Below are 61,154 nucleotides of genomic sequence, written 5' to 3'. Positions count from 1 at the left end.
AAAACAACAAGCTGCAAGGCTGAATTAGGCAATAATTAGACTGAAGCCAGAACGAAATGAATCAGGAGAGATCAATGCTGCACAATGTCGTTTGTTAAATCAATCAAGATGTATATGAGGGTAAAAAGAAACTAGTTATTTTGGTAATTAGAGTTTGATTAACATATCAAAACATGTTTAAAGGGACGTCGTCACAGGGTGATTATCAAAAATAAAAACTCAAAACTAGAAGCCCTAATTTATATTTATTTTTATATATATATTTGTTTTTTTCTAAGAATATCTAAACTAACAGACTGTCTGTCTGTGTCTCTGCTGGGTTTTGTTCCAACCGAGGAGTTTACTTCATTGAGCCCTTAAATTGAACTAAAACAATTTGCTTAATTGGAAATGTTTTAAAATTGTTTAGGTTGGGAGATTAAGTATATTTTGTGATCACATCGTCATGATTTATGCAACTGCACAAAATCTACACAAAACTGCACAACTGCACAAAATCTGCTGTCCATGAATGGCGGCCATTTTGTTTTTCCTATTTTCAGAATTCTCCAATACCGATGGACTTCTCAAAACATTCCCTGGATGATCAATATAAAGGCTGCAGAAACGCAATGTTACAAAAAGTTCAAAAGGTTTACCTGCCTAGAGAACTGAAACAGAACCCAAAATTTAATTCCGCCTGGTCCAACGCAAAATCGGCAATGAAATCCAAATCTCTGGGATATCTGACTCTAGAACAAGCCACTGCCATCTACGCTTACACAATGCCAGGCGTTTACAGTGACTTCAACACAGCGGTCAGAAACGGAGGCGGAAAGAATTACAAGGGGTTCCCGTTCAAGGCGCTGCATTTTTACATAACCGATGCCCTGAAGAAGCTGAAAACCAAATTTAAAAACTGTTATCATGTCTACAGGGGCGTTTCCAAGCCCACAAGCGTGGGCAAGGGTAAAACTGTCCGCTTCGGCCAGTTCACCTCCACTTCACGAAGCCTACAAAAAGCCATGCATTTTGGATCCGGAACAATTTTCCACATGCGCACATGCCAGGGCGCATCGATTCAAAGTTATTCGATGTTCCCAGCTGAAGACGAGGTGCTGGTGCCGCCATTCGAGAGGTTCCGAGTGGAGGACGTCAACGGGAATCAAATCAGACTGACACCACTGCCAAAAACCACAAGCATTTACAACTGTCTGGCAGGTAAGGAGAGAGATCTTGCGGCAGGCCATCTGGCTCAAAAACGCAGGAAGTTTAGTTTGACCTTTAACTCTTGATTGCAGACTTCCAAGTGGCATATCCAGTAAAGGCAATCTGCTGGCGTGCAGGATGCGCCCTATAGGAGATCGCTGGTTCGAATCCGGGGCTATGCCATTGTCAAGTGAAGCTAGGAGGTCCCAGGGGGTGGCAAATTGACCAAGTGTAGCTGGCCTTATTTTGCTTTGTGTAATTTATTTTTATTTTTTTTAAAGAATCAGTCCCGGATTAGTCATTCACCAACAGCTGTTTATTGAGTCTACCGTATCATACGGCCTGTCTGTTTCAAGGCAAAAGTAAAGAAGAAAAGGATGAATTAAGTGGCCCTCCTTCAATACCACACCTACATACTTCAAAGGATCAAAGGAAAACAATTAATTTGCTAGACAAAAATAATAATATAAAACAAAATATACATCCATAAAGAATAACGGTTATTACTTTATACAGTGTTCATTCACACACACACACACATTCAAATGTGAACTGCACACGCATCATACCGCTAGCGGTTGATTTATACATATACTTTTTAAATGTTTTCTCATTGTAATTTTCCATTTTTACATGAGAACATTTACCAATAAACATAATTATTGTATTCTATATACATTGGTATTTATTTGCGTTACGGTTTTATTTTCTAAATAGATTCGAGAACAATAATAAAAAATAAAGACTAAAAACAAAGCTTTCCCACCACATATCACAGTATACAAACACTATAATAACGATATGTACAATAAGTAAACCAATTTATATAATAATAATAATAATAATTTCCAGACAGAGAGCGACGTGGAAAAACAACCTCCCTACGCCAGGTACATTACAAACTGGGCAGTAGGTCATTACAGTGACAGCGGTTTCTTAGATTGCTCGATTGGCTTCACAGCTGGCTTGCAGTGTGAAAGAAAGCAGGCAGCTCGACTTGACAGCTTGAAGCACGTTGTTGTTTCGGAGGACTGAAGCTTGAGTGCGCTTGTCTATGGCAAGCCGTTTTAACATCTAATCCTCAATTGCTGATATCAGCAATTTTAATAGTGATATCAGTAATGTATTGCTGATATTAGCAATTCTATTTTTGATATCAACAATTCTCAATGTTATTTTTTGATATCAAAAATAGAATTATTGATATTGGAAATACAATTCAGGATATCAAAAATAGAATTGTTGATATCAAAATTAGAATTGCTGATATCGGAAATACAATTGTGTATATCAAAAATAGTACCTTTTATTTTCATATCAACAATTGTATTTCCAATAAACAATTCTATTTTTGACATCAAGAACACGATTACATTACTGATATCAAAAATGCCATTCTTGATATCAATAATATAATTCTTGATATCAGAAATGCCATTCGTGATATCAATAACACAATTCTTGATATCAGAAATGCCATTCGTGATATCAATAACACAATTCTTGATATCAGAAATGCCATTCGTGATATCAATAATACCATTCTTGATATCAGCAATTGAGGATTAAATGTTAAAACGGCTTGCCATACTTGTCTGTCTTCGTCTCTTCAAGCTGAGTCACTGCAGGGGGGAGTGGAGGGGGGGAGGTTGCAGTGGTCAGACAGGCTCTTTTAAAGTAATTGGGCATTCCAAATTGGGGAGAAAACGTGGTTAAAATAATTGCTGATTCCAAATAAAACAAAAATGTTAACTAGTAATTGCATTAGTTTTGCAGGTTTTGTTTGAGAAAGCTTAGCGTTACTTGAACAGTTTTTGCATGAATATAGTCTGTGTTTCACATTGCTACCCACTTGTCATTTATTTCTCTTTTTCATTGCAGTGCATAAAGGAAAGACACACGGGTGATGTCAGAGTTGAGTCTACAGTCACGTGACACGAGTCATGTGACCAACGCAGGCTGCGCAATACAGATATTCAATCTAAATTCATTCATTGTGGGCCATTTGCTGTGCGCTGTATAAACCATTTCAAACAGATGGAGAGACACAAATTGACTTGTTTTTTTTTGTTGTTTTTTTAAGTCAAAGACTTGGCAGCTTTTATAAGAGCAAAGCTACATTCAGAAATAGAGGGTCCGTGTTTGAATGTTCAGAACATGAAATGTAAAAAAAAAAAAAGAAAAAGCATTGTATGGAGTCTCTCTCTCTCCGTGGCTTTTGATGTGGTCTTTCTTTCGTTTTCTTTCTGCAATAAAACATCTTTTTGAGCATCATTCAAAAATCACTTGTGCGTCTGTGTGGAGTTATTACTTTAACTATAGAGCATAATCTGGCATTCATGCACTTCACAGGTGGGAATATGACTCCTATTGCACAGCAGTTTCAATGAGACTCTCCATTACACAGCAGTTTCAATGAGACTCCCCATTACACAGCAGTTTCAATGAGACTCCCCATTACACAGCAGTTTCAATGAGACTCCCCATTACACAGCAGTGTCAATGAGACTCCTATCGCACAGCAGTTTCAATGAGACTCCCCATTACACAGCAGTTTCAATGAGACTCCTATCGCACAGCAGTTTCAATGAGACTCCTATTGCACAGCAGTTTCAACGAGACTCCTATCGCACAGCAGTTTCAGTGAGACTCCTGTCGCACAGCAGTTTCAATGAGACTCCTATCGCACAGCAGTTTCAATGAGACTCCCCATTACACAGCAGTTTCAATGAGACTCCTATCGCACAGCAGTTTCAATGAGACTCCCCATTACACAGCAGTTTCAATGAGACTCCTATCGCACAGCCGTTTCAATGAGACTGCAGTACACTCAATTCTTCTTACATTATTAAAAAATAAAAAAATAGGACTTTTATTTAAAATGCTGCAGTTACTAAAATGAGCTGTTTCACAGAAAATACCTGCAATTGAAACCAATTTTACTATCGGCAATGGTACAATCATCCATTTACTAATCTCTTCAATATTCATACACACTTTGTATCAGTATTCAAATAAGCATTAACTGCAGGTTTCTTTATTTTCTCCTATGTTATAGCTCCGATAATGAAATACACCAAAGAGATGGGTCTGTAGTTTTGCATATTCGGGACGGGGCGGGGTGGGGGCGATTGAAGAGGAATTCAAATCACCCCCTGGCTCTGGAGTGCCACAGACAGACCCTCCTGGTTTTGTTTTACCCAGGCCCCCTTAATAAAGGAATTGATTGAATGACTTTTCAATTGATTCAAAGGTATTTGACGATTAAAGATGCCTAGAAAACAACAAGCTGCAAGGCTGAATTAGGCAATAATTAGACTGAAGCCAGAACGAAATGAATCAGGAGAGATCAATGCTGCACAATGTCGTTTGTTAAATCAATCAAGATGTATATGAGGGTAAAAAGAAACTAGTTATTTTGGTAATTAGAGTTTGATTAACATATCAAAACATGTTTAAAGGGACGTCGTCACAGGGTGATTATCAAAAATAAAAACTCAAAACTAGAAGCCCTAATTTATATTATATATATATATATATATATATATATATATATATATATATATATATATATATATATATATATATATATATATTTGTTTTTTTCTAAGAATATCTAAACTAACAGACTGTCTGTCTGTGTCTCTGCTGGGTTTTGTTCCAACTGAGGAGTTTACTTCATTGAGCCGTTAATTGAACTAAAACAATTTGCTTAATTGGAAATGTTTTAAAATTGTTTAGGTTGGGAGATTTCAAGGATATTTTGTGATCACATCGTCATGATTTATGCAACTGCACAAAATCTACACAAAACTGCACAACTGCACAAAATCTGCTGTCCATGAACGGCGGCCATTTTGTTTTTCCTATTTTCAGAATTCTCCAATACCGATGGACTTCTCAAAACATTCCCTGGATGATCAATATAAAGGCTGCAGAAACAAAATGTTACAAAAAGTTCAAAAGGTTTACCTGCCTAGAGAACTGAAACAGAACCCAAAATTTAATTCCGCCTGGTCCAACGCAAAATCGGCAATGAAATCCAAATCTCTGGGATATCTGACTCTAGAACAAGCCACTGCCATCTACGCTTACACAATGCCAGGCGTTTACAGTGACTTCAACACAGCGGTCAGAAACGGAGGCGGAAAGAATCACAAGGGGTTCCCGTTCAAGGCGATGCATTTTTACATAACCGATGCCCTGAAGAAGCTGAAAACCAAATTTTAAAACTGTTATCATGTCTACAGGGGCGTTTCCAAGCCCACAAGCGTGGGCAAGGGTAAAACTGTCCGCTTCGGCCAGTTCACCTCCACTTCACGAAGCCTACAAAAAGCCATGCATTTTGGATCCGGAACAATTTTCCACATGCGCACATGCCAGGGCGCATCGATTCAAAGTTATTCGATGTTCCCAACTGAAGACGAGGTGCTGGTGCCGCCATTCGAGAGGTTCCAAGTGGAGGACGTCAACGGGAATCAAATCAGACTGACACCACTGCCAAAAACCACAAGCATTTACAACTGTCTGGCAGGTAAGGAGAGAGATCTTGTGGCAGGCCATCTGGCTCAAAAACGCAGGAAGTTTAGTTTGACCTTTAACTCTTGATTGCAGACTTCCAAGTGGCATATCCAGTAAAGGCAATCTGCTGGCGTGCAGGATGCGCCCTATAGGAGATCGCTGGTTCGAATCCGGGGCTATGCCATTGTCGGCTGAAGCTAGGAGGTCCCAGGGGGTGGCAAATTGACCAAGTGTAGCTGGCCTTATTTTGCTTTGTGTAATTTATTTTTATTTTTTTTTAAGAATCAGTCCTGGATTAGTCATTCACCAACAGCTGTTTATTGAGTCTACCGTATCATACGGCCTGTCTGTTTCAAGGCAAAAGTAAAGAAGAAAAGGATGAATTAAGTGGCCCTCCTTCAATACCACACCTACATACTTCAAAGGATCAAAGGAAAACAATTAATTTGCTAAACAAAAATAATAATATCAAACAATATATACATCCATAAAAAATAACGGTTATTACTTTATACACTGTTCATTCACACACACACACACACACACACATTCAAATGTGAGCTGCACGCGCATCATACCACTAGCGGTTGATTTATACATATACTTTTTTAATGTTTTCTCATTGTAATTTTCCATTTTTACATGAGAACATTTACCAATAAACATAATTGTTGTCTTCTATATACATTGGTATTTATTTGCGTTACGGTTTTATTTTCTAAATAGATTCGAGAACAATAATAAAAAATAAAGACTAAAAACAAAGCTTTCCCTCCACATATCACAGTATACAAACACTATAATAATGATATGTACAATAAGTAAACCAATTTATATAATAATAATAATAATAATTTCCAGACAGAGAGCGACGTGGAAAAACAACCTACCTACGCCAGGTACATTACAAACTGGGCAGTAGGTCATTACAGTGACAGCGGTTTCTTAGATTGCTCGATTGGCTTCACAGCTGGCTTGCAGTGTGAAAGAAAGCAGGCAGCTCGACTTGACAGCTTGAAGCACGTTGTTGTTTCGGAGGACTGAAGCTTGAGTGCGCTTGTCTATGGCAAGCCGTTTTAACATCTAATCCTCAATTGCTGATATCAGCAATTTTAATAGTGATATCAGTAATGTATTGCTGATATTAGCAATTCTATTTTTGATATCAACAATTCTCAATGTTATTTTTTGATATCAAAAATAGAATTATTGATATTGGAAATACAATTCAGGATATCAAAAATAGAATTGTTGATATCAAAATTAGAATTGCTGATATCGGAAATACAATTGTGTATATCAAAAATAGTACCTTTTATTTTCATATCAACAATTGTATTTCCAATAAACAATTCTATTTTTGACATCAAGAACACGATTACATTACTGATATCAAAAATGCCATTCTTGATATCAATAATATAATTCTTGATATCAGAAATGCCATTCGTGATATCAATAACACAATTCTTGATATCAGAAATGCCATTCGTGATATCAATAACACAATTCTTGATATCAGAAATGCCATTCGTGATATCAATAATACCATTCTTGATATCAGCAATTGAGGATTAAATGTTAAAACGGCTTGCCATACTTGTCTGTCTTCGTCTCTTCAAGCTGAGTCACTGCAGGGGGGAGTGGAGGGGGGGAGGTTGCAGTGGTCAGACAGGCTCTTTTAAAGTAATTGGGCATTCCAAATTGGGGAGAAAACAGGGGTAAAATAATTGCTGATTCCAAATAAAACAAAAATGGTAACTAGTAATTGCATTAGTTTTGCAGGTTTTGTTTGAGAAAGCTTAGCGTTACTTGAACAGTTTTTGCATGAATATAGTCTGTGTTTCACATTGCTACCCACTTGTCATTTATTTCTCTTTTTCATTGCAGTGCATAAAGGAAAGACACACGGGTGATGTCAGAGTTGAGTCTACAGTCACGTGACACGAGTCATGTGACCAACGCAGGCTGCGCAATACAGATATTCAATCTAAATTCATTCATTGTGGGCCATTTGCTGTGCGCTGTATAAACCATTTCAAACAGATGGAGAGACACAAATTGACTTGTTTTTTTTTGTTGTTTTTTTAAGTCAAAGACTTGGCAGCTTTTATAAGAGCAAAGCTACATTCAGAAATAGAGGGTCCGTGTTTGAATGTTCAGAACATGAAATGTAAAAAAAAAAAAGAAAAAGCATTGTATGGAGTCTCTCTCTCTCCGTGGCTTTTGATGTGGTCTTTCTTTCGTTTTCTTTCTGCAATAAAACAGCTTTTTGAGCATCATTCAAAAATCACTTGTGCGTCTGTGTGGAGTTATTACTTTAACTATAGAGCATAATCTGGCATTCATGCACTTCACGGGTGGGAATATGACTCCTATTGCACAGCAGTTTCAATGAGACTCTCCATTACATAGCAGTTTCAATGATACTCCCATCGCACAACAGTTTCAATAAAACTCCTATTGCACAGCAGCTTCAATGAGACTCCCTATTGCACAGCGGCTTCAATGAGACTGCCCGTTACATAACATTCAATGAGACTCCCCATTACACAGCAGTTTCAATGAGACTCCTGTCTCACAGCAGTTTCAATGAGACTCCCCATTACACAGCAGTTTCAATGAGACTCCTATCTCACAGCAGTTTCAATGAGACTCCTATCTCACTGCAGTTTCAATGAGACTCCCCATTACACAGCAGTTTCAATGAGACTGCACATTACATAACATTCAATGAGACTCCCCATTACACAGCAGTTTCAATGAGACTCCCCATTACACAGCAGTTTCAATGAGACTCCCCATTACACAGCAGTTTCAATGAGACTCCCCATTACACAGCAGTTTCAATGAGACTCCCCATTACACAGCAGTTTCAATGAGACTCCGCATTACACAGCAGTTTCAATGAGACTCCTATCGCACAGCAGTTTCAATGAGACTCCCCATTACACAGCAGTTTCAATGAGACTCCCCATTACACAGCAGTTTCAATGAGACTCCTATCGCACAGCAGTTTCAATGAGACTGCAGTACACTCAATTCATCTTACATTATTAAAAAAAAATAAAAAAATAGGACTTTTATTTAAAATGCTGCAGTTACTAAAATGAGCTGTTTCACAGAAAATACCTGCAATTGAAACCAATTTTACTATCGGCAATGGTACAATCATCCATTTACTAATCTCTTCAATATTCATACACACTTTCTATCAGTATTCAAATAAGCATTAACTGCAGGTTTCTTTATTTTCTCCTATGTTATAGCTCCGATAATGAAATACACCAAAGAGATGGGTCTGTAGTTTTGCATATTCGGGACGGGGCGGGGTGGGGGCGATTGAAGAGGAATTCAAATCACCCCCTGGCTCTGGAGTGCCACAGACAGACCCTCCTGGTTTTGTTTTACCCAGGCCCCCTTAATAAAGGAATTGATTGAATGACTTTTCAATTGATTCAAAGGTATTTGACGATTAAAGATGCCTAGAAAACAACAAGCTGCAAGGCTGAATTAGGCAATAATTAGACTGAAGCCAGAACGAAATGAATCAGGAGAGATCAATGCTGCACAATGTCGTTTGTTAAATCAATCAAGATGTATATGAGGGTAAAAAGAAACTAGTTATTTTGGTAATTAGAGTTTGATTAACATATCAAAACATATTTAAAGGGACGTCGTCACAGGGTGATTATCAAAAATAAAAACTCAAAACTAGAAGCCCTAATTTATATTTATTTTTATATATATATATTGTGACGGCCCGGCACTCACTCGGGTTCGTTGCCCCTTTAAAATTACGACCCAGCACACAAGAAATGGAGTTTTTAAGCGCTGTCGCGCTAATTTTTAATAAACACACAAAATAAAACAAAACACAAACAAACACCTAACTCCGATTTGGAGCACTTACTACACAGGTTTTTCCCTCACTACCTTGCAGGACGGCTAAGCCGTTTACCTGCTAGAAAAAACCAAAACGAACTTAATACAGCACTTACTCGGGACTGCTCGGAAACAGAGCACGTCTTCTGTCTCCTTCTACTCAGCAGCCCTGTGCAGACAAGCTGCACGTCTTAAATACCCTGCACCTGACATCAATTTACAATATATATCAGGTGCGGGTGATAATTAAACAATAAACAATTTAACAAAATAATAAAACAATTAAACAAAATGTGCATTCCGCACATGACTCTCGCGCAGGGAGGTTTTAACCCCCTCCCTGCTGTTTCTCAAAACCCGCTACTTTACAATATATATATATATATATATATATATATATATATATATATATATATATATATATATATATATATATATTTCTTTTTTTCTAAGAATATCTAAACTAACAGACTGTCTGTCTGTGTCTCTGCTGGGTTTTGTTCCAACTGAGGAGTTTACTTCATTGAGCCGTTAATTGAACTAAAACAATTTGCTTAATTGGAAATGTTTTAAAATTGTTTAGGTTGGGAGATTTCAAGGATATTTTGTGATCACATCGTCATGATTTATGCAACTGCACAAAATCTACACAAAACTGCACAACTGCACAAAATCTGCTGTCCATGAACGGCGGCCATTTTGTTTTTCCTATTTTCAGAATTCTCCAATACCAATGGACTTCTCAAAACATTCCCTGGATGATCAATATAAAGGCTGCAGAAACGAAATGTTACAAAAAGTTCAAAAGGTTTACCTGCCTAGAGAACTGAAACAGAACCCAAAATTTAATTCCGCCTGGTCCAACGCAAAATCGGCAATGAAATCCAAATCTCTGGGATATCTGACTCTAGAACAAGCCACTGCCATCTACGCTTACACAATGCCAGGCGTTTACAGTGACTTCAACACAGCGGTCAGAAACGGAGGCGGAAAGAATTACAAGGGGTTCCCGTTCAAGGCGCTGCATTTTTACATAACCGATGCCCTGAAGAAGCTGAAAACCAAATTTAAAAACTGTTATCATGTCTACAGGGGCGTTTCCAAGCCCACAAGCGTGGGCAAGGGTAAAACTGTCCGCTTCGGCCAGTTCACCTCCACTTCACGAAGCCTACAAAAAGCCATGCATTTTGGATCCGGAACAATTTTCCACATGCGCACATGCCAGGGCGCATCGATTCAAAGTTATTCGATGTTCCCAGCTGAAGACGAGGTGCTGGTGCCGCCATTCGAGAGGTTCCGAGTGGAGGACGTCAACGGGAATCAAATCAGACTGACACCACTGCCAAAAACCACAAGCATTTACAACTGTCTGGCAGGTAAGGAGAGAGATCTTGCGGCAGGCCATCTGGCTCAAAAACGCAGGAAGTTTAGTTTGACCTTTAACTCTTGATTGCAGACTTCCAAGTGGCATATCCAGTAAAGGCAATCTGCTGGCGTGCAGGATGCGCCCTATAGGAGATCGCTGGTTCGAATCCGGGGCTATGCCATTGTCGGCTGAAGCTAGGAGGTCCCAGGGGGTGGCAAATTGACCAAGTGTAGCTGGCCTTATTTTGCTTTGTGTAATTTATTTTTATTTTTTTTAAAGAATCAGTCCTGGATTAGTCATTCACCAACAGCTGTTTATTGAGTCTACCGTATCATACGGCCTGTCTGTTTCAAGGCAAAAGTAAAGAAGAAAAGGATGAATTAAGTGGCCCTCCTCCAATACAACACCTACATACTTTAAAGGATCAAAGGAAAACAATTAATTTGCTAGACAAAAATAATAATATAAAACAAAATATACATCCATAAAGAATAACGGTTATTACTTTATACAGTGTTCATTCACACACACACACACACACACACACACACACACACACACACACACACACACACACACACACACATTCAAATGTGAACTGCACGCGCATCATACCGCTAGCGGTTGATTTATACATATACTTTTTAAATATTTTCTCATTGTAATTTTCCATTTTTACATGAGAACATTTACCAATAAACATAATTATTGTATTCTATATACATTGGTATTTATTTGCGTTACGGTTTTATTTTCTAAATAGATTCGAGAACAATAATAAAAAATAAAGACTAAAAACAAAGCTTTCCCACCACATATCACAGTATACAAACACTATAATAACGATATGTACAATAAGTAAACCAATTTATATAATAATAATAATAATAATAATTTCCAGACAGAGAGCGATGTGGAAAAACAACCTACCTACGCCAGGTACATTACAAACTGGGCAGTAGGTCATTACAGTGACAGCGGTTTCTTAGATTGCTCGATTGGCTTCACAGCTGGCTTGCAGTGTGAAAGAAAGCAGGCAGCTCGACTTGACAGCTTGAAGCACGTTGTTGTTTCGGAGGACTGAAGCTTGAGTGCGCTTGTCTATGGCAAGCCGTTTTAACATCTAATCCTCAATTGCTGATATCAGCAATTTTAATAGTGATATCAGTAATGTATTGCTGATATCAGCAATTCTATTTTTGATATCAACAATTCTCAATGTTATTTTTTGATATCAAAAATAGAATTTTTGATATTGGAAATACAATTCAGGATATCAAAAATAGAATTGTTGATATCAAAATTAGAATTGCTGATATCGGAAATACAATTGTGTATATCAAAAATAGTACCTTTTATTTTGATATCAACAATTGTATTTCCAATAAAGAATTCTAATTTTGACATCAAGAACACGATTACATTACTGATATCAAAAATGCCATTCTTGATATCAATAATACAATTCTTGATATCAGAAATGCCATTCGTGATATCAATAACACAATTCTTGATATCAGAAATGCCATTCGTGATATCAATAACACAATTCTTGATATCAGAAATGCCATTCGTGATATCAATAATACCATTCTTGATATCAGCAATTAAGGATTAAATGTTAAAACGGCTTGCCATACTTGTCTGTCTTCGTCTCTTCAAGCTGAGTCACTGCAGGGGGGAGTGGGGGGGGGGAAGTTGCAGTGGTCAGACAGGCTCTTTTAAAGTAATTGGGCATTCCAAATTGGGGAGAAAACGTGGTTAAAATAATTGCTGATTCCAAATAAAACAAAAATGTTAACTAGTAATTGCATTAGTTTTGCAGGTTTTGTTTGAGAAAGCTTAGCGTTACTTGAACAGTTTTTGCATGAATATAGTCTGTGTTTCACATTGCTACCCACTTGTCATTTATTTCTCTTTTTCATTGCAGTGCATAAAGGAAAGACACACGGGTGATGTCAGAGTTGAGTCTACAGTCACGTGACACGAGTCATGTGACCAACGCAGGCTGCGCAATACAGATATTCAATCTAAATTCATTCATTGTGGGCCATTTGCTGTGCGCTGTATAAACCATTTCAAACAGATGGAGAGACACAAATTGACTTGTTTTTTTTTGTTGTTTTTTTAAGTCAAAGACTTGGCAGCTTTTATAAGAGCAAAGCTACATTCAGAAATAGAGGGTCTGTGTTTGAATGTTCAGAACATGAAATGTAAAAAAAAAAAAAGAAAAAGCATTGTATGGAGTCTCTCTCTCTCCGTGGCTTTTGATGTGGTCTTTCTTTCGTTTTCTTTCTGCAATAAAACAGCTTTTTGAGCATCATTCAAAAATCACTTGTGCGTCTGTGTGGAGTTATTACTTTAACTATAGAGCATAATCTGGCATTCATGCACTTCACGGGTGGGAATATGACTCCTATTTCACAGCAGTTTCAATGAGACTCCTATTGCACAGCAGTTTCAATGAGACTCCTATTTTACAGCAGTTTCAATGAGACTCCTATTGCACAGCAGTTTCAATGACACTCCTATTGCACAGCAGTTTCAATGAGACTCCTATTTCACAGCAGTTTCAATGAGACTCCTAATGCACAGCAGTTTCAATGAGACTCCCTATTTCACAGCAGTTTCAATGAGACTCCTATTGCACAGCAGTTTCAATGAGACTCCTATTGCACAGCAGTTTCAATGAGACTCCTATTGCACAGTAGTTTCAATGAGACTCCTATTGCACAGCAGTTTCAATGAGACTCCCTATTGCACAGCAGTTTCAATGAGACTCCCTATTTCACAGCGGTTTCAATGAGACTCCTATTGCCCAGCAGTACACTCAGTTATTCTTAAACCCAATTATTAAAAAAAGGACTGTTATTTAAAATGCTGCAGTTATTAAAATGTCGCGATTGCTTTCCGTTTCTTCATTCCGATTTGTAAACTGACAACAAAGTAACATTGGGATGATTCAGAACCCATTGTAGCTGTTTCACAGAAAATACCTGCAATTGAAACCAATTTTACCATCTGCAATCGTACAATTATCCATTTACTAATCTCTTCAATATTCATACACACTTTGTATCAGTATTCAAATAAGCATTAACTGCAGGTTTCTTTCTTTACTCATATGTTATAGCTCCGATAATGAAATACACCAAAGAGATGGGTCTGTAGTTTTGCATATTCGGGACGGGGCGGGGTGGGGTCGATTGAAGAGGAATTCAACTCACCCCTTGAGTGTTTGAAGAGACAGGCTGCTGGACTCATTACAATTGACAGGTAAGGGCAATTCCAAACTCCACAGAGACATCCTACAAAGTTTCTATTAGTTGTAATTCAGGGGTCTGATTTTAGGGTTTTACCCAGTTTAATTGGATCTGCATTCAGGGTTAAACCTGAAAACTCCCTGAACAGGCAGCAGGACTGTGTATGAACTAATAAACGCAGGCACAGTTAGCTGCGATTCAAATACAATGCATACAAAAAGAGCTTTTTTTGTTTCAAACGATCTCCAAATGATTTCATTTAACAAAATCAAAACCTGATTGATCACAGTGAAATTCTTCCAGATGTTAAGAAATGGATAATTTAATGCTGTGCAAAAGTCTTAGACATTAGGTTAACTTAGACATCTTTCTTTGCATGTTTCTACTCTTTGCATCGTTTATCTGATCCTTGCTGTTCCTCACATCAATTTAAAGGATTTTTAAACAACTTTCTATTGGTAAACTGTATGTGAAAATAGCACAAACTGCCAAGAAGTTGTATGTTAAATGATGAGCCTAAAACAAAGCAGACGGGAATAGTGCTGGGTGTAAAGAGTGAAGCTGGATGTTCTCTTCAGTGTTGTTCATCCTTGCTGGACGGTTTCTGCAGCACTTCATGTTAGCTGCTGCTGCTCATGTGTAGTTTGCTTTGAGTTGTTGTGATCACAGGATGAAGCGGTTAAAGATAATGTATGGATGGATGGATGGGGGTTGACAGGTTTGGTTTCTTCTCACCCAAACTAACCGTCAAAGTTGTTATAATAGTAGAAAAAACTAGTGGAGCCTTTGAGTAAATTATTGATGCTGACAACTGCCATATCTATTTTAACTCCTGAATATTTTCTAAGACTCTTGCACAGCAGTGTATATATATATATATATATATATATATATATATATATATATATATATATATATATATATACATTTGTTTTTTCTAAGAGTATCTAAACTAACAGGACAGTGAAGAAGATGGCTCCATCTCTCTTGAAATTCTGCTTCCTTCTCCTATTGGCCGCTCAGTTTGTGGCCCCTCAGTGGTTTGTGGCCCCTAAACAAGTAAGTTTGTAATTTCCCTTCCTAGGGACCCCCTTCCCCCCGTCTGTCTGTCTGTCTGTCTGTCTGTCTGTCTGTCTGTCTGTCTGTGTCTCTGCTAGATTTTGTTCAAACCGAGGAGTTTACTTCATTGAGCCCTGTCACAAAGACGGCCGGAGTGGGTGGCGTCAGACCAGAAGCAGGAAATAAACAGACAGAAATGTGTGGTTTGGTGAAGCTGAGCGAATGCTTTCGCTCAGCATTTAATAAACAGAACAGAAAATAAAAGGTTGGAACACAAAACAGGACACGGCACTATACGCCAAAATAAAAAGACAAACAAGACGAACTAAACAGAGCACAGACAGACAAACAAAACACAGAGAGCAGATTTAACTATTTACGCTTTCTTTTCACAATTACCTCCCTCTCCAATCCCGTTCTCCACTCACCGAACACCCAACCCCGACTGAATGAAATGTGCATCTATATATACTGCTGTGTTGGGATTCAATTACTAATTAATTATTCACTTGAATCCCAGCACGTGAATTAATTCTGTGCATCCCCGTGCTTACATATTATTATACAATTTTAAATCACATGTGAAACACAGACCAGCTTATATCCCGTGTACCAATCTATACACCAACATTAACACACGCACGCAACATACAACACATAATATGCACACAGGGGCGGGGCACATTGCCACAGCCCTTAAATTGAACTAAAACAATTTGCTTAATTGGAAATGTTTTAAAATTGTTTAGGTTGGGAGATTTCAAGTATATTTTGTGATCACATCGTCATGATTTATGCAACTGCACAAAATCTACACAATACTGCACAAAATCTGCTGTCCATGAACGGCGGCCATTTTGTTTTTCCTATTTTCAGAATTCTCCAATACCGATGGACTTCTCAAAACATTCCCTGGATGATCAATATAAAGGCTGCAGAAACGAAATGTTACAAAAAGTTCAAAAGGTTTACCTGCCTAGAGAACTGAAACAGAACCCAAAATTTAATTCCGCCTGGTCCAACGCAAAATCGGCAATGAAATCCAAATCTCTGGGATATCTGACTCTAGAACAAGCCACTGCCATCTACGTTTACACAATGCCAGGCGTTTACAGTGACTTCAACACAGCGGTCAGAAACGGAGGCGGAAAGAATTACAAGGCGTTCCCGTTCAAGGCGTTGCATTTTTACTTAACCGATGCTCTGAAAAAGCTGAAAACCAAATTTCAAAACTGTTATCATGTCTACAGGGGCGTTTCCAAGCCCACAAGCGTGGGCAAGGGTAAAACTGTCCGCTTCGGCCAGTTCACCTCCACTTCACGAAGCCTACAAAAAGCCATGCATTTTGGATCCGGAACAATTTTCCACATGCGCACATGCCAGGGCGCATCGATTCAAAGTTATTCGATGTTCCCAGCTGAAGACGAGGTGCTGGTGCCGCCATTCGAGAGGTTCCGAGTGGAGGACGTCAACGGGAATCAAATCAGACTGACACCACTGCCAAAAACCACAAGCATTTACAACTGTCTGGCAGGTAAGGAGAGAGATCTTGTGGCAGGCCATCTGGCTCAAAAACGCAGGAAGTTTAGTTTGACCTTTAACTCTTGATTGCAGACTTCCAAGTGGCATATCCAGTAAAGGCAATCTGCTGGCGTGCAGGATGCGCCCTATAGGAGATCGCTGGTTCGAATCCGGGGCTATGCCATTGCCAGCTGAAGCTAGGAGGTCCCAGGGGGTGGCAAATTGACCAAGTGTAGCTGGCCTTATTTTGCTTTGTGTAATTTATTTTTATTTTTTTTAAAGAATCAGTCCTGGATTAGTCATTCACCAACAGCTGTTTATTGAGTCTACCGTATCATACGGCCTGTCTGTTTCAAGGCAAAAGTAAAGAAGAAAAGGATGAATTAAGTGGCCCTCCTTCAATACCACACCTACATACGTCAAAGGATCAAAGGAAAACAATTAATTTGCTAGACAAAAATAATAATATAAAACAATATATACATCCATAAAAAATAACGGTTATTACTTTATACAGTGTTCATTCACACACACACACACATTCAAATGTGAACTGCACGCGCATCATACCGCTAGCGGTTGATTTATAAATATACTTTTTAAATGTTTTCTCATTGTAATTTTCCATTTTTACATGAGAACATTTACCAATAAACATAATTATTGTATTCTATATACACTGGTATTTATTTGCGTTACGGTTTTATTTTCTAAATAGATTTGAGAACAATAATAAAAAATAAAGACTAAAAACAAAGCTTTCCCACCACATATCACAGTATACAAAAACTATAATAACGATATGTACAATAATTAAACCAATTTATATAATAATAATAATAATTTCCAGATAGAGAGCGATGTGGAAAAACAACCTACCTACGCCAGGTACATTACAAACTGGGCAGTAGGTCATTACAGTGACAGCGGTTTCTTAGATTGCTCGATTGGCTTCACAGCTGGCTTGCAGTGTGAAAGAAAGCAGGCAGCTCGACTTGACAGCTTGAAGCACGTTGTTGTTTCGGAGGACTGAAGCTTGAGTGCGCTTGTCTATGGCAAGCCGTTTTAACATCTAATCCTCAATTGCTGATATCATCAATTTTAATAGTGATATCAGTAATGTATTGCTGATATCAGCAATTCTATTTTTGATATCAACAATTCTCAATGTTATTTTTTGATATCAAAAATAGAATTGTTGATATTGGAAATGCAATTGTGGATATCAAAAATAGTACCTTTTATTTTGATATAAACAATTGTATTTCCAATAGACAATTCTATTTTTGATATCAAGAACACGATTACAATACTGATATCAAAAATGCCATTCTTGATATCAATAACACAATTCTTGATATCAGAAATGCCATTCGTGAGATCAATAATACCATTCTTGATATCAGCAATTGAGGATTAAATGTTAAAACGGCTTGCCATACTTGTCTGTCTTCGTCTCTTCAAGCTAAGTCACTGCAGGGGGAGTGGGGGGGGAGGTTGCAGTGGTCAGACAGGCTCTTTTAAAGTAATTGGGCATTCCAAATTGGGGAGAAAACGTGGTTAAAATAATTGCTGATTCCAAATAAAACAAAAATGTTAACTAGTAATTGCATTAGTTTTGCAGGTTTTGTTTGAGAAAGCTTAGCGTTACTTGAACAGTTTTTGCATGAATATAGTCTGTGTTTCACATTGCTACCCACTTGTCATTTATTTCTCTTTTTCATTGCAGTGCATAAAGGAAAGACACACGGGTGATGTCAGAGTTGAGTCTACAGTCACGTGACACGAGTCATGTGACCAACGCAGGCTGCACAATACAGATATTCAATCTAAATTCATTCATTGTGGGCCATTTGCTGTGCGCTGTATAAACCATTTCAAACAGATGGAGAGACACAAATTGACTTGTTTTTTTTTGTTGTTTTTTTAAGTCAAAGACTTGGCAGCTTTTATAAGAGCAAAGCTACATTCAGAAATAGAGGGTCCGTGTTTGAATGTTCAGAACATGAAATGTATAAAAAAAAAAGAAAAAGCATTGTATGGAGTCTCTCTCTCTCTCCGTTGCTTTTGATGTTGTCTTTCTTTCGTTTTCTTTCTGCAATAAAACAACTTTTTGAGTATCATTCAAAAATCACTTGTGCGTCTGTGTGGAGTTATTACTTTAACTGTAGAGCATAATCTGGCATTCATGCACTTCACGGGTGGGAATATGACTCCTATTGCACAGCAGTTTCAATGAGACCCTCCTTTACATAGCAGTTTCAATGATACTCCCATCGCACAGCAGTTCCAATAAAACTCCTATTGCACAGCAGCTTCAATGAGACTCCCTATTGCACAGCAGCTTCAATGAGTCTGCCCATTACATAACATTCAATGAGACTCCCCATTACACAGCAGTTTCAATGAGACTCCCCATTACACAGCAGTTTCAATGAGACTCCTATCGCACAGCAGTTTCAATGAGACTGCAGTACACTCAATTCTTCTTACATTATTAAAAAAAAATAAAAAAATAGGACTTTTATTTAAAATGCTGCAGTTATTAAAATGAGCTGTTTCACAGAAAATACCTGCAATTGAAACCAATTTTACTATCGGCAATGGTACAATCATCCATTTACTAATCTCTTCAATATTCATACACACTTTGTATTAGTATTCAAATAAGCATTAACTGCAGGTTTCTTTATTTTCTCCTATGTTATAGCTCCGATAATGAAATACACCAAAGAGACGGGTCTGTAGTTTTGCATATTCGGGACGGGGCAGGGCAGGGGCGATTGAAGAGGAATTCAAATCACCCCCTGGCTCTGGAGTGCCACAGACAGACCCTCCTGGTTTTGTTTTACCCAGGCCCCCTTAATAAAGGAATTGATTGAATGACTTTTCAATTGATTCAAAGGTATTTGACGATTAAAGATGCCTAGAAAACAACAAGCTGCAAGGCTGAATTAGGCAATAATTACACTGAAGCCAGAACGAAATGAATCAGGAGAGATCAATGCTGCACAATGTCGTGTGTTAAATCACTCAAGATGTATATGAGGGTAAAAAGAAACTATTTATTTTGGTAATTAGAGTTTGATTAACATATCAAAACATGTTTAAAGGGATGTTGTCACAGGGTGATTATCAAAAATAAAAACTCAAAACTAGAAGCCCTAATTTATATTTATTTATTTATATATATATATATATATATATATATATATATATATATATATATATACAGACGTGCTCAAATTTGTTGGTACCCCTCCACAAAAAATGAATAATGCACAATTTTCTCTGAAATAACTTGAAACTGACAAAAGTAATTGGCATCCATTCCATATTTAATAGAAATCAGACTTTGCTTTTAATTTTTTATTCAACATAATATTGTAAATAAGAAAACAAATGAAAATGGCATGGACAAAAATGATGGGACCGCTAACCTAATATTTTGTTGCACAACCTTTAGAGGCAATCACTGCAATCAAACGTTTTCTGTAGCTCTCAATGAGACTTCTGCACCTGTTAACAGGTAGTTTGGCCCACTCTTCCTGAGCAAACTGCTCCAGCTGTCTCAGGTTTGATGGGTGCCTTCTCCAGACTCAAAGTTTCAGCTCTTTCCATAGATGTTCGATAGGATTCAGATCAGGACTCATAGAAGGCCACTTCAGAATAGTCCAATGTTTTGTTCTTATCCATTCTTGGGTGCTTTTAGCTGTTTGGGTCATTATCCTGTTGGAGGACCTGCGACTGAGACAGAGCTTTCTGACACTGGGCAGTACATTTCGCTCCAGAATGCCTTGATAGTCTTGAGATTTCATTGTGCCCTGCACAGATTCAAGGCACCCTGTGCCAGGCGCAGCAAAGCAGCCCCAAAACATAACCGAGCCTCCTCCATGTTTCACTGTAGGTATGGTGTTCTTTTCTTTGAAAGCTTCATTTTTTCGTCTGTGAACATAGAGCTGATCTGACTTGCCAAAAAGCTCCAGTTTTGACTCATCTGTCCAAAGGACATTCTCCCAGATGGATTGTGGCTTGTCAATATGCATTTTAGCAAATTCCAGTCTGGCTTTTTTATGTTTTTCTTTCAAAAGTGGAGTCCTCCTGGGTCTTCTTCCATGGAGCCCACTTTCGCTCAAAAAGCGACGGATGGTGCGATCAGAAACTGACGTACCTTCACCTTGGAGTTCAGCTTGTATCTCTTTGGCAGTTATCCTTGGTTCTTTTTCTACCATTCGCACTATCCTTCTGTTCAATCTGGGGTCGATTTTCCTCTTGTGGTCGCGCCCAGGGAGGTTGGCTACAGTTCCATGGACCTTAAACTTCTTAATAATATTTGCAACTGTTGTCACAGGAACATCAAGCTGCTTGGAGATGGTCTTGTAGCCTTTACCTTTCCAATGCTTGTCTATTATTTTCTTTCTGATCTCCTCAGACAACTCTCTCCTTTGCTTTCTCTGGTCCATGTTCAGTGTGGTGCACACAATGATACCAAACAGCACAGTGACTACTTTTCTCCATTTAAATAGGCTGAATGACTGATTACAAGATTGGAGACATGTGTGATACTAATTAAAGAAACTAATTAGTTTGAAATATCACTATAATCCAGTTATTTATTATCTTTTCTAAGGGGTACCAACAAATGTGTCCAGGCCATTTTAGAATATCTTTGTAGAATAAGCAATAATTCATCTCTTTTCACAGCTTCTTTGTTTTATTCTATGATATACCAAAGGCATGCAAGTATACATGAAAAATAGCTTTTAATTTCATCACTTTTCAGGAGGAATGAAGCATTATTTCAATGAGCTGTAAGGGTACCAACAAATTTGAGCACGTCTGTATATATTTGTTTTTTCCTAAGAATATCTAAACTAACAGACTGTCTGTCTGTGTCTCTGCTGGGTTTTGTTCCAATGAGGAGTTTACTTCAGTGAGCCTTTAATTGAACTAAAACAATTTGCTTACATCAACAATTTGATCACATCGTCATGATTTATGCAACGGCACAAAATCTGCTCTCCATGAGCGGCAGCCATTTTGTTTTTCTATTTTCAGAATTATATCCGGAATTCTCCAATACCGATGGACTTTGAAAAAACAATCCCTGGATGATGAATATAAAGGTTGCAGACAGCAAATGTTCCAAAAAGTGTGAAATGTTTACCTGAAGAAAGAATTGAAAAACAGCGAGAACTTTAGAAAGGCTTGGTCTATGGCTAAAATGGCAATGAAAAACAAACCTCTCAAAGGCCTGACACCAGAACAAGCCACAGCTGTCTACGCTTACTCCACCAAACACATTTACACCGACTTCAAAACAGCGGTCAGAAATGGAGGCGGAAAGAATTACAAGGTGTTCCCGTTCAAGGCGCTGCATTTTTAGTTAACCAATGCCCTGAAGAAGCTGAAAACCAAATTTAAAAACTGTTATCATGTGTACAGGGGTGTTTCCAAGCCCACAAAAGTGAGCTTGGGTCAAATCATCCGCTTCGGCCAGTTCACCTCCACTTCACGAAGCCTAAAGGTTGCAACAGGTTACGGGACGGAAACTGTGTTTGTTATGAAAACCTGCCGAGGCACATCGATCGACGATTATTCGTGGTTCATTAAAAACGAAGAGGTCCTGGTGCCGCCATTCGAAAGGTTCCAAGTGGAATCAAATCAACCTGAAACCACTGCCAAAAACCAAAAGCATTTATAACTGTCTGGCAGGTAAGGAGAGATAGTTGGCTGTGTTGAGCATATGTGTGTGTCAGTGTGTGTAGGAGCTATAGCCTGGAAATCGCTGATTTGAATACGGGCTATGCCATCGCTGGCTGTGGCCGGGACTTTCCAGGGGGCGACGCAATATTGGCCAAGCGTTGCCCAGATGGGGAGTGCTGAAGTCGGCTGGGTAATCCCTGCCTCACTACTGCTGGCTGTCTTCTTATCACCGGATCTGCGTGAGTCCTCCGACGGCGTGATGGGTCTGGTTGGCTTCACTGTGTGGGGCTCATAGTGTGGCAGAGAGAAAGCGGGTTGATGACAGCTTGAAGCTGCTTTTTTTGGCTTCTTTTTTTCATCGCTCCACTTTACATTGAAATACTCTTTGTACAACTTCAAGGGGATTGTGACCATTCCCTTATCAGCTCAAGTGTCACATCTGCAACAAAAAACATTGACAATGCACAACCAAAAAAAATGCTCCAACACCCCAGCCCTGGATCTGCAATGCCTGCCCCATCAACTGTCACTTCCCATACACTTACCTTGCATTCTCATTATCCCTTGCACTCGTTGCCATTATTGGTCTTGTTCATCGGCTTCATTGTTGGAAATATATTGCTTCATATTCTTTCACCTATTCTTGTATGTATGGGCTAAATGTCTGTCCATGTGTGCCCTGATCTACCTGTGCCTTACCTGCATGTTTCCATGTGTCTTCCCAAAGCATACTTGTCTGCACCTGTGATGACGCCTCTCTCATTCCCTGTCTGTCTTTCTCTCTGTAGTAGTGCTTGTTAGGATAACTAAGAACAATTCAGTCTGTGTTGAGCTCTTTCCTTGGCACATGTTGTAGTATCGTAGTCAGTGAGGAATCTTTTGTTCATTTCAGCCCGGGTTTTATTTAATCCACACAGTTACAATGTATTCCTTTCAATGCTTCTGACTAGCCTCTATAACCAACACGAACCCACAGAAATTCTGCAGCTATATAAAGTGGAGCTTCCTCTGGTGGCTCAGCTCAGGACTGCACTTCTACATTCCCTCCCTTCTAAACTGTTTACCCATTCATACTTGAAATCCTTATATTATTAGTTTTTTTTTTTTAAAACCCACCCCCAACACCCCCACCACCAAAGTTTCCAACAGATCTCTCTCTATACATATTTTTTTATTGTGTGTGTGTGTGTGTGTGTGGGAAGGTTAGGGTAGACTGCCTTCCTTGTGAGATCAGGGCACATTCTTGCCCTCTATACTAACAGATCTCACATTATCTAATATAAACCTTCAGATAACTTGTTGCTTTTCTTTCTCTGGTAGAGCGTCAGAGTTCCCCCTAGGGCAAGGGAGATTGTCCACTTATCTCCTAGTCCCCAGCAACTCTCTCCGCACCTCTCCCAGCTGGCCCTGGGGTAGGAGGTAAATCCTGGTACTCAACTGCAGGTATAACTCTTGGTATAATGGGTGGTATTGAGTCTGTGGCGGTCTCCACGAGCTCCACAGAGGAACCTTTCCATTCCCCCAGATTGTCCAGGGCTCCCTCTGGTTCTGATCCTAGCCCACTCACTGACCTCCCATCAGACCAGGCCCGAATCTGGTCCACATGCCGACGTATCACATGTCCATTTCCCAGAATCGCCGTATAAGACACTGGTCCGGTACTTTCTTTAATCGCCGCAGGAATCCTCTTTGGTCCACCACTAAAATTCCGAACAAAAACTCCATCCCCTTGTAACGATCACTCTGCACAACTGAGAAGCAGTTGCACTGTCCTCCCTAAGGAGAGACTACTGGCCCTATTCCTATAGCTAAATAAGTCAGCAAGAGTGACAGACAGCAAAAGCAGGGACGTCAGAGGTGTCAATTTCAAGAACAATCAGTTTATTATTGTGAACAATAAAGTCAACAAATGAAAAAATGAACAAACGAACGAAATGAATAATAAGAAAGGAATTCAAATAATTGCAGGTAACAGGTAAGAAATAAGATGGTACAGATAAGTATGTAGGGACAAACAGAAGGCTAAACAGTATCACCAAACCGAAATTAATGTAGTGTCCGGAGGGTCTCCAATAAACCCACACTCACAAACACAACACACACAGATAGACAAAAGATGGTGGGAGAATGACAGGTAGGCCCAACAAGTCCAGTAATAGCAGGGTAATTGAAATCCATACAAAGTAACAAAATAACAAAAAAATACAGGAAACAAAGTATCAAATTAAAGTAGAAACAATCCAAACAAAAAAGAAATGATCTCACCCACAAATAAGGCAGTCCAGCAAAGTGTCCCGAAATGATGGTGATTGTAGAAAGTTGAAAACATTGAGTACGTTGAAATTGTTGAGACTGTCCAGTAGTGTTGAGTTGAATGGTGAACAGTTGTTTGGAAAAAATCAGGAGGATCAGGAAAAAATGGAGGCTGTCACACATAAAACAACAAACACTAAACAGACCTAGAAAAACAGCTAAACTTAAACAAGTAACAGTGAAAACAAAAAGAGCAGTTTAGACAAAGCGCAGCAACAAAAGAAAATGAACGGATGCACTGGAATTATATAAGGATGGTAATGGATTCACTGAAATTTAAGTAGAGAAAATGCTGTAGTTTAATGGATTCCTCTGAGAAAGGGAGTCTCCCTCAGGCCTGACTAGCCAGCTTTAATACAACTGCTGGCTACTAAGGAGCTCTGAGATTGGAGGGGTGGAAATCTGAATGAGCCAATGGGGAGAGAGGATGAACAGAGGGTGGTTGCAAGGAACTATGGGAAATGAAGTTTTAACCTGGCCAGGCTACTGACCCTAATTAAAGGGACAGGTGGGTGAGACTTACACCCACATTATGTAGCATGGGAATTGCTACATATTCCCCCCCCCCACACTGGAGGTGCAAGGGACGAACGCCATAGTAGCGTTTTAAATTAACAATATTGACAGTATCCTCTTTGAAATAATCTGGCTCCCCCCACTTGACTTTGTAGTTGTTGGGTCCAAGTCTCTTGGTTACAAGAGCTGGCCCAAACCATTTAGGGGCAAGTTTTGCGGAAAACTTTCCGGAGGCATCAGATAAGGGGTGAGATCTTATCCAGACTAACTCACCTTCTTCATACTGACAGTGTGCTCTCCGGGCATTGTAATTCCGAGCTTGCTGTTTCTGAGCTTTGGCAACGTGATCCCTCACCTCTTCGGCAATCTGCTGCTGGCGATCTAGCAGTTGGTAGGGATCGGTGGATGGAGCAGGAGCAACAGCGATTAATCGGTCCAATGGGCCTCTGATGGTCCTTCCGAGCGCTAGTACTGCAGGAGAGAAGCCAGTGGTTTCATGTTTGGCGGTGTTGAGGGCGAAACGAAACTCAGGTAGCCACTGATCCCACAGCTGATGGTTTTTCCCGACGAAAGATGCAACCATGGTCTTTAAGGTGCGGTTCACGCGTTCTGTCAGGTTGGTCTGTGGGTGGTAGCTGGTGGTGAGTTTTTGTACTACTCCCCAGGTCTTGCACACCTCTGCGAGTAGCTGGCTCATGAACTGAGGTCCACGGTCTGAAAGAATGTGTTGCGGTGTTCCCCATCGAGTGAATATTTCCTGCGTCAAAATGTTCACAATTTTGGTGGTCTTACTGTCCCGCAATGGAAACAGCTCAACCCACTTTGTGAAGTAATCAACAATGACCAGGATGTAAGTGTTACCTTTTTTACTTCTGGGGAAAGGTCCCATTAGGTCCAGACCCAGCATCTCTCCGGGCTCCTTCACAGTAGTGGACTGGAGTTGACCTGCAGGTTTGGTGTTGGACGGTTTGTACTTCTGGCAGGTTTGATACTCCTTTAAGTGGTGCCATGTATCTTTACGGATGGAGGGCCACCATGCAACCTCCAGCATGCGCAACAGGGTCTTCATCCTGCCCAGGTGACCTCCCAAAGGGTTGTCATGGTAGTGGTGGAGGAAGGAATCCGTCAGCTGTTCCGGAATAACCAGCTGGTATCGGAATCCTTGTTTAGGAATGGGCACCCGGCGATACACAAGTCCCTGCTGTTGGATGAAGGAGATGCGGTTATCATTGGCAGTATTGGAAGCAATGTCATTGATGATGTCAGAGATAGCTGGGTCTTTGGACTGAGCGGCCGCAATCTGGTCCATGGTGGTGGGAAGATCCATGCTACTCGCAGGGGCATTGCTAGCACACACTGATGCAGAAGGAGTTGAAGGTGGTACAAGTGGAGCTCTGGAGAGTGCATCAGGTACAAGATTCAGACTACCTTTCCTGTAAATAACGGTAAAAGTGAATTGTTGTAGGCGAAGAGTCCAGCGGGTCAGTCTGGAAGAGGTTTTTGGGTTATTGAATGCCCAGGAGAGTGCAGCGTGGTCAGTGACAACCTCAAACTCCATCCCCTCCAGATAATGCCGCCATTTTTCTACTGCCCACACGACAGCGAGACACTCCTTTTCAGATGTGGAGTAGTTTTTTTCGGCAGAGTTCAGTAATTTGGAGGCGTAGGCTATTACCTTATCATCATCTCCTTCTAGCTGAGTCAGAACCGCTCCAAGTCCTACATCGCTGGCATCAGTAAAGACTCGGAACGTCTTGTTGATGTCCGGGTGAGCGAGGACTGGAGGACTGATCAAAGCTTCTTGGAGGAGTTTGAAACTCTTCTGGCACTCTCCTGTCCATTTCCAGGGGACATCTTTCTTTTTCAAGTTGTTAAGTGGGGCAGCAATATCCGCAAACCTGGGGATGTACTTGTGGTACCACCCTGTCAAACCTAGGAACCGTTGAACCTCCTTCAAGTTGGTAGGAATGGGATATTCCTGGATGGCTTGGAGCTTGTGGGGATCAGCAGCTACACCCTCACCTGAAACCACATGACCAAGGAAATGGAGAGTGTGTTTAAAGAAGTGGCATTTTTTGAGATTGAGAGTAAGACGGGCCAGATGAAGTTTGTGGAAGACAGCTTCGAGGTCTTGAAGATGCTGTGCTGAGTTTGCTGAATAGACAATGATGTCATCTATGTAGACAAAACAGATCTTCCCTCGGAGGTCTCCTAACACTCTCTCCATCAGCCGTTGAAAAGTGGCTGCAGCATTTTTTAACCCAAATGGCATTACATTAAATTGATAAAAACCAAAGGGTGTGGTAAACGCAGTCTTCGCTCTACTTGCTGAGTCCATCGCCACTTGCCAGTAACCCGAGCGTAGATCAAGGGAACTGAATACCGCAGCACCACTCAGGGACTCCAGGATGTCATGAATGAGGGGCATGGGGTATGCATCAAAGATGGTCTTGGCATTCAGCTTTCGGTAGTCCACACAGAACCTGTAACCACCATCTTTCTTCTCTGTGAGCACCACTGGAGAGGACCATGGAGAGTTAGATGGTTCTATAACTCCGTCCAGAAGCATGTCTTGGATGTGTTCCTTGATTAAAGCCTTTTTCAGTGGAGATGCTCTATACAGTCGACCCCGAACAGGGACTTCGTCCTCAGTGGAGATGGAGTGACGGGTGACGGTGGTCATTCCCAACTTATCAGTGCAGACTGAAGACCACTTTTGCTGGAGGTTCTGGAGTTGTTGCTCGACAGGAGATGGTTCAGCTGAAGTGATGGTCATGGTCACCTTCACCGGTTGGCATGGCTTTGGATCAGAGGTGGTAGGTGGCTGGCAAGATGTATGGAAGTAGAGGCCGACACTCGATAAGGACCTGTCCCAGGAAGCTTCCCCCTCATACCGTGGCAAAAAAGGATGGTAGGAGAAATCCTTCTGATGTTTGACACCATACTGCCTATTGACAATGTCAATCTGGGTATGAGTTTTCTCCAAGAAATCCAAGCCTAGAACAAGGGGAAACGTCAGGTGATGATCCTGTAGGATATATGTGCCTAGAAACCAGATCTCTCCGTGGAGAAGGTAAGTGAGGCGAACTTGACCTTTGGCCTGGTGTGACTGTCCATCCGCCAGCATGAAATACTGGTCCTGTGCAGACTCCAGCTCTTCCCCTGAATGAGCGATCTTCCTCCAGAGACTCTCTCTCATCAGAGTGAAGGTGCTCCCAGTGTCCAGGACTGCAGGCCCTTGGAGCCCTCGAACGCCTACATCCACAATCAGCAGAGTCAGGCTTGCAGCAGGAACTATATTTTTCTTCTCCTGGCTTCTCACCATGCTGACCTCTGCCGGCTTCTTCATAGCTCCTTTATGGCTCCTATTGTCCTGAACGGCTTTGCGGGATTTTGCCTTGACCCAGTATTCCCGCTGAGCAGCGTTGTCTCTCTCCACCTGGGTCCCGATGCACACCAGTTCTTTCACTGTCTTCACTGTTCCCCTAAGACAGCTTGCCAGTTTGGGATTACAGCTGTTTAGAATGCGACAAACCAACTCAGTCTCCTCCAAGTCTGGCTTCCATCGCAGACATAGGGCACGGTAGTCATAGGCGAAGTCAAGGATTCGCTCGTCAGGAAGTTGGAATCTGGAGCGAAGTCGGTCTTCCACTTCGGTCTGGTAGTCAGACGGCAGAAAGGCTTGACGGAAGACAGTCTTGAACTGTTCCCAGGACTGGATTCCCTTGCGCTCCGTGACCCACCAGCTCTTTGCTGAGCCTTTCAGCACACTGGACATGGTTGCCATGATCTCATAGGGTGTCATGGGTCGTAGCGCTAGGAATTCATCACATTTGTCCAGGAAGTCAATGGCATCGCTGCTGGCCTCCCCGCCAAACTCTGGGAAGTTGATTTTAATGGGCAGCTTTGCTTGGGAAAGACTTCCTTCAGTTCTGGAGCCATGGTAATCAGCAGACCCACCGTCAAAGGAGAATTGTTGTGGTGCAGATTGCTTTCTAGAGGAGAGAGACGGCAAAGAAAGTGGTAGACGAGGGGTGCAGGTCTTTTTGAAGAGTTTCTTCAGCTCTTCTCCCCACAGCACATCACGGCGTTTCAGGCACTTCACCACTTCCAGATCCATTTCATCAAGGGCCTCTTGCCTTCGATTCTCCATATCTGCGAAGCGTCCTTCGATGTAACCTCGCAGGACCTGTTCACGATTAATGCTGCTCTCCTGTAACTCAGACAGCTGTGTTTCCAGTTGCTCAACACGGTCGGTGAGATGGGAACAGTGCTCAGTCAATTGCCCTATCGCAACACTGTCAGTAAGGTTCCCTTCATCATCCTCTCCTCCAGAAAGATCTGCCCCTTCCTGGGTAATGTACAGGTCACTAATGCGGGTGGTTCTCTCTGTGATAGGTTCTCTGATAGTCACATGGGGTCTATCTCCAATCTCAGAGAAGTTTAGCGAAGTCAAGGTCTGATCTTCCATTTCTGACATTAAGTTCCCAACAATTTAAACTGATGAATTTAGATTTTAATTTAATGACACAAAGGGTCCCCGTACGAGCCACCAATTCTGTAACGATCACTCTGCACAACTGAGAAGCAGTTGCACTGTCCTCCCTAAGGAGAGACTACTGGCCCTATTCCTATAGCTAAATAAGTCAGCAAGAGTGACAGACAGCAAAAGCAGGGACGTCAGAGGTGTCAATTTCAAGAACAATCAGTTTATTATTTTGTTCAATAAAGTCAACAAATGAAAAAATGAACAAACGAACGAAATGAATAATAAGAAAGGAATTCAAATAATTGCAGGTAACAGGTAAGAAATAAGATGGTACAGATAAGTATGTAGGGACAAACAGAAGGCTAAACAGTATCACCAAACCGAAATTAATGTAGTGTCCGGAGGGTCTCCAATAAACCCACACTCACAAACACAACACACACAGATAGACAAAAGATGGTGGGAGAATGACAGGTAGGCCCAACAAGTCCAGTAATAGCAGGGTAATTGAAATCCATACAAAGTAACAAAATAACAAAAAAATACAGGAAACAAAGTATCAAATTAAAGTAGAAACAATCCAAACAAAAAAGAAATGATCTCACCCACAAATAAGGCAGTCCAGCAAAGTGTCCCGAAATGATGGTGATTGTAGAAAGTTGAAATTGTTGAGACTGTCCAGTAGTGTTGAGTTGAATGGTGAACAGTTGTTTGGAAAAAATCAGGAGGATCAGGAAAAAATGGAGGCTGTCACACATAAAACAACAAACACTAAACAGACCTAGAAAAACAGCTAAACTTAAACAAGTAACAGTGAAAACAAAAAGAGCAGTTTAGACAAAGCGCAGCAACAAAAGAAAATGAACGGATGCACTGGAATTATCTAAGGATGGTAATGGATTCACTGAAATTTAAGTAGAGAAAATGCTGTAGTTTAATGGATTCCTCTGAGAAAGGGAGTCTCCCTCAGGCCTGACTAGCCAGCTTTAATACAACTGCTGGCTACTAAGGAGCTCTGAGATTGGAGGGGTGGAAATCTGAATGAGCCAATGGGGAGAGAGGATGAACAGAGGGTGGTTGCAAGGAACTATGGGAAATGAAGTTTTAACCTGGCCAGGCTACTGACCCTAATTAAAGGGACAGGTGGGTGAGACTTACACCCACATTATGTAGCATGGGAATTGCTACACCCTGATCAGAAACTTCTCAGTTTTGACCCCTTATGAATTTCTTTTGCTGAATTTGTTTGTTTTGTACTCTTCACACTGGGGATGAGGAGGTCTAACGTGGACCTCAACTTCTGAGACATTAACATCTCGCCTGGTGATAAACCTGTTGTAGAATGTGGTGTAATTCGATAACTAAACAAGAATCTTGACACCTTAGCTTCAATAGTACCTCCTTGCATCTTCTTAATTCTGTCTTTTAAAGTATGAACTGCCCGCTCCGCCAGTCCATTAGATGAAGGGTGAAAAGGAGCAGAAGTCACATGATGGATGCCATTTTTCTTCATGAAAGTTTGGAATTCTATACTAGTAAAACAACTTCCATTATCTGATACTACCATTTCAGGTAATCCATGAATACTAAAACTTTGTCTCAATTTCTCAATTGTAGCAAATGATGTTGACACATTCATTGGATACACATCCATCCACTTTGAATGAGTGTCAACCAGCACCAGGAACATCTTTCCCAAAAAAGGCCCTGCATAATCCATACGAATTCTTCTCCATGGCTGCTCTGGCCACTCCCAGGGATGCAATGGAGCACTGGCAGGTGTTTTTCTTTTTTTCTGACAGGTAATACAGGACTGTACTTCCTCTTCCACCTCCAAGTCCATATTAGACCATCACGGGTAAGATCTAGCTAGCCCTTTCATTCTAGTGATCCCTGGATGTGCTTGATGTATTGTTTTAAAATGCCCTCCCTGCCCTGTCTAGGAATAGCTACTCGGGACCCCACAATACACATCCGTCTTGTACACTCAGTTCTAATTTTTGGGTGCAGTACGGCTTTAACTCTGATGCTTCCTCCATCTCCGGCCACCGTCTCATTACATACTCTCTAACTCAAGCCAATACAGGATCTCTTCCAGTCCATAGGCAGATTTGCATAGTACTCACCGGCAGGGTGTCCAAATGGTGCATCATTAACACTTGTCCCTGGATTCCTTTGTCCGTTACTTCCTCTGTTACAGGTAGACGGTTCAAAGCATCCGTGTTTCCTTGATATCTCCCTGCTTTGAACACAACAACATATTCATATGCTCTCAAAGTCACAGCCCATCTTTCATGCGATGAGACAACACAGCACCAACCCCATACGGTGAGGCATCACATGATAAAATGAACTCCCGGTTTGCTAAGTAGTGAACGAGAACTTTAGAAGACTGCAGTCATTTTTTAGAACTCCCAAAAGCTCTTTCTTGCTCTTCCATCCAAGTCCACTTGATGTCTTTCCGCAACAACTGATGTAACAGAGCTAAAAGTGTTGAAAGATTAGGCAAGAATTTATTATAATAATTCAGCAATCCTAAATAAGCATTCAGCTCAGTTACAGTGGTTGGGGCAGGAGCCTCTTGAATGGCCTTCACCTTTGCTTGTACGGGATGAAGTCCCTGGGCAGACCCGGTATCCCAGGTACTGTACTTCATTAGCCAAGAACATACACTTACTCCTTTTTAATCCAAGACCCGCCTTTTTTAGCCAGCTTAACACCTCTTCCAAATGGCACAGGTGCTCTTCAGTGGTGCCCCCCCCCCTGACCAGGATGTCATCCGGATACACTGCCACTTTTGAAATGCCCTGCAACAGCCCTTCCATGATTCTCTGAAAAATAGAAGGAGCCTAGGAAACTCCAAAAGGTAAGCGGTTATAAGTAAACAAACCTTTATGGGTACTCACTGTTAGATACTTCTTAGATGGCTCATCCAACACAATTTGTTGATAAGCGTGGCTCATATCCAATTTTGTGAACTGCTGTCCTCCAGATAACACAGCAAACAAATCCTCCATGCGGGGAATGGGATACTGTTCCAAGGAGGCTACTCGGTTCACTGTCAATTTATAATTGCCACAAATTCTAATGGTTCCATCCGATCACAAAACTTAACTGGCTTGATTATTTTCTCTCTCACAAGTCTGGCAATTTCAGCTTCCACCTTATTTTTCATTGCATAAGGTACGGACCTTGGTTTAAAAAAACGTGGCAAGGTTTCCGTATTCACATGAATCTTGGCTTGCAACCCCTTCAATGTGCCCAGTTCTTATTTAAAAACCTCTTCATGTCTTACCAACACATCTTGCAGTGTCTCTCTCTCTCTCTCTCTCTTAACTGGACTTGACAGACTTCTCTCAAATCCATTCTCACATTCTCCCGTATAGGTTTTCAAATGAATGGATTTTTTTCTAATGTAGGTGCTTTATTTCCTTTCCATCCTGCTTATTCAGCCTGATTCACTAGGGTCACGCTGCAACCAGTATCCACTTCCAATGTCACAGCCCTGTCATTTACTTCCATAATAACAGTTATTGGTCCAGCTTTTGGAATGCCAGCCCCCTTTACTCTAAACATTGTGAACACGTCCTCTTCCTCCTCTGCAGCTCCTTCAAGATTATAAATATAAATTCCGAGCATTTTCCTTGAATTTGCTTTCTGATGTTGGCCTACTCACATTTCCTTTATTTTTATTCCTACAAACTTTAGCAATGTGGCCTTTCAAACCACAACAATATATATATATATATACACACATACACATGCGTTTGGTTTTATTGCTTGCTTTTCCCTTTATCCCCCCCACACACACACACATCCCCGTCTAGAACAAAACGTGATTGGCTGAAAAAAGAGGCCGACAGGTTATTTCAGACTGCAAAATTATGTGGCGCTGTTGTGTAATGCATCAATTTGTCCATGAAAGGGCTTTTGTGCATAAAATACATTACAACATGCATTTCGTCTCCAAAAACAAATGTATTTCATTTCATCCACAAAAGGCAAAAGTTAAAAAAAAGGTAAAAGAGAATTTTCATTTTGTGGACACAATTAAATAAAACTTTCATTTTGTGCACAAAATACACTTTTCCTTAGATCATTTTGTGGACATAATGAATAGTCAAGTATACATTTTGTCCACGAAAGCAAAGTCCGTTTTCACTTTCGTCTGCAAAATTATTTAACATAAAATTAACATTTTGTGAAATGAAATACACATTTTGTGGAACAAAATGATAATTATGTGCACAAAATGAAAAAAAAGTTATTTAATTTTGTCCACAAATTGAAAACTCTCTTTTACCTTTTTGTCCACAAAATGAAAACTCTATTTTGCCTTTTGTTGTCGAAATGCACGTTGCAATGTATTTTCGTGTACAAAATGGAATCATACAGAATCATTTCTTTGTGAATGCATCATCTAAATTGAATGGAATTCAGTTCCAGTACTTTCTTTTGTATCAGATCTTCAAGTCTTTTGCAGTGTTTTTTAAACAATTACAGGAAGACAGGTCAGTGATGCATAAAGCGTGTATTTAAGAGACCACCTGTGTTAAGAAGAGGACACTATTTGACTGTCCCTGTGGGTCAGTCTCCAATACTTTGTACCAAAAGTAGGAACACATGCTACAAACTTAGAAAATATTTCATTGTATGTATTTCTTTAGTTATCCAGTGTGTACAGTGTCAGTTTATATAACAAGTAAATCTCAAGATTTTCATTTGAGACGCAGTTTTATTCAACGGCCATCCTACTATTATACAATTTGTACGCTACACTGACACCAAAAAACAGGTGCTTTTTATATTTAGCACAGTGTATTTAGCACAGTTAGTCTTTTTGAAGACTTTTATTGCTTGCTTTCCTATATTTAGCTAAATATAATACAGTCAAACCTGTATTAAGAGACCTCAAGTGACAGTCAAACAGTGGCCTCTTAACACAGGTGGTCTCTTAAAAGAGGGGCCCCCATACGTTTTCTACTTGTCTCCGACATGCCTTCCTGTAATTGTTTAAAATACTTTGTAAAAGACTCGAAGATGGAATATGAACAAAAGGAAGTCTTGTAACTGAATTACATTGATTTTGAATATGCATTTACAAATACATTATTTTGTGACAGCAAAAAATATGCCAGTTCTCCATTTTGTTTCAAAATGTTCTAGATAAAAGCCGACTAAAATGGTTGCTTAATGCAGGTTTGAGTCCATTGCTGGGTCGGAGGATTGTGGTCACTGGTCACGTTAGACATACAGGTAAATTAAAGTACAGATTATCATTGGGAGGAATTTAAAGTGGTCACATGAGCAGGTGGCCTCTAAATAAAGGTGGTCACATGAGCAGGTTTGACTGTATATTGAAACCAAAAAGAGGCCACAGCTCTTTTGTACAGCAGCACCGACACTATGTAAACTATCGGTTTCTATGTAAAGCTTTTTAGGAAGCGTGTCTTCCTCCCTAACTACAGGCTACATTGCTGAGAAGAATACAGTATCCCCTCACATTTGAATTAAAAACACAGATTTCAGGATTATGTCATATGGTATGTTGTACCAGTTATGTGTGCAATTTTATTAAACCCTGGGGTCCCCCTCACTGCTGAGTAGCAAGTGAATACGGGACTGTGGGTGACACAAGACATAAGCCTGATCCGCTCCTTGCAAAGGGGACACCGCTCTTTTGTACAGTGGTATCGACAGTATGCTGCAGTGCTGGAAGTGCCAGGTCCAATCTCAAACTTCGTTGCATGAACTGGTAAAACCTCACAAGTATTCCATAGCTAATGCAAAGAACAGCTACATGGGAGGGGAGCTTGAGATATAGGCCTACTCTATTATCCACTGCTGAAACAATGACACTATTGTAATCACACAAGGGAACGTGAACCACAATTAAACTATCCATAGAACACTCGCTCAGTAACCTACTTTGCAAACTCATCCTACATTACAGTCATTCAAATTTATAACAAAAACAATGTAAAAAAAAACAAATTAGAAAAAACACAAAAGCCATTTAAAGTGGAGATATCAAACACAAAACCCAATTTAGGAGGAGCAACTGGGGAAACCTTGTCAAACACCAAGCAAATCAGCACAATTGGAAAGGTGCTGGGGCCCAACATTCACACAATTGTTGCTTCTAACTTGGCTTCTTTTTTTGATCACTCCACTTTATCACTTGAAATGCTCTTTGTATAACAGAGTAAATTGTGACCACTCCCTTATCAGCTGGGTTGTGTTTTTGTTAAAGATTATATTTAAATGATGCACTCTTTAAACATAAGCTCTTCAGTATCTAAAGTACAATGTTATATTATATATCCATCTACATTTTAAACAGTGGTTCTTTTTTCAGTTCAGGTATGAAGAGTGAACTGAGCAGAAAAGGTTAATTGTTTAATGATTTAACTCATTTACAAGTAGTGGTCTGGGCTTTTCCAAAAGCATAGCACAGACTGATGGATCCTTTATTTAAAAACAAAACAAAACCAACAAAACGCACGCACGCGCACACTTTTAACATAGAAATTGCATAGATCACATACAACCTAACAATGATACAATGCCTGTACATAGAGATGCTTTTAAAAAAAAAGAAAAAAAGATAAAACACACACACAGCGGTTAATATCCCTATGCACTTATTAATCAAGAGGAATACTTACAGCTAAAGTCCTGTTTCTCCACATTACAAGAAAGATCGTGTAAATGTATTTGTAAGTTCTACGGGTTATCAAGTTCCATATCTTTAAGAAACACACGTTAGATATGATATTAAATCACATATACTGGTAGCTAACCTAAACTTGAAATTTCAAAATTGTGTCACCCTGGTTTTATAGAAGTGACCCACACGTCAGTCATAAGCAAATCGAAATCTGGATAATATATGCATTGTATATATATATATATATATATATATATATATATATATATATATATATATATATATATTTTTTTTTTTTTTAAATACCCACAACCAATAACAACATGCAGACTGCAGAAACATTTACACGTGTCTCCTGAACACTATTAAAAATGACACGGCAACATTGTACTGTTTTGAACAAAGCTGTTAATGAAGAAAATATTAACATTGCATTGTAACATTCTGTTCTGAACAGAAGTAGTGATTAAATGTTAAAAATATATGAAACTCTTGGAAACAATGTAATGCGCTGTATAGGCTACTTTTTCTTTGGTAATTCAAATTATCTGCATGTTTATTTTCCGTTACCGACAAAGTGCATGCTTTTATTGTTATTATTATGTATGTATGTATGTATCGCCCAAGTCAACTGACAGCTGTCACAATGACAAAAAAATAAATAAAAAAAATCCCAATACAGTTCAGCCTTTACATTAATGCTGATTTTATCTTGTAACAGTGTAAAGTGCACGAGGTGGGAGTTGTAAGGGACGCATGACATAAGCTTGATTGTGACAGTGTGTGTATAAGAAAACAGCAACCAGGCGAGTATAGGGCAAAACCCGTGACACCAGCCGGTGACTGCGGTAAAGTGAGCACGCTGTTCTAATTTTGGGTTGAAATACTTTTCACGTATTTGGATTGAGGCATGATCACACACACAAGATAAATTCCGATAAAATTTTACACTAAGATTACACGAAGTGGAGAAACAGACACACACTCAAGCAGCACTAACTCTTAAAATGAGATGTTTGCAAAGTGGGCCAGTTAAGAGGAAGTGAGCGAGCCCTGTCACAGTATAACGAGTCTATAATACAGAAGATACAAAAGAGGGGGAGGAGGAGGGTGTGGCAAGCCAAATGATCAATACCTCTAAATCATTTGAAGATTCCTAAATACATTTTGAGATATTGCCAACAATTTACAGATTAATCTAAACAGGGCTTTGAATGAGAGATCTAAAATGCATTTGGAGACATCACTAAATAATCATTTGTCTTGACAACATGCATACACATTGACACCAGGCAATCACCAAAAACACTCCTGCCCTCATTTTTAAACAATAACTTTGTGTTGAAGTCATCTAAAAAAAAACAAAAAAACCTCAAGCTCCAAAAGCCTGATTCCAGGACTTGTACGTTTCACAAAAAAGCGCTGAAACAGAAGAGCTGCAAGGGCGGCTAAAAAAAAAAAAACAGCTATTGCCTCAGCAAAGTGTTTATTGTTTAAATGAAATGGAAATGTTCAAATTAACTAGACTTTTAAAATGTATATTGAACTCAAATGCATTAAGGAGTTACACAAACTTCTTAGGACTGCAGCCAGATCCGGAGAAAGCTCTCGCAACTCAAACTAAATGAGTAGCTCAGCTTACTTATATGAAAGGCAATGGTGGGGGGGAGGGGAGGATTGGGGAGGATGGGGGGGGGGAGTTTTGTAGTTTGTTGCCAATGTATTTAAATGTGTTATATGTACTGTATTTACATTAGTACTGCCATAACTACAGTGGAACTGAAGGGACTTTTTTTTGCACCTGGGAATCAGTTCCAGTAGTTTGTTGCCAGTTTACCGTCATTAACTGCGGTCTAAGCATAGAAATAATAATATAAAGAGGGGGAAGGGGCTCGGGGAGTGGAAGAGGGGGGTGTTAGTAACACAAAGAAGGAGGAAGGGGAGCTGGTGGGTAAAATGGTTTGTTGATTTTAACACAAAATGAATGAACACTGAATTGTGTTATATTTCATACATTATTTTTTAGAGGTTAAAGAGAAAGTGGAAAAAAAAGAAAATGAAGCAAGCTATTTAGGGCAGGGAAGTAACAAGCGCAGAGAAACGGCTTTCTGTGATAATACACCCACGCCTTACCTGTAAGATTCCTACAAAAACAATAATGCGCTAAAATGAATGCATGTGGAGGGTGAATGTTAGCGGACACCGCAAAACTTGGTAACATCATAAAATACTTGTATTATTATTATTAGCTAGTATTAGTAGTAGTATTTGGAATCAAAACATTGTGTTGTTAGAACTACTTTCTAAATACACCACGGAGTCTGTTATCTGCAGCTACAGCAAATCCGTCAGAACTCCTCGGAGCAGGACTAACTCATTGAGATGCAAGTGGACTGGATGCAATCATACACTAGTTTAAAAATTGAGAGGTGTGCCAAAGTAAGCAGGGAACGTCCTAAAATGCCCAACAAGTTGAGATCGAACCATGCGGCGTTGCAAGACTATTTTTTCACCGCAAATCTGTTATTGAAAATGGGACGTAGCTGCAACTGTTTCAGACTGGCATTGCACCTGAAAAAGTAATGCTGTGCCATCACGTCTCCTTCAAAAATGAGGATGTGCTCTAAAATTTTTGTTTCAGCCCGAGTCATTCCCTCGCTGGCTATGGCCGGTTGTCCACAGGGACAGCGTGTAATTGGCTAAGCGCTGCCCGGGCGCCTGCAAGCCTGGGGAATGGGTCTTCATATGGGAATGTGTTCTCTAATCTATGGGGGAAACACATTTGGAAAATAAAACTAATGTTATCTAATTAAAGATATAGAACACTTTTGAACATAGAAATGCTACTCTAATCTTGTATATATCCAATTCAAATAATAAGCAAATATAAAATAAATATCATTAAATGAATCATTAACCTTCATGATAGACCTGCATGATTGATTCTGATGAAGCAGGTCACACATATTCACAACATTCCCATGTTGTTATCCCTTTAAAAAACTGAGTTGATTCTGTTAAACTGGTGGGACTATATTGATGAAATGCATACTGTTCTATACTACACTTTCTAAATTCTTTACTTTAAATCGGCAAGGGCAATTAAAATAATCAAGAAGTAAAAAAAAAATTACCTTTAAAGTGCACACAAACAATTACAATACAGATATTACTAGAGTTGTATTGTCACTGTATTAATAATATACTGTATTGTAATGTTTTTTGTTTGTTTTTTTACTGGTTTAGATTACTCGCCGCCAGCAGTATTAATGAATGTATTTATTTTCTCAGTTCAGGTCGATTGATGATCCTTTTCAGTCATGTCTTATACTTTCCAAAACATATATTACTATTGATCCATTTCATTAACAAAAGTTAAAAAGCTTTTTTTTTTTTTTTTTTGCTTGTAGATGTACTGCTGTCTGATACATCCTTATTGCAGGGGTTTCTTACATTAACACAAAGGATTAATAATAGCTTTTCCCCACCTCAGTAAATGACTTTGCATTATGAAGAGGGTCTCTTTCAAGAAAGAGAAACATTCTGTAGTAATTGAAGAACAACTTCGTGGAACAACGCTCACTGTTAATGTCAAAAATCTCAAACTTCTTTTTGCAGTGATATACAGTAAACAAATAGAAATGATGTGCTTTAATATGCAATATATAACACGCATACATGTATTAGTATGCATTTGTAGTTTATTCTACTTGGCAAAACATTATCTTCTCACTTTTGATTTCTTTTCAGTACCTACAGTATACAAGATCATAACCATTTACAGTATGAGTATATCTTTTTCGTATCCAGCAGGCAGTGTGTATTTATTTTATGCAAATCAGCGTGTTCCTCGATGAACAAGAGGTTTTGTTCAAGCCGGGCCGTGTAAAGCTGTCAGTCAGATCATTAGTTTAACAATGCGAAATACAGCTTTGACAGCAATAATCACAAACACAATAACCACGATGTTCAATAAACAAAAAGCAATTGCAGTTTAAAATAGGAGGAGGAGGCACAACAAATGCATTGCATTCTTTATTAACATTTATCCAAGATGGCTTACTTTTTTTTAAAACTAGTGAGCAACAATACAAGCCAGGATAATAATAATATTGTACAGTGCCCCTGCATGGGGGGGGGGGGTATTGAAGGCACAAATTATTATCACTGATTACCAGTTTTATCAAGACAGAAATACAGATGTGACCCGTGTGTGCTGAACTGTGTTCAAATTCAAAGTGCTGTATTGGCATGACGAGAGCACTCAGGATTTACCCCCCTTTTGAGCACTCAGGATTTGCCCCCCTTTGAGCTGGTTGAAAAATCAACTTTAAAACAGTACCTTTGTTCATACCTGCGCAGATATAATGAAAATTAATCCATGAGGCAAAACAATTGACACACTTGTGCATTTCAAGTGAGGGCTCATTGTTCTAGTTATTTGACATGTTATATCTTCATATTTTAATGTCCCCAATTTCCTTTAAACAAATCCTTTCCTTCCTTGAAACAGATGAGTAATCTAGTCATGTCATGCAAACTCTGCATTCTTGTGGGCCAGTGGGAGTGCTCTCAGTGTACCTGTGTCTGGGCTGTGGGCTGGACTGACCAGTATATATACAAGTCATGTCCTGAAGGGTTTCAAGAGACTGCTCCCAGAGCCCCGGCTTCTAACTTCCAGTGTGTGGGCTGTTTTGTCTTTTTCTTGCTGTTTTCATCCATGGCTACCTGCTAGTAACCAGATCACAAGTCCAATGAACTAAAGACAGAAGCTCTTTTAAAAGATTCCAAGATGTCATGTACCTGGGGCATTGGGTAAGCATCAAAATGGGTCTTTGCATTGAGCTTCTGGTAATCAACACAAAACCGATACGTTCCATCTCGCTTCTCGACCAACACCATAGGTGCCACCCATGCAGATGCTGAGGGGTCGATAATCCCATCTTTAAACATCTGTTGTAAATATTGCCAAATAATATCTTTTTTTCTGACTGGACACTCTGTAAGCTCTACTTCTTACCGTAACTTCATTGTGCATGTAGATGGCATGGCGAGCAGCTTTAATCTTCCCCAATTGTGAGGTGTACACAGAGGGCCACTGCTCCATCAAGACCACAAGCTCCTGCCTCGGAGAATTATCTTCGCCTGCATTGACAATAGTAATAGATGGTTCGGTTCCATCCTCAGATAACAGATTGGTATTCTTTTCTTCAAAACCAAGTTGTCAAGGAAAAGCAACATACAAACTCAATTCATAAAAGTATTCAGTTCCTCCCTGTTGTAAGAAAGGGTAAAAAACAGTAATCACAGGATTGTTTCATTCTGTACCTCTGGTTCACGAGGTCTATCTGCGTGTGTGTCTTCATCAGGAAAACGAGTACTAGTATGAGTGGAAATACTAAGTCTGCATCAGACATGATGAATGTATCCAGGTGCCAATACTCGCCATGAAAATCATAGGTGAAACCGACCTTTCCTAGGCAGGTATTTGACTGTCCGTTAGCTAGCACAAACGTCTGCTCATGACAGGGAACAAGTTCTTCTTCTGGCCTGTGTACTTGCTGCCAGATAGTATTGTTCATTAAGATGAAGGTACATCCTGTATCCACTAAAGCAGGTCCTTGCCAGTCTCGCACTGCAATATTGACAGACAGTAAAGAAAAGTCTGGGCTCTTTAACTTCTCTGGGTTACCAGCCTTGAGGTTCTGCATCATCCCTGCTTCGCAGGGTTTCTTTGTAGCACTGTGGGTGACCTTCTTACAGCTTTTGTCAGTGGAAGTTTTGCTGTTAATCTTGGCGCAGTACTTTTTTTGGGCTGCCCAATCACACTCCACCATGGTCCCCACTCTGATCAGTGGTCGCAAACTCAAATGCCTACAGGGGCCAGGCAGGTAACGTGAATGAGTGAAGTGGGCCGGGTGTAAGAAAAATCAACTGCCAAAAATGTAATCAAATTTCTTTATTTTCACTGAACTATGGTGTAACATAATACAAACATGTATCATATTGAAGATTGTATTTTAAATTCGAAATTGAAAAATACAAATTGAAAAATAGAAATATTTAATTATTATATTTTTCTTTCGTAATTTGTTACTCCTTTGATTTGGAACCAGAAACCTGACACCATTTCTTCTGCAGCAAGATGTCAATGTCAGGTCTTGTAGTACAGAATTCAGCCTTGAATCTTTTAACTGGGAGCGATATTTAGTTTTATTCAGTTTCATAACGGAAAACAGCTGTTCACAAACGTAGGTACTTCCGAACATGGATAGAATCTTTACACAAAGTTTTTTCATATTTAGGGTAACTACTCCCGAGATATTTGTAGAATTCAGGTATTCCAACGTCGTTATATTTAGTTTTCAGTACCGTATTGCACTGCAGTTCAATAACTGCCATTTGTAGCTCTTCATTCACACTATCAATATTAATTGAGAAAGGCAAACTGAACCATGTTAGTTCATTTTCATAAAGTTTGAAATCAGAGAACCTTTTTTGGAATTCAGTCTTCAACTCCACAATTTTGGGAATGTAGTTCAAGCCATCACTTTCATTTCTGGAAACTGATGTCAGTGTAGGAAAGTGGGCCAGATTATTCCTTGCCAAATGAGTTTCCCAAAGACACAATTTCGCTAGAAATGAGCGAATCGAATCATACATTTGTGTAACTACTTGTGAATGCCCTTGCAGAGAAATATTCAAAGTGTTTAGCTGGCTTGTAATGTCAACCAAAAAGGCCAAGTCTTTGATCCAATCTTCGATGGTGAGCTGAGGCAGGGATTTTCCTTTGGATGACATGAACAAGTCAATTTCTTTCAACAATTCAAAAAAATCTCTTCAGCACCACGCCACGACTAAGCCACGTAACCTCCATGTAGTACAGCAGACTACAATATTGTGCATCCATTTCATCAAGCAAAGCATTGAACTGTCTGTGGTTCAAGCCACAAGAGCGTATCCAGTTCAGTGTTAATTACTACGTCCATGACGTGTTCCATTTTTAACTTTTTAGCACAAAGCGATTCCTGGTGAATGATGCAATGAACAGACTTAAGTTCCGTGTCCTTGCAAAACATTGTCACCTTGGATTTAAGTTTCGTAACAAGTCCGACATTAACACCGACCATCGCAGGAGCACCGTCTGTAGTCACGCTTACTAATTTTGACCAGTCTACATTAAACTTTTCAAGACTTTTCTCAACACATAAAAATAAGTCATTTCCTGATGTTGTGCCTGTCATGGGCACCATATCCAAAAGTTCTTTGGTCACATCAAAATTCTCATCGACACTACGATTATGGGTGGTATTATTTATATCTGTGCTCTCATCAGCTGCAATAAAAACGCCACAAATGATTACATTTTTTCACGCAACTTGTCCTGTAAGTTCTCAGCCATATCTTTAACATGCTTAGCAACAGTATTTCCGGTTAGATTTACATTTGCAAATGCTTGTTTCTGTTTGGGACATATAATTTCTGCTGCACTCAATAGACACTCTTTTATAAACTCGCCATCTGTAAAAGGTTTTGATGCCCGGGCAATTTTTTCGCTTAATACATAATTGCATTTCACAGCAGCATCACTTATTTTATTCGCATTCAAAAACAAACCCTGTTGAAATTTCAGTCCTTTTTTTTCTTATCTTTTCCGTATACTGATCATAGTTCTTACTATGGTTTGTTTCATAATGGCATCTTAAGTTGTATTCTTTCAACACAGTCACACTTTGTTTGCATATTTCCCCTTTCCAGTACATTGTCGGACCCTGTCCGACATCATCGAAAAGACGCAAAGCGCAGGTCTAGTCGTTTTTTCTCCGGAATAAGCCGGGAAAACCATTCAGTGGCCAAGCAAGACCTATAGGAGCCGAATGAAACCGATAAAAGGGGCCGTGTCAGCAGCTGCACCATGGCCGACATAAACAAAGGAGGTATCTGCTTCCGCATCCAGCGCTCAAAGAACATCACAGACATTTCCAGAGCTTTTTGAGATGTTATACTGATACAATAATGACTTGGATTGCATTATTGAGGAGTTTGGTGATAAAACGAGTGACCAGGAGAGGATTTATCAGTATGCACGTCTATAAAGAGGTATGTGAAAAATGCAGCGAACACGGGGTGGGGCTTGGCTGGACATATAGTACTGATGTTGTTTTGCATTGCAATGCATTTTTAAACCTGTTTTACTCAGAAAAAATATATATTTAAAACAGCACGTGTAAAATAAACAGCATGTGTGAAAATAAATTGGACCTGATGCGCCTGACAAGCGCTGAATAAATTGACTGCAAAGAGTTAAACACGCAGGAATATTCTTCACCTCCACAAAGAAATATGCTCTCTCCCACTTGAAACACGCGGCCCTCTTGGTCTATCTTTCATTTTCCCACTTTTGATAGAGACATATTTCACTTTAATCTTAACTCTACTATAAGAAAAACAACAGTGCAAGCACGATGACAAATGGCAACCTCAGTGTCAGGGAGACAATAGGGAGTGGTGGAGACTGTGGTGAACTGGAGAGTGCATGCCCCGTCTAAAGGGGCTGCCGCTACTCAGCTCCAGACGATTGTTGCCATGGGAGAATGCGATCTTCAGAGTTTAAAAAATTTAAAACAATGTGCGGGCCAAACAAAATACGTCTGCGGGCCAGATCCGGCCCGCGGGCCGCCAGTTTGCGACCTCTGCTCTACAGTCTTCACTGCTCCTCGTAGACAGCTAGCAAGTTTCGGGTTGCTGTTATTCAGTATTCTTCTGACTAACTCGTGTTGTTCAATGTCCGGTCTCCACTTCAAACACAGAGCACAGTAATCATAGGTGAAGCTCTTCTGGCTTTTGCACCCTGTCCCTCAAACAATCTTCTACCTCTTGTAACATAGCAGGGAGGGGGGTTAAAATCCTCCCTGCATAAGACATGTGCGCAGGCACATTTTTGTTAGTTTGTTTTATTGTTTAATTGTTTTATTATTTGTCAATTGTTTTATTGTTAATTATCCCCTGCACCTGGTGGTAATTGTAAATTAGAACCGGGTGCAGGGGTATTTAAGAGAGGCAGTCAGTCTGCTCGAGGCTGCTAAGGAGAAGGAGGCAGGAGAGGTGTTCTGCTTCCTAGCAGTCGTGAGGAAGAAATAAACAGTGAGTCAGAAGAAGTGTGTTTTGTGTTCGGCAGGTAAACGGCTTAGCCGTCCTGCAGATTAGTCAGGTTGCCGTTGTGTGTAGTAAGCGCTCCAAAGGAGCTAGGTGTTTATTTTGTGTTTTGTTTGTTTTGGTGTTTATTAAAAAAATATTGCGCAATCGTGCTGAAAAATCCATTCTTGTGTCCTGGGTCTATTTTTAAAGGGGCAACGAACCGCAGAAGTGGTGAGTTCTTTTACACTCTGTAATAAAATCAGTGGATAGGAAGGATTTCAAAAAAGCGGTTCTAAAATGACTCCACATTTGCACATGGGCTCGTTCCACAATCCTCCAACTCTTGGCAGGCCCTTTCAGTACAGAGGATAGTGTAGCCATCACCTCGGAATCCAACATGGGCCTCACAGCAAGGAATTCCTCACACTGTTCTAGGTATTCCAAATGATCAGAAGACAACTCGTCAGCTTCAAACTCCAGAAAGTGGATTCTGATTGGGGGTTTAACACAGTATGATACTCTGGTGTCTCTTCCTGTTCCAGTAGTAAAGGTCAACTCATCAATTCTGTTGAACCCCCCAGTTGATCGTGTCTTAAACATTGGGTTGCTGTCCCTGGACATCCATGGTGTACTGGTATTTTCTTTCAACCCTTTCAACTCATGCTTCCACAGCTTGTCACGTCTTTGCAGACAGTCACCCACTGATTTGACCAGCCTTCTAACAGTGTTCTGCACCAAAACTTCAACCCACTCAAATCGTTGATCGATATATTCACAAAGCGATTCCTCCCTATTTAATGTACTAGACTGAAATAGTTGATGCTCTTGCCTAATCCCCTCCACCTGCTCTTTCAGCTGGTCTAATGAAGTTATTTCAACCAGGGTTTCTACAATAGATGGGACAAGTAAGGGAGTTTCCTCCTCACTTAAATCAAGTAGCTCAGAGGAACCAATTTTACTAACATACAATTCATCTAATAATGAACTAATCTCACAGATAGGCTCTCTTCGAGTTGTAAAGGATCCAGCTGTAAAATCATTCCAGCCTGGGTTTTCTTTGGCCCTGGTCTGATCTGCTAACAATTCTTCTAAACTATTGGCCATGATAACGAACAAACAGCCAATTTAGTGGAAAAAAACCCCTGAGTTGCAAGGAATATATCAGGAACACCAAATATACACATATATTTAATTTGCATATGGATTTTTCCCCGTATGGTTTCCCACATCTATACAAATTACTTTGTCTTTGCTCCATAACCCACTATAGCAATCAAGAAAAGGATATTCCTCACTTGCATCCAGATCAAAACAGCATTTAATCATTTCGGTCTATAGCAGTAATGTAGACTTAGAGAGAAAACGGTACCAGGCCCCGAATACAGACCAGATGAGAGACTTAACTACCAGCACTAGAACAAACATATACATAGCAGGCTCGCCAATTCTAACACTATTCGCAGATAACCAGTCGTATGCGAGCGTTAAGAAAAGACAGCCATATCCTAACAGGAAATGAAAATACAGCAACACATAAACAATACCCCCCCCCCACTCACACGGCGGTGAGCCCACGTACCCAAACAGAATAAAGCAGGTACAAACAATTGATAACAGTCTGTACAAAAAAGTAAAGAAAAGAAAGAAAAATAAGTCCAGATGTTCAATTCCAAAGTGAAAAAAAGAAAAAAACACATTACCAAAATAAAGTGCACCGAATGTCCATTCATAAAACAATCACTTCCATCGGTATGGCAAAAATAACAATTAAAAAATGGATAAATCTCACCAGATGGCTGAGATGGAGACTGTGTAGTCTCCCGGAATCATCCACTGCAATCTGCCTATGAAATACTGTTCCAGGAAGCCACCAAAACAAACTGACAACGATGACTGAAAAACCTGGATATGCTGATCCGGTGAATAGCGTCAAAATAGTCGATCATAGCCAGACTACTAATACTGAAAGCCTAAGTAGACAAATCCTCCATAAACTGTAAACAAAACTGGTGAGCTTCATTAATTCATCTCTCTCTCTCTCTCTCTCTCTCTCTCTCTCTCTCTCTCTCTCTCTCTCTGCTAACTTCCTTCCTTTTCATCCCTATGACTTCCACTTTTAACCCACAGCACAAGGCACAGCAAACCAATCGCTGCCCACCCAAAACTACGGCAAGCCAATAGGGCAACACAACACACGTGATTAAAAATGAAACTCAGAAGGTAAACAAACCACCAAACACAAACCAGGTTTGTATTAACAGCGTTCTCCCAATTATTCAGGCACAGAGAATAGTTGATAGGGCCTAACTTTTTATCACTAATTTGCCCAATAACCGATTAGTGCAGGCTACTGTTGTAATCATGGTTGTCATGTCATCCATGTATGCTCGAATTGGTGGTAGTCGCATTACAGAAGCCAAGCGTTCTCCTCCCACTACCCATTTTGATGCCCTAATGATTACTTCCATTGCCATGGTAAAAGCCAGTGGAGAAATGGTGCATCCTGCCATTATTCCAACTTCTAGGCATTGCCATGTAGTGCTGAATACTGAAGTTAAAAAACTAAATTGAAAATCTCCAAAGTAGGCTTTCACTAAATTTGTTATTGTCATCGGTACACTGAAAAAATCAAATGCTGCCCAAAGAAGTTCATGTGGCACTGAACCATATGCATTAGCCAAATCCAGGAATGTCACATGGAGCTCCTTCCTCTCCTTTTTAGCTGATTGAATTTGTTGCCAGATCACATTGATGTGTTCTAAGCATCCTGGGAAACCTGGAATGCCCTCTTTTTGTATTGAAGTGTCAATGAAGCAGTTCTTTAATAGGTAAGTTGACAATCTCTGAGCAATAATGCTGAAGAAAATCTTGCCTTCTACGTTTAATAGGGAAATAGGACGAAACTGACTGATGCTTGTAGAATCTTTTTAGGTATAAAGACTCCACTTGCTCGGCGCCATGCTCTTGGTACAACCTGTTTTTCCCATGCCACTTTCATCAATTTCCACAGGATTCGTAGAACTCCTGAAGCACTCTTGTACACTCTGTACGGAACTCCATTAGGCCTTGCTTTTTTCACAGCTCGCTCTACTTCTTTCCACTTAGGTGCACAGTCCTCCATTTGGTATTCTGGTGGATTGATAGGTGGGATGTCTGAAGGAACTGACATAGGCTCCTGCCTTTTTGAATATGTATGTGTTTCCTCCAAATATTTCTCAAGCTCAAACTTAGATGCTTTTAGTGTGCCATTCTTCTCACTGGTGAATAACTTCTTTACAAATTTGAAAGGGTCTTTATAAAAGTTAGTTCTCGCACGCTCCTTCTTTTTGTAGCGTTTCCGTAGGCGCTCAGCTCTGCGCAATGTTGCAAGCTTATCTTTTATGACCCTTTGTAAGAGATTGAGTCCCTCTTTCTGACTTTGTTCTGCTCTTCTCCATTGCTTCCTCAGCCGTCTCCTTTCTCTAACTAAGCGTTCAATCTCCTGCTGCCGTCTAGACTTTCCAGGAATAGTTTGTACTTTTTCCTTCCTTTTTCAACTCCAAACCTCTCGCTTCCATATGCATAGATGATGTCCCCAAATTTATTCAGCTTCTTTTCAACTGTTCCACTTAACCTTTCCAATGCAAAGCAGAGATCTGTGTTTACTGTGTCCCACGCAGTTTTCTCACAAGCTCTTGGCCATTTAACTCCAGGCTTGTGCCCGTTGAGGTTCTTTTCTCTCTTATGCTGGTTTGTCTGACCGGGTTCACAAGGATCATTAGGTTCATCACTAACTGTATCCATGCAAGTCCTCCTCACATCTATGACAGGGGTGCTGATATCCTGTGAACTGTGGTTTGCTGTCGCTGGATTTCATTCGACTGACTTGACTGACTTTGTAAGTCTGCTAAATAAACAAATAATTAAGAAGTACTGATCAATGCGAGGCCCTTGTCCCTTCTCCCTCATGCATTTAATTCTCCCTTGATGAATCTTCAAACCTCTGACCGTTGTCGCCTTGCTCCAGCCGCAGACACAAACCTGGAGTTCCATGTCTTTGTTAACTGCAGATCTTGAACTAGTCTTTTGTGAAGTACTCTCCATACTCATATCCATTTCCGTTCCTAAGTCGTTAACCATGTTGTCCAATGTTGAGTCATCTTCCGCCCCCGCTCTCGCAGACTCTAGGGGTATTTTTCTCTGTAATTTCTTAGAAGCCTTGGGCGGTTGTCTCCAGCATCCTGTAAACACAGAGCTGGATACTGCCGACAAGGGTAGCTAACCCTTGCCAGCCCCAGTGGGGTCTCTTTCCTCCTGTCAGCTGTCTTTCCAGGCTGCCACGAGGTCTTTCCCTTGTTGCCAGTTGCACTATTCACAGCAGTCACTGGATGTATCCAGATCATCATGATTTCCATTACACGAGAGTAGATGTTAAAACTTCATGCTGATTTGAACTTGGCTCTCACCAAGATAAGCACCAGCTAAGACGTAGCTTTACAGGAAACTAATGTGATCCATCTGTGTCTCTATCCATTTGTGTTTCCTTCCATATGATGATGTAGATATCCTTCTGTCTGGTGTTGATGGCTGAAGTGTAATGCTGGCTCCAGGGATCAGCTTATTTGCCTCCCTGGCGCATCAGCACACACAAAGGCAGCGATGCTGGCTCCGGGGATCAACCACAGTGCGGTCTCCACAGCGCATCAGCATGACACAGCGCATCACCGTCTGGATTGAGCGAAGTAGGGTCCATCTCTGGGGTCTTCAAGTGGGCACCTTCCATCCTCGGTGTTTCGGCGACCAGCCCACAACACCTCAAGAGGGCTCGACAGTGATTCTGGCATCCCAGCATCACCCCCCTCCATCCCCCACTCAACTCAGCCCAGCTTACTTACCTGTACATCAGCGTTTCTTTCTTTCTATTGTGCTTGAGATCCCCAGCCAGAATCTTTCTGTCTCAACCACAGCCAGTTGCTGCTACTTTCTTCTGCTTCAGATAAGTTCTTCACTGTGCGACGCAACTCTTGGCCACTGAATCCGACATCTCTGAGAAACTGGGTTGTGGAGTGTGCCACAAATCCTTGACAACCCACCTCCACTGGGTAAACCTGGACTCTCCATCCTCTCTGTTCTGCTTCAGAGGCTAGCTGAGCATACCACAGTTTCTTCCTCTCATACGCCTCATCTACAGCATCCTTCCATGGCACTGTTAACTCTACCAGGTGAAAAAGACGTGCTGATCCAGACCACAAGACAATATCTGGTCGAAGGTTAGTGGTGGCAATCTCAGGTGGAAAAATAAGCCGTTGACCAACATCTCCCAGCATTTTCCAGTCTCTAGCAGCTTCCAGTTGTCCTGGGCGAGGATTGGTTTTAACACCTTTTCTTGGTGGTTGCTCTCATGGGTGGAGGAATGTTGTCTTTTGTGTGTATTCGATATCTCTAAATGAACAGGACGTTATTTTGAGAAATCTGTAAATTATTTAGATATATCTCTAATGAACAGGAAGTCATTTGAATTTGAATTTTTATATATGTCTAATTAATTTACAGATATCTTAAAATGAATTTTAGATATCTCAAAACTACACAATTGAAATAAAATTTTAGATATATTTGTTTTTACATACATCTCAAAATGCAATTTGAGATATCTCTAAATGATTATTTTGGCATTTGAAGATTGCTCCTCTCTGTAACTGACTATCTCCTCACTGTTGCTGGCTTGTGAAGATTGCTATTATGACTGATATTGCCATTTCCACTCCTTTTGAAATTCAGGGCTAATATGTTTATAAACAAATATAAATCTGTCCATTTCCTATACAAATCTAAATGGGTTTATTTCTTTTGACTCAACTGAAAAGCTTGCAATACAACTAACATTAAAATGAAAGCAATACATATGCAATCCTGATTGCTTAACATGAAGTATGGAGGCTTATTAAGTGCTGCTGCTCTGCTCATGAATTGTCTTGAAGTTCCCATGAATTCAGGAGATACACGTCCATGCCATGTTCTTGGAACACGTTTCCCATGGTCTTTTGAAGCTGTCTGGGGGGGGATGATTCTACTGTAAATGAATGTATCAGTAGAAACTTTGTGATTCACTACCAGGCATACAGCAAGGACATCTGAGTAAAGCACTCTATGATTCAGGGTTTAAAACCTAGATTATCTTCACTAAGTTATATATTAGGAGCTCCATTAGAAGCTGTGTTGAGCACTGTGGCAGGTCTGAGGCCCTGTCCCTGTAAATAGTGTATTTTTGTATTGTTGTAAATTTGAATACAAATTTGGCAGAGAGGGGGTTTAAAATCCCTCCCTACCAAATCATTGTGTGGAATGTGGCCAGGTGTTAATTGAGGAATTGACTATCAATTAACCCCTGGCTACATGCTTTAAAAGGGGCTGGAAAAGTCAACCCCTTTTGATTGGTGGTTTTACTTTGCAGGATCCAGGGCTCACGAGCAGGGTGAGCGGAGCAGCAGCACAGCACCTTTTATCTTTTAGCTGTTTTGAACAGTGTTTTATTTTGTTTTTTGTACACACTTGTTTGTATGTTCTCCGTGAGCTATCATTGCAGGTAGCGTCATGTGAGTTTCTGTTACTGTAAATAAATCTCCTCTCTCGCTCTCGCTCTCTCTCTCACTATCCTTCAAACCCCCGGTTACAAGCGCTGAAAGTATTAAGAGCTCTGAAAGTTCATGCACTTGCATTAATGCCTGGGTACACAGAATACATCATTGAGTGGAGTTGTAAGATTTCAAGGGTGAAATCAGGTGGCTGGCAGAGGAATTTAGGGGTTCCTCTTTCCACTCACCTTGTTTACCTTCCCCTTAGTAGCATGCCATGAAACAAGCATGTTTATCAGTAGATATATAACGCTAGATGCTGACAAAGCAGAATTTTCACAGAATCGACAATTTCTAAATTCAGCACAGCATGATTGATAAAGTCAATACAGCCTGGTTAGATTAACTCAGCACAGCATGATTGATAAAGTCAATACAGCCTGGTTAGGTTAACAGCACACCGTGATTGATAAAGTCAATACAGCCTGGTTAGATTAACTCAGCACAGCATGATTGATAAAGTCAATACAGCCTGGTTAGATTAACTCAGCACAGCATGATTGATAAAGTCAATACAGCCTGGTTAGATTAACTCAGCACAGCATGATTGATAAAGTCAATACAGCCTGGTTAGATTAACTCAGTACAGCATGATTGATAAAGTCAATACAGCCTGGTTAGATTAACTCAGCACAGCATGATTGATAAAGTCAATACAGCCTGGTTAGATTAACTCAGCACAGCATGCTTGATAAAGTCAATACAGCCTGGTTAGATTAACTCAGCACATCATGATTGATAAAGTCAATACAGGATGGTTAGATTAACTCAGCACAGCATGATTGATAAAGTCAATACAGCCTGGTTAGATTAACTCAGCACAGCATGATTGATAAAGTCAATACAGCCTGGTTAGATTAACTCAGCACATCATGATTGATAAAGTCAATACAGCCTGGTTAGATTAACTCAGCACAGCATGATTGATAAAGTCAATACAGCCTGGTTAGATTAACTCAGCATAGCATGATTGATAAAGTCAATACAGCCTGGTTAGATTAACTCAGCACAGCATGATTGATAAAGTCAATACAGGCTGGTTAGATTAACTCAGCACAGCATGATTGATAAAGTCAATACAGGCTGGTTAGATTAACTCAGCACAGCATGATTGATAAAGTCAATACAGCCTGGTTAGATTAACTCAGCACATCATGATTGATAAAGTCAATACAGCCTGGTTAGATTAACTCAGCACAGCATGATTGATAAAGTCAATACAGGCTGGTTAGATTAACTCAGCACAGCGTGATTAATAAAGTCTGTGTGGGGGGATACAGGCCGATTTGTTATTATTCTTAATCGGGCTTCCAATTATTGAACAACAACTGCTTTACAATAATTTCCCCAGGAAGAAATGACCTTTCTTTTGGTGCTAAACACTTCAAGATATTTTTGGTTATATATAAGTTCCTGTTTTTATTCTGGGGCCAGTTGGTTAATCTAGTATTAGTTTAAAAACATAAGCGTGAGAACAATTTATGCTTTTAATGATTTTAAACTGAGGTGATGCGAAGGGTGAACATTAAAAATAAATTATTTATAATCTTCATTATGTGTACTGTACAACTGTACAGTGCCCTTCGCCACAATATCTACCCATCCGTTGCAACCTGGTTCAAATTATCTTCCAGTCAGCTGGGAGCCTGTCTGTCTGGCCTCCCACTCTGTTGCAAAGCCCCCCCCCCTGATCATTTGGCAATCAGACAGCATTGTTTTCAGTCAGGGTGTTGTAAGATATCGATCAACAGAGCTTTACTTTAATCAATAGACAAGAGTGGTTCTGTCTGTGCCTGTTAAACAGAATAATGTAATTGTCATTGAAGTTTATGGTCTGGCTCATTTTTCCTTGAAAAAACACATTTTGAACTAAATACAGCACACAGAAATTCCTATGATGGACGTATTTTGTAAAAGCTTTTTGTATTTCATCATTTTCTCTAGCTGCCTCCATCAAGTCATCTATAATGATTAAATTGATTTTGTTAGGAGGCAGTAAATTATCATCGGTTAATGAAGATGGTATGCCTTTAATAAATTTTACATTTTTAAATTTAAGTGAGAATTCATGGTATAATCGCTGCCAACAGCTATAGCACCATATGATGTTCTCAGGGTTTTGGGAAAGGATCTGTTGAGAGTTTTCTAAAAGCTGCTTCACAAAATAACTTTTGCCAGAATTGGAGGGTCTGGATATTATAGCGGCAAAAGGTACGGTTAGTCTAATACGAAGCCCTCCTCAGTAGCCATAAGGAAGAGAGGTGTAATCAGGCCGCAAGACTCTCTTATTGTACACTATCTGAAACGTTTTCTGGAGTGGCCTGTTTTCCAGTTTAAATTCTTTTTTATTATGGTGAATCTGTGAGCCTCGAATCATGATCTGTTCTGTGGGGGTGCTTCTATTAGGATTCACAAAGTTTTGAACTAGGTCTTTTAATGAAGCAAGGTTAATTAATTTGGAATTCTCGTAGTTTAGGGTAATACCCTTTACTTGAGACATGTTTTTCCACTGTTTGTGATGTATCCATACATTTTAGGACCCCCTGAAACAAACTCTGTAATGTATTCCCTCGGCTTCAACTTGCTAGTTAAATCTCCAAGATAATCGCCAAGGTCTGGACGCCAGGCACGTGGCTTACTGACAAAGATCACAGAGTCTGTATCATGATACAGACAGTGCCCCTGCAGACGATCCATGAGGTTATAGAGCTTTAGCCAGGCATCAGTGGTTGTAAACGCCGCTATGAAGACATTTACATTACCTGGGTGTGTATAGGTGTCAGAAGCATAACGCCATTGAACCTGGGCCACCGTATCACTTACAAAACAAAAATAAGAAACCTGATATCTTTTTTAAATGAGATAATAGAAAAACTGTTCAGGATCTTTAACCAAACTTGTAGAGAGCTGGTTAGTTTTTTGCCCAAACTTCCCCCAGAGAGAATTCAGGAAGAGCTTGGAGATTTGTCTTTTAGCAGGGTTGACGGTAATGTTTTGAGGATCTAATTGAATCCCTTTTTCTGAAAATATTCAGCGATATAATGCTCTTTACTCACCTCATCGGTACATTGTGAGGGGTACCCTGAACTTTCCTGTTTCCCCTTGAGATGACTATTAATGTAGTCTGTAAAGAGAGTGTTAGATTTCTGAAGAAAATGCCATACTTCGTGTATTTTAGACACTTTGTAACCTTTCTCAAGAGCTTTGACTACCTCTTCACTGCACCAGGTGCCTGTCAAGGCTTTTTCTTCAGAGGTATGGTTACATACCCCTATCTGGTTTAGTGTTTCTGCACAAGAACAACAGAGGGTAAACATTAATTTACCGCAGATTCTTGCAGAATAATTTCTTACAGGGGAAAAAAGACCCCGAACAATCCAAAGTAATGACTCTATCCTGGTAGGATGATCTACAGGGTACACTTTTGTTTTGTTGACAAAGGGATACAGGCTAGTGAAATCAAAGTATTCCAACCTTTCATTTTCCTGGGCCACATAATATAATGTAATGGCATTCGTACAACCCCCAAACAGAGCCTCACGAGGATTGATACGTTCTGGAAAACCAGAGCGAACCAAAAAATCGTGAACTTTTCGTTTTTTCAGGGCGTTCCAATCATGCACCCAAATAACTCTGACTTCCAACCCGTAAACCTTTTGCAATGTTTCAATCTTTTCATCAAAGTGATGATACAGCGTACCGCAGGATACTTTGCTTAAGGGGTTTACATCGCCAGAATCGAAGCATTGCGGACAACCACGAAAAAAACACTCTGCAAATTCAAAAGCCTTACGCTTACCATTAATCACAGCATGTCCATCCAAGAAAAAGGGGCCTATTTTAGCTCTCCATAGTTTAAAGCATGTTGAATGAATACATTTTCAGTTTCAGACACATACATTAGCCATTGTATCGATGCATTTGAAAAGCTTTTTTTGCTGGTTAATGTAATTGTCTGGAGGAATGATAACTATTGTGTCTTTAGGCATAAATTTACTTATGTACATTGCCATAGACAGTGAAGCAATGGTGGTACTATCTGCCCTGTAGCATAGACCTCTGTACGGTATCTGATACAAGACTCTCAAAATTTCAACATTATTTTTGCAGTAGAAGGCCATCTCTTCTCTGAAATTAAAAACGCCTTTCTTAATCGACTCGTACCATTTGTAAAAGTCATCACATTCTTTAGACATCATAGGGCAGCAGTGTGGAGTAGTGGTTAGGGCTCTGGACTCTTGACCAGTGGGTTCAATCCCAGCTGGGGGGCGCTGTTGCTGTACCCTTAAGCAAGGTACTTTACCTAGATTGCTCCAGTAAAAAACCCAACTGTATAAATGGGTAATGGGTAATGTATGTAAAAATAATGTGTAAAAAATAACGTAATTGTATGTAAAAATAATGTGATATCTTGTAACAATTGTAAGTAATTGCAACAATAGGAGGCTGCGTGGTCCAGTGGTTAAAGAAACAGCCTTGTAACCAGGCGGTCCCCGGTTACAAGAACAACCATACTAATTAATAATTACAATATTAAATAGATTAAAAAAATATATAATCCATAATCATTATAATACCAAATAGTTGAATACTATTACAAAATATACTTACAATATAAACAACCCATTAATAATAAATAAATACCTACATAATTATATCTTGCGCTAGTCTGCATTTAAAATATAACATGTAAGGCTTTTTACTCATTTTTAGGAGGGTCTTCTCCTACCTCAATATTATGATTAAAAAAACATCAGAATTCACCACTTGTGGCTCAAGGTCCTGCTGAATGATCTGTTCTGAATACAACTCTGAAATTTAGAGAGACAGGGGACCCTCATTTTAGAAAAAAGATTGCGATATTTAACTCTGACTTCAATAAAAACTCTAGCGCCTTACCATGAAAAGGTAGATCTTCAAGTTGCTGTGTAGAGTATAAACTAACTCCTGGGCTTTCGTTGTAGATCTCAGGCAAAATAACTTCAAAGGAATTCAGATGCTCTATAAATTCAGCATTATCTGCAAAATAAAAAAATTAAAAAATAAATTAAATACATTTATAAATTAACAAGCGATATAAAACATGAATTAACTATTAAATAAAAGACTATTTTGCAGCATTTTGCCTAGCATCTAAAAAACGTTTTATAGACATTTTAGAATTATATACGTTTAAACTTAATTATACTGCATCTAAGCCTAAAATAGAAATATTTTAAAAGACTTCAATTATTTAAAAAAAAGACTTACTAACCCTTTGAAGTGGGTTCCGATGTGGGCCGTCTGTCCCATCTTCCGTTCTTGGGATCTTCAAAACTGTTTTCAGATTTGTATATAGCGCTTACTAAGCAACAGCTTTCTATACATGTTTGAAAAGCTATCTGATAGCGTAACTAACGGGCCTTATTGTTAAATCTTGAGATGCTTTTTCCAGGGAACCAATCGCAAAGGTTTCATGTCTTTTCTCAGGACCTGAGGCATTAAGAGCCACTTCATTACATTTGTGCTAAAAACTATACAAAAATGTGCTTGTTTGAGAGTAAGTTAAATCCGGTCATAAACTCTGTCTATTTTATATATATACACACACACACACACACACACACACACACACACACACACACACACAGTTGCGGCCAAAAATATACACACCCTTGCACTTTTTTAAATAATTCCCCATTTCTTCAAAAATAAGTTGAAATTGGAAAAACTTTTTGTGTTCATGGGTGTATTTGTTTGATTCACAACAACACAGGACCAAGAAAAAATAATCAAAACTGAAATTGTGCTTTTCACTTCAAAATAAAACAAATGGCCTGGACTAAATTATTGGCACCCTTCAGGAGAATTCAAAATAATTTGTTTGGAGGCAGGTGATTCTCATTCACTGTGTTATTTATCTCACCTGTGGTAAGTTGCAGGTGCCTACAGGGTACAAATTGATACTCAACAAGTTTTGAGAAAGAGAAAACTGAACATTCTGCTTCCTGTACCACTGTCAAGATGGTGAAGAGCAAAGAACTGTCTGAGGATGTCAGAAACATCATTATCATCAAACATGGACATTCCCAAGGTTACAAGTCCATCTCCCGGGACCTTGGGATTCCTGTTACCACAGTCTGCAGTATAATCTAGAAGTCTGCAGTTCATGGAACTGTGGTCAGCTGCCCAGGAAGTGGCCGCAAGAAGATACTTGACCTCAGCTATCGTCGAAAGTTGGTTCGAACAGTTGAACAAGCACCTTGCACAACTGTTAAAGATCTACAAGCTGACCTGAAGAATGCTGGAAGAATAGTTTCAGCCCGTACCATCCGCCACACACTTAACCAAGAAGGGTTACATGGTAGGAAGCCCAGGAAGACCCCACTGCTGAAAGAGAGAACCATTTATCTGCAGTTATGTTTGCCAAAGGCTGTGCAACAAAATATTAGGTCTTGGGTGCCAATAATTTTGTCCATGCCATTTATGTTTCTTTTCTGAATTAAAATATTAAACTTAAGTTTCAAAAAGAAAAATTCCTTCTGCAATGTTGAAACTCCAATAAAAGTGTGTAGACCAAAAGTTTTTAAATTTCAACTTATTTTTGAAGAAATGGGGAATTATTTTTAAAAAAGTGCAAGGGTGTGTATATTTTTGGCCGCAACTGTGTGTGTATATATATATATATATATATATATATATATATATATATATATATATTGTGATGAATTGCCCCCACTTAGGTTCGTTGCCCCTTTAAAAATAGACCCAACACACAGAAATTGGGGGTTCAGCGCTTCCGCGCACTTTTAATAATACAAACAGAAATCAACAAAAACAAACAGCTAGCTCCTTCGGAGCGCTAACTAAACATAAACACTGGAACCTAACTAAAGACAGGACAGCTAAGCTGTTTACCTGTAAAACAAACCAAACCAAATAAACACAGTTTTCTCAAACCTTCACTCTGGTGATACGCCTGCACACACTCGCAAGCGGGCTTTACACACAGCAGCCCTGAACAGACTGGCTGCTTTTCTTTTATACCCTGCACCTGGCTCTAATTTAACAATACTTCCCAGGTGCAGGGGATAATTAACAATAAAACAATTAACACAATGTGCATTCGCACATGTTTTCTTCTATGCAGGGAGGATTAACCCCCTCCCTGCTGTGTTACACTTCCCCCCCCTTAAGTGCACAGCACTGATCGGCCATTCCAAGGCCACATACACCCCCCCCCCTTTGAAGTCCGGTGCCCAGCGGAAGGGACCGCGATCCGGCGAGTAGGGACCCAACTGGCTTGCCAGGGGCGACCGACGCATAGGCCGGTAACCTGGACGGTGCAGCAACCGGCAGAGGTGTGAGCCACGGGACCGGCGCAGCGACCTCTGAGAGTCCAGGGGGAACACAGCGGGAGGAAGGGGGAACGCCAGTGACGTCACACGACCGCGTCGTGACGTCTGAGGTTTCAGGGGAAGCGGAGCAAGGGACCAGGTGAGCAACTGTGGCTGGTGGTGCCCCGACCTGGGCACGAGGTCGAGCACAGGGAGGTCCATGCACTCCGGCAGGGTGTCCACAAGCACGGGGCAAGGGACCGTGCCCGGCAGCACCGGACTGGTTTCCAGGGGTGGTGGTCGGGGCTGTGGTGGAGGTGACTCCCTCACCTCTTCTGGCTCCCGAGATGGCAGCTCCAGCCCCTCTGGCTCCCGAGACTGCAGCTCCACCCCCTCTGGCTCTTGGGTTGGCAGCTCCACCCCTTCTGGCTCTCGGGACAGCTCCACCCCTTCTGGCTCTCGGGACAGCTCCACCCCTTCTGGCTCTCGGGACAGCTCCACCCCTTCTGGCTCTTGGGACAGCTGCTCCACCCTCTCTGGCTCTCGGGACGGCTGCTCTACCTCCCATTTCTGGAGCAGCAGGTCCAGCTCTGTAGGCTCCGGCTCCGGTAGCCCTAGCTCCAGTCTCCATGTCTTATTCTGCTCCACTTGAGCAGCGGTGTTTCTCTTGATCTTCTCGATCAAATCTTTAAAATCCATTTTTCCTTTTTACTGGGTCGTAGGGGCGCCCACAGCTTCTGACACCACGTTGTGACGTCTTGCCCCCACTTAGGTTCGTTGCCCCTTTAAAAATAGACCCAACACACAGAAATTGGGGGTTCAGCGCTTCCGCGCACTTTTAATAATACAAACAGAAATCAACAAAAACAAACACCTAGCTCCTTCGGAGCGCTAACTAAACATAAACACTGGAACCTAACTAAAGACAGGACAGCTAAGCTGTTTACCTGTAAAACAAACCAAATAAACACAGTTTTCTCAAACCTTCACTCTGGTGATACGCCTGCACACACTCGCAAGCGGGCTTTACACACAGCAGCCCTGAACAGACTGGCTGCTTTTCTTTTATACCCTGCACCTGGCTCTAATTTAACAATACTTCCCAGGTGCAGGGGATAATTAACAATAAAACAATTAACACAATGTGCATTCGCACATGTTTTCTTCTATGCAGGGAGGATTAACCCCCTCCCTGCTGTGTTACAATATATACACAGACGTGCTCAAATTTGTTGGTACCCCTCCACAAAAAATGAAGAATGCACAATTTTCTCTGAAATAACTTGAAACTGACAAAAGTAATTGGCATCCACCATTGTTTATTCCATATTTAATAGAAATCAGACTTTGCTTTTGATTTTTTATTCAACATAATATTGTAAATAATAAAACAAATGAAAATGGCATGGACAAAAATGATGGGACCGCTAACCTAATATTTTGTTGCACAACCTTTAGAGGCAATCACTGCAATCAAACGTTTTCTGTAGCTCTCAATGAGACTTCTGCACCTGTTAACAGGTAGTTTGGCCCACTCTTCCTGAGCAAACTGCTCCAGCTGTCTCTGGTTTGATGGGTGCCTTCTCCAG

At 40.2% G+C, this 61,154-nt stretch overlaps 3 protein-coding genes across 3 annotated transcripts; all 3 read left to right on the top strand.

The window, feature by feature from the left end:
- The first annotated feature begins 552 nt into the window (after positions 1-552).
- Positions 553-3,144, top strand: LOC131708130 (NAD(P)(+)--arginine ADP-ribosyltransferase 2-like). Its single transcript, XM_059010342.1, has 2 exons — positions 553-1,200; positions 3,070-3,144. The coding sequence occupies exons 1-2, from the start codon at positions 558-560 to the stop codon at positions 3,093-3,095; spliced, it is 669 nt and encodes a 222-aa protein (XP_058866325.1). The 5' UTR covers positions 553-557; the 3' UTR covers positions 3,096-3,144.
- A 7,183-nt stretch (positions 3,145-10,327) lies between these two features.
- On the top strand, positions 10,328-12,965 carry LOC131708051 (NAD(P)(+)--arginine ADP-ribosyltransferase 2-like). Its single transcript, XM_059009966.1, has 2 exons — positions 10,328-10,970; positions 12,891-12,965. The coding sequence occupies exons 1-2, from the start codon at positions 10,328-10,330 to the stop codon at positions 12,914-12,916; spliced, it is 669 nt and encodes a 222-aa protein (XP_058865949.1). The 3' UTR covers positions 12,917-12,965.
- A 1,231-nt stretch (positions 12,966-14,196) lies between these two features.
- LOC131708111 (NAD(P)(+)--arginine ADP-ribosyltransferase 2-like) lies at positions 14,197-18,856 on the top strand. Its single transcript, XM_059010288.1, has 4 exons — positions 14,197-14,236; positions 15,166-15,282; positions 16,159-16,816; positions 18,533-18,856. Exons 2-4 carry the CDS (start codon positions 15,196-15,198, stop codon positions 18,556-18,558), a joined length of 771 nt encoding a protein of 256 aa, XP_058866271.1. The 5' UTR covers positions 14,197-14,236; positions 15,166-15,195; the 3' UTR covers positions 18,559-18,856.
- The last annotated feature ends 42,298 nt before the right edge of the window (positions 18,857-61,154 follow it).

Source organism: Acipenser ruthenus, chromosome 40 (assembly GCF_902713425.1).
Source record: "Acipenser ruthenus chromosome 40, fAciRut3.2 maternal haplotype, whole genome shotgun sequence".
NCBI lineage: Eukaryota > Metazoa > Chordata > Actinopteri > Acipenseriformes > Acipenseridae > Acipenser > Acipenser ruthenus.
This window is presented reverse-complemented; position numbering and strand designations above follow the sequence as displayed.

Bases quoted from the DNA above. Each gene is read 5' to 3' on its own strand.
- LOC131708130 (XM_059010342.1), top strand. From the start codon at position 558: ATGGACTTCTCAAAACATTCCCTGGATGATCAATATAAAGGCTGCAGA. The intron at 1,201-3,069 runs GTAAGGAGAGAG...TTTTCATTGCAG, and splicing joins CATTTACAACTGTCTGGCAG to TGCATAAAGGAAAGACACAC.
- LOC131708111 (XM_059010288.1), top strand. From the start codon at position 15,196: ATGGCTCCATCTCTCTTGAAATTCTGCTTCCTTCTCCTATTGGCCGCT. The intron at 15,283-16,158 runs GTAAGTTTGTAA...TCCTATTTTCAG, and splicing joins GGTTTGTGGCCCCTAAACAA to AATTCTCCAATACCGATGGA. The intron at 16,817-18,532 runs GTAAGGAGAGAG...TTTTCATTGCAG, and splicing joins CATTTACAACTGTCTGGCAG to TGCATAAAGGAAAGACACAC.
- LOC131708051 (XM_059009966.1), top strand. From the start codon at position 10,328: ATGGACTTCTCAAAACATTCCCTGGATGATCAATATAAAGGCTGCAGA. The intron at 10,971-12,890 runs GTAAGGAGAGAG...TTTTCATTGCAG, and splicing joins CATTTACAACTGTCTGGCAG to TGCATAAAGGAAAGACACAC.